Source organism: Camelus dromedarius, chromosome 29, assembly GCF_036321535.1.
Source record: "Camelus dromedarius isolate mCamDro1 chromosome 29, mCamDro1.pat, whole genome shotgun sequence".
Lineage (NCBI taxonomy): Eukaryota > Metazoa > Chordata > Mammalia > Artiodactyla > Camelidae > Camelus > Camelus dromedarius.
In genome coordinates this window covers 23,756,463-23,825,403 of record NC_087464.1, presented here as the reverse complement: position 1 = coordinate 23,825,403, position 68,941 = coordinate 23,756,463, and the positions used below count along the sequence as shown (strand labels likewise).

General features: G+C 52.8%; 3 protein-coding genes across 13 annotated transcripts in view; 2 read left to right on the top strand and 1 right to left on the bottom strand.

Annotated features, from left to right (window-relative positions):
• The window catches only part of ISLR2 (immunoglobulin superfamily containing leucine rich repeat 2), a 5,756-nt gene extending 1,518 nt beyond the window's left edge, over positions 1-4,238 (top strand). For both annotated transcript variants that reach the window (XM_031440850.2, XM_031440852.2), the window contains exon 3: positions 1,200-4,238. In XM_031440850.2, the coding sequence (XP_031296710.2) occupies positions 1,200-3,451 (2,252 nt within the window). In that variant the 3' untranslated portion in view covers positions 3,452-4,238. The remainder of the gene's footprint in view (positions 1-1,199) is intronic.
• Positions 4,239-34,856: 30,618 nt separating this feature from the next.
• Positions 34,857-37,803, top strand: ISLR (immunoglobulin superfamily containing leucine rich repeat). 3 transcript variants are annotated; one of them, XM_010977903.3, is made up of 2 exons: positions 34,857-34,942; positions 35,759-37,803. In XM_010977903.3, exon 2 carries the CDS (start codon positions 35,767-35,769, stop codon positions 37,051-37,053), a length of 1,287 nt encoding a protein of 428 aa, XP_010976205.3. In that variant the 5' UTR covers positions 34,857-34,942; positions 35,759-35,766; the 3' UTR covers positions 37,054-37,803. The 3 variants fall into 3 exon arrangements, with proteins under 3 accessions (XP_010976205.3, XP_010976206.3, XP_031296709.2); XM_010977904.3 differs by lacking the exon at positions 34,857-34,942 and adding an exon at positions 35,202-35,263; XM_031440849.2 differs by lacking the exon at positions 34,857-34,942 and adding an exon at positions 35,436-35,560.
• Positions 37,804-40,156: 2,353 nt separating this feature from the next.
• On the bottom strand, positions 40,157-67,301 carry STRA6 (signaling receptor and transporter of retinol STRA6). 8 transcript variants are annotated; one of them, XM_031440847.2, is made up of 19 exons: positions 67,058-67,301; positions 60,984-61,142; positions 55,879-55,945; positions 55,483-55,568; positions 54,175-54,314; positions 53,577-53,600; positions 53,227-53,393; positions 51,761-51,883; positions 49,465-49,532; positions 49,210-49,340; positions 48,877-48,938; positions 47,781-47,943; positions 45,524-45,599; positions 44,325-44,458; positions 43,162-43,279; positions 42,973-43,074; positions 42,130-42,293; positions 41,751-41,900; positions 40,157-41,066 (listed from the first exon to the last, which is right to left on the bottom strand). In XM_031440847.2, exons 2-19 carry the CDS (start codon positions 61,094-61,096, stop codon positions 40,897-40,899), a joined length of 2,058 nt encoding a protein of 685 aa, XP_031296707.1. In that variant the 5' UTR covers positions 61,097-61,142; positions 67,058-67,301; the 3' UTR covers positions 40,157-40,896. The 8 variants fall into 8 exon arrangements, with proteins under 8 accessions (XP_031296707.1, XP_010976199.1, XP_064336779.1 ...); XM_010977897.3 differs by having other exon boundaries at positions 60,984-61,111; XM_064480709.1 differs by lacking the exon at positions 67,058-67,301 and adding an exon at positions 64,312-64,352 and having other exon boundaries at positions 60,984-61,111.
• Between the last annotated feature and the right edge of the window lie 1,640 nt (positions 67,302-68,941).

Sequence of the window (68,941 nt, the reverse complement as noted above, 5' to 3'; positions counted from 1 at the left end):
ACCTGCCATAAGCCCTAGGTGGGAGCAGGGAATCTGTGTGTAAGTGCATTTGTGTGGCTTGGGATTTGGAGCTTTTGGGGGAGGGGTGGGGAGCTCAAGCATTGTGAGCTGCTGAAAAGGGGCAAGATCTTGAATCTTCTCCTGCTTGATTAGCTAGTGGCAGCCCCCTTGAACCACGGCTGGGGACTTCCCCTGCCCCCATGGGAGCCTGCAAAGGTAGGAAGGGGAGGGAGAATCTTGAGTGAGCTCCCTCCATTGCTCCTTGCCCCTGCTTGGAGGAGGACCTCCTTCCTCAGATGGAAGGTTAAGTGAGCAAGCCGTCAGTTTTCCCCTCCCAGGAGTTGAAGCCAGAGGGGGCCTGACAAGTTCGTTTCCCATCCCAAGCCTCTTAGCACCTGCCCCAAGTTCTCAGCATTTGCTGATCCTCTGAGATTTCAGTTTTGGAGGATACTCAAGTGTATACTCAAGTGTCCCTGTATGTGGGTTGGTCTGTGTGAGGACTTGTGTCCTGGTGTCTGTCAGTTCTCACAATGAACAGAAAAGCGCTTTGCCCCATGATGGAGATCGCTGTACAAATGCTGTGTTCAACTGAGAGAACAATGGTCTCCAGGATACATTGTGTCCTTGGGTCTGTCGCGGTGTCTTTGTGTTTGTATGTCTACGAAATGTGTTGTGAACCTCTAAACGCCTGCAGAAGTTGGCAGTTTGATGGCAGTGCCTGGGTGTGTGTTTGTATTGCGCGCCTATATGGGCGTGTGTGCAAGTGCTGTGTGTGGGACAAAGAGTTCAAAGGAGGACAGGTGGTCATGGACAAAAATGCCCTTTCTGTTTATCCCTTTCACTGAGTTAAACGAAAGCTTAGAAACATAGGCAGGGGTCAGTGCAAAGCCCAAGGCAGACCCGCGAGCAGCCCAGTCTGTGGAGGGGCCAGCCTCAGGGTGACCCGACAGGTAAAGAAAAAACGGGAGGTAGGAGGCAGCTGGAAAAAGAAGTCAGGGACGTAAGAGGGAGCACACATTGAATCCCGAGACTTTTACTGAGCTCCAACTCGTGCCTCAGAGACCTCCTGGGCACAAAGGAGAAAGCTGCCGGAGCCCTGGGACCTTCCCTAGACGGGTTTATGGAGGCAGAGCTTGATAGGGGAGGGATGGGGCGCGGTGAGTCACCTTCTTCTCTCTTCCCCTGGCTTCCACCTGCAGGATCCACGATGGTGCCCTTGCGAGCACTGTGGCTGGCCTGGGCGCTTCTAGGAGTGGCCGGAGCGTGCCCAGAGCCGTGCGCCTGCGTGGACAAATACGCGCATCAGTTCGCCGACTGCGCCTACAAGGAGCTGCGCGAGGTGCCCGAAGGACTGCCGGCCAACGTGACCACGCTTAGCCTGTCGGCGAACAAGATCACTGTGCTGCGGCGCGGGGCCTTCGCCGACGTCACGCAGGTCACGTCGCTGTGGCTGGCGCACAATGAAGTGCGCACTGTGGAGCCAGGCTCGCTGGCTGTGCTGAGCCAGCTCAAGAACCTCGACCTAAGCCACAACCTCATATCCAGCTTCCCATGGAGCGATCTGCGTAACCTGAGCGCACTACAGCTACTCAAGATGAACCACAACCGCTTGGGGTCGTTGCCCCGAGACGCACTCGGTGCGCTGCCCGACCTGCGCTCCCTGCGCATCAACAACAACCGGCTTCGTACATTGGCTCCCGGCACCTTCGACGCGCTGAGCGCGCTGTCACATCTTCAACTCTATCACAACCCCTTCCACTGCAGTTGCAGCCTTGTGTGGCTGCAGGCCTGGGCCGCGAGCACCCGGGTCTCGTTACCCGAGCCCGACTCCATCGCGTGCGCCTCGCCTCCCGCGCTGCAGGGGGTGCCGGTGCACCGCCTGCCCGCCCTATCCTGTGCACCGCCCAGTGTGCATCTGAGTGTCGAGCCGCCGCCTGAGGCGCCAGGCAGCCCCCTTCGCGCCGGCCTGGCGCTCATGCTACACTGCGTCGCCGAAGGACACCCCACACCCCGCCTACAGTGGCAACTTCAGATCCCGGGTGGCACCATAGTCTTAGTGCCGCCGGTCCTGAGCGGGGAGGATGACGGGGACGGGGCAGAAGACAGGGAGGAGGAAGGAGAAGGGGATGGGCCCACGCAGACAGAGGCCCCAACCCCGACTCCAGCACCGGCTTGGCCCGCGCCCCCAGCCACCCCGCGCTTCCTGGCCCTCACAAACGGCTCCTTGTTGGTGCCCCTCCTGAGCTCCAAGGAGGCAGGCGTCTACACATGCCGTGCCCACAACGAGCTGGGTGCCAACTCCACTTCACTACGTGTGGCAGTGGCAGCTGCCGGGCCCCCAAAACACGCTTCTGGCGCAGGGGGAGACCCTAACGGGCAGGCCCCAACTTCTGAACGTAAGTCCACAGCCAAAGGCCGGGGCAACAGTGTCCTACCTTCCAAGCCTGAGGGCAAAATCAAAGGCCAAGGCCTGGCCCGGGTTAGTGCCCTCGGAGAGGCTGAGGCGGGGCCGGAAGAGGAGGAGGAGGCAGGTGAGGGAGAGGAGGCGGAAGACCAGGTCTCTGCGGACGGGGTGGAGGAGCAACGCTGTGGCCACGGGGACCCCTCGCGGTACGTGTCCAATCACGCGTTCAACCAGAGCGCGGAGCTCAAGCCGCACGTCTTCGAGCTGGGCGTCATCGCGCTGGACGTGGCGGAGCGCGAGGCGCGGGTGCAGCTGACGCCGCTGGCGGCGCGCTGGGGCCCCGGGCCCGGCGGGGCTGCAGGAGCCGGGCGGCCAGGGAGGCGGCCAGTGCGCCTGCTTTATCTGTGCCCGGCCGGGGGCGGCGCAGCCGTGCAGTGGTCGCGTGTAGAGGAGGGCGTCAACGCCTACTGGTTCCGCGGCCTGCGGCCCGGCACTAACTATTCCGTGTGCCTGGCGCTGGCAGGCGAGGCTTGCCATGTGCAAGTGGTGTTCGCCACCAAGAAGGAGTTGCCCTCATTGCTAGTTATCGTGGCGGTGAGCGTGTTCCTCCTGGTGCTGGCCACCGTGCCCCTGCTGGGCGCCGCCTGCTGCCATCTGCTGGCCAAACACCCGGGCAAGCCCTACCGTCTTATCCTGAGGCCGCAGGCTCCGGATCCCATGGAGAAGCGCATCGCCGCCGACTTCGACCCGCGTGCCTCCTACCTCGAGTCCGACAAAAGCTACCAGGCAGGCGGCGAGGCGGGCGGCGAGGAGCCAGAGGAGGTCCCCGGGGAGGGCCTTGACGAAGACGTGGAGCAGGGGGACCCAGGTGGGGACCTGCAGAGAGAGGAGAGCCTGGCGGCCTGCTCGCTGGTGGAGTCCCAGTCTAAGGCCAACCAAGAGGAGTTCGAGGCGGGCTCCGAGTACAGTGATCGGCTGCCCCTGGGTGCCGAAGCTGTCGACATCGCCCAGGAGATTAACGGCAACTATAGGCAGACAGCGGGCTGAACTCCCAGTCTGCCCGGCCGCCCATTCCCATCCCCACCTCGGGCGCCTGGGAGCAGAAGCCTACGGCTGGCAGGATTTATGCACCCCTCTCTTCACTTACTCCGCCCTCTACCACCCTCTAATCTTGACTACTGGGGACTTCTAGTGGGGAGTGGGATGATTTCATCAGTCCCACCCACAATGGTCATTGACTTTGTGGGTTGAATTCGCCTCCACGGCAAGCACAGCTTCCCCGCTCCTCTCTCCCTATGTAAGACACCACCCGCTGACCGTGAGGCTAAACCCAAGCCTCTCCATTCCTACCGCAGTTAACTGCGCAATCGCCCCGCCGCCCGCCCCATCGTGGTCTCGAGAGCAGAGAAAATGAGAGAAGACGTTGGAAAGATCTGATGGTAACGTTGTGGCTCGAGGATCAGCCCGGGACCCCCAGCACATGTCTCTAGCGTGGAGCGCTGTGGGGTCCTGCCTCGACCCCTCATTCAGCCCTTTCCAGGGTGCACGTCCCAGAAGCCAGGATTCGGTGGCAACTCCCCAGTTTTTAGATTCAAAGCCCCCTTCTGATTGGGAACCAAACACTTCTGTCCCCCCATCCGCACTCTGCTTCTAAACAGCTGGAGCCGAGCCGGATGCTTGCAGCGCCTTTCAGCTCCGCGCTCTGATTTTCATATTTTCGTTGTTTTCAAAGACAGCACACTCCGGGTCTGGTGCTAACACTCCCTTCCTAGCCTCTGGGAAAACGCGCGCGCGCGCGCGCGCGTGTGTGTGTGTGGTGTGTGTGTGTGTGGTGTGTGTGCGCGCGCGCGCGCGCGCCTGGGAATGGGGGCGGGAATCCGTCTTCTCTCGCCCCCTCTCCTAACTTTAAGCGCTGCGGAACCGCGGGCCTCTCCCGCGGAGGGCGCAGCCTCAGTCCCAGGCCAGTTTCGTGGTGGGTGAGTCGGCGTTTCTGGAGATCGGTGCACTCGACAGCTCCGCTCCCGGGGGTGCACGGGGCCCAGACCTCAGCTCGAGAAGCGCCGGGGGCGCAGGAAGCCAACTGTGGCCTCCCGGACCTGGTATCTCGTGAGGGCTTGGGCCCTGGTTCGCGCAAAGCCTGCCCGTGACCCAGCGGCAGGATCCGTATGGAGAAAGGCCCTGGGTCCTCGCGCCTCCCCGCCCGGCCCCTCCTTCCGCGAGAGTAGTATTTGCCCAGCTGTAGTCCTAGACGAGCGTGCTCTGTAGGAGAAAACTCTGTGTTCCGTAAAAGTGTGTCAAGTGTAGTATGGGGAGGAGGGCGGGGAGGGCGGGGAAGGAGGGAGGGAGAGGGACGCGGCGCGGCCACTCGGGCGGGGGTCTTTTTTTGTTCTTGCAGAAAACCGTCGGGGTTGGGGTGGGGGTGGGGTGGGGGCGTTGGGACCAGCCCTGTCCGCGAAGCGCAGCACAAGTGCGGCCGGGGGCGGAATAGCCCCTGGAACCCGCGCCCTTTTCTAAAGGCGTCTGTATGTAAACAGTCAATAAAACAATCAATTTGAACTGGGCTTGGTGACTCTTTGTCAGGGGACAGAGGGAGGAAGCCTGGGGGATGCAGGAAGAAACTGCGGAAGGAAGGAGGCCCTCGGATCCCCCCATTGAGATCCTTTGCGTGATTTCGTGTTTGTCCTGTGATTTTGCCAGGTGTTGGTGCCTTTAACCCTGGATGGAGGAGGAAACCAAGTGGGATGGGGGAGGCTGGAAGTGAGTGAGGAGGGCTTGCAAGGGGGCAGACTGAACTGGGGGGAGCTCCTGAGTGCATGAGTGTGTTGTGTGTGTGTGTGTTGTGTGTGCCCAATCCTCTTTGGGTTGAGGCTATGATGGGGTGTGGCTCTGTGTGTGAGGACTGCCTAGTTTCTGAGTCGCAATACCAACCTTGGCCCTCTGAGAAGCCAGTGGGGGAATTCACAGGCGCAAGACTGCTGCGGCTTGCACAAGAGAAATCACAAGCAACAAACTACAGAGCAAGCAGAGCAAGCAAATGATGGAGGGCAGCAAAGGGGGAAACCTGGCAAGGTTGATTCTACAGAACAAGCTGGCATCTTAAGCCCAGGAGCCGTGTGTGTGTGTGTGTGTGTGTGTGTGTGTGTGTGTGTGTGTGCGCGCGCGCGCGCGCGCGCGCGCGCGCGCGCTGGGGGTGATGCTCAGTGAATGAGGCATGGACAACCGGCAAGGTATGTGAGACTTGGCGTGGGCTGAGGTGGGTACACATGTACAATCGGGGTTGGAAGCACACTCATCTAATAGTCCTAGAAATGAAGCTTCTTGAGTGGGGAACTGGAGAGACAGAGGGATGGGAGTGGATGCTCCTGTCCAGCCCAAAGTGCTCTGTCTGGGCTGGTTGTGTTTTAGCTGAGTCCCCCCATGGGATAGGGTGTGGCCAGGAAGGGAAGCAGAAGAGAAAAGGAATAGAAATGAGGGAGCAGGTGAAGATTCTATCCCTACTCTCCCTTCTTCCTGCTTCCAATCTCTTCTCATCCCTCACTTTCTCTGTGGATTTCAGGTCTTCCTAATTGAACCAGGCCAGCCTTTGGACCAGGCCAAGTCCAGACAGCCAGCATCCTACCCTAGTCTGTCTCCTGGCAGAGGTGCTGGCTGGGACACTTCCCAGGGCCGGAGCCCAGGTTCCCTTCCCAGACCAGCAAAACTGTCTCTGAGAAAAATTCCCACCTGAGGGCCACAGCCCAAATCCCGCCACTGCAGCCCACCCCACCATCATCAGGGCCATAGCTCAGAAATATACTCTCTGAGGAAGAAGACTGCATTATTCTACCCACAAATGCTGCCTTTGAGCAGGGGCTGGGGCTGGCCCAGTGTCTATGATTGGTTCAGGAATCCACCCACATGATTGCTTTGAGCACAGGTCTGGCTGGGCCTGTGAGTGCGTATCAGTGTTGGTCCCACCCAATACTCTCACCATGGGAGGGGCTGGGGAGAAGGGTTCCTTCTTGTCCCCCACCCCCATCCTTGCCAAGGATGGGGAACCCTCCTGGAGACCCCTAGGATCCTGACTGCCCCCAGGGGAATGTGCAGAGTTACTGAGAGCCTGGCCCCTTCTTTGTCCTGGGCCAAGCTTCCTAATGGATGAACACACACCGCTCAGCTAGGCCTCATGCTCCCTGGACAAGCCCAGGTCCAAAGGCTCAGCCCAAAGGGAGAGGAATGGGTGGTGCTGGAGGTGGAGGACCAGGATGCACTGACCCTCTGCAGACTGCCCACTGAGATAGCAGCCCCCTCAGGATCTCTCCAGTTTCTGTCTGAATGTCTGGGACATGGTCTGTCCTTCCTTCCTGTTTCTTTCATTCCCTCCTCCTCTCTCCTCTCTGTTCTCTTTTTCTTTCTGCCTCTTATTTCTTGCTCAAGAAATCTCATAAAATCCCAGTGTTGCAAGAGACCCTGAAGACTTGCTAATTCAACTCCATCAGTTTGAGGTTTAATTCTTTTCTAGACTGTCCCCATCAGATGGCTGTGTGAGATGGGGACCCACTATTCCCTCCCTCCCACCAAGGACCCAGCTGTGGAGCAGTTTCAAATGTGTCTCCCCCTCAGTCCACCCTCAGGCCTGACTGCCATTGACATGTGCTCTGTGAGACCCTGCGGAGGTGTGGAGGTTTGAGCCCCACCTCCGTTCCTCACTCCAGGATTCCAAAGCTTTTCATTCAATGCGCATTTTTTGAGGTTCTACTGTATGCTCCAGGTGCTGTGCTAGCTAGCTCTCTCCAGTGTATTTTATCATAAAACTTACTTGGATGAGAATGGAGTCTGATGGGTTGAGGAGTGTGTGTGTGTCTAAATGTGCACTGGGGGGACCTGGAAAATGGTCAGAGAATGCAATATGACAGCAACAGCCTTGGAACTCAGAGCAATTTATCAGGGGCAGTAATTCTTTGAGCTACAGAAACCAGATGCCCAGGATGTGGCCTTGAATCAGATCAGAAAACTGTCTGCAGAAAGGTGATTTGAAAGGAGAGCCTCCACCCGCTCCCTAGTATCTCCTAAAGATCCAGCTGGAATAAGAACCATCTTGAAGATCATTAGAGAAAGTCCATTAATATCAAGGACAAAGGAAAACAGGGCTTCTGTGAGGAAGAAGCAGCTGGTGTGGTGTCCGCTGCTCCCTGATCTTGTGTCTGGAATGCAGCCCTCCACCCATGACGTCTAAATTACAACCACAACTAAAGCTAACATCTCTGAAGATGACTTGAGTCAGTAAGTGCTTGGACTGCTGTTCCCTGGTGGCGATGCTAATCTTGGCTTTCCTTCCAGGTTCTCAGGGTGATGCATTTTGGTACCTAAAGGAAAGGGGGTGTATCTTGCTGTGACTGCCTTGCCCCAGATTTGTTAGTATCAGAGCCCCAGTTATGAGACACCCCAGGGAAAGAGGGACCTTCCGTCTGCACCAGGAGGCATCATCCGCAGAGAACGAACCTGCAAGAGCACTGAGCAAGAGAAACTGGGAGACCTTGTCTTTTCAGGGATTTGGTTCATTCTCTGCTGAAAAAGCCAAGCCTAGATACTAGGATATAAGAAAGGCCTTATGCAGAGGCCTTAAATGGTCAAGTCTGATCTAACAAATACCTTTATCTTGTAAAAACTCCAACATAAAGATATTGACAAGAGCAGTTCTGGAAAATTGGAGATTGGAGCAGGCAGGCAGAGCCATTTCAGTTGTAATAAGTCAATTAATTGATTGTATTTGCAACACACCCACCTGTGCATATGTGTTCAATGACAAGATTTTGCCTTAGGACTCAACGGAGAATAACATTATATTGAAAATGAAAGATCTGCTGTGACTGGCATATAAAAGAGATTGAATTATAAAACGTCTTACAATAGTAGCGTTTAGTTCAAAATATGACTAGTGTTCCTAATGAGACTTGATATGGATTAAAAAAAAAAAAAAAGCCACCCGAAGACCCCATGATGGGTAGACTTGTTGTGTTAAATTAGTTGGAAAGACTTTGTATCATCCCTTGGTTGAATAAGTAATTTAGGTAATTTGAAGATGGTATGATTTTTTTTTTAATTGTGCTAATTGCCTATCCTTTGTCTGGACATGTGAATGTAGGTTTAATAATTAAATTTAAGTCCACATGGAATGAGGAGAATAAAAGTGTTTATATTTTTATCAACTGTTTACTGCTTAAACATTTCCCCCTGTGGATTACGAGTTAATTTGGTTTTGGCAAATTAGATGCATTTTCTCTTAGCAACACTCTAGCAACTGGTCCTTAAATTGAGTCTAAAAGCCATTCAAGGCATCCAACCATTTGAGAGAAAAACTGCCACAATCATAGAGATCAGAGAGGAACTTCATAAGAATTGATCAGTGTTGAAATGGGGCAAGAATGGGAATGGAGAATTAATTACCAATGCTTTGTAATAAAAGTGGCTTATCATGTATTTAGACTGGCTAAAAATGCTACTGGTCACCTCAGGTTAACAAAAATATTAACAATACCTGTAGTAGCTAACATTTATTGAACTCTTACCATATTTGAAGCACATGCTATGGAATTTAAACACATTATTTTATTAACCCTTTTAATTATCCTGTGAGGTGATATTATTCCCATTTACAGGCAAAGAGACCACAGAACAGAAGGAGTTAGTCATTCGCTGAAGGTCACACCACTGTGATTTGCAGGGTTGAAGTCTGAACTTCAGTTATCTGATTCCTAGAGCTCTTAGCCGCCAAGCCAAACTTCCTCCCATGCCTCTATAAAAATCAGTTTAAATGAGGGATGATAAATTTTATATGGTATTGCTAAATTTGCTGCTAACTATGGAATTTATCTAGAAAAAGGATTTCACTTGCTGTCTCTCTTATTTCTCAAAATAACATCCCCCCATGATAAGAGTTATGCAGGATTAAATGTAAATAGTTATAGCCACTTTGGGAAAATCTTTGACAGTACACTAAAGAAGGTAAAGATACATGTAGCTTGTGATTCAGCAATTTCACTCTTGGGCATATACCCAGTATAAACGAACACTTACATCCATCAAAAGACAAACGAGTCTTATGGTGCACGCAAGTGCAAAAATGTTCATAGTGGCTTTATTTGTAATAGCCCCAAATTGGAAACAACTCAAAAATCAACCAAGAGCAGAATGAGGTAGGGGAGCAGAAACTGTGGCATAATTCACATAGTGGAATACCACACACCATGAAAAAGAACAAAGCTACAATGACATACAACAGCATGGATGTCATGACACTGAGTGAAAGAAGAATATATAATGCTTGATTTCATTTACATGAAGCTCAAATACAGGCCGAACTAATTCTTGGTGAAAGAAGACAGAACAGTGTTGGAAGGCACTGACTAGGAGTGGGAGTGATCAAACGAGTGTTCTGAGAAATGTTCCATATCTGGATGTGGGTGGTGGTTTCATGGGTGTGTGCATATGTTGAATTTCATCAAGCTATAAACTCAAGATGTGTACACTTTATTGTATTTGTTATACCTCGAGTTTTAAAAATGGGGGCATAACCCTTAGCAATAAAGCAACAAAGTAATATGTACTCATTATAGAACTGCACTGTCCAATACAGCAGCTGCTAGACACATGCGGTTATTTAGATTTAAATTTTAATGAATTAAGATTAAATTAAATGAAAAATTCAGTTCCTCAGCCACATTTCAAGTGCTCAATAGCCAAACATTGCTCGTGGCTACCGTGTTTTGGGCAGCAAAGACAGAACATTTCCATCAACACAGGATGTTCTATTGGTGGTTTCAATAGAAATTTGAAAAATACAAAAGTATATGGAAAAATAACTTATCACTTATAATACCCCCATCCAATGAAAACCATAATTAACATTTTATATTCCTTCCAGTCTCTTTCTAAAAGAATTTTTATGACATTACACGAGTGATCTATGAATGCATTCTTGTCCTAAAATAATTAAATACTGATTAACCAAAACTCCCCTTGACCACCCCCTGCAATCCCAGAGCTCTCCCTGGTGATAACCACTCTAGCTGGGGTAGCATGTATCCTTTCAGACCATTTTTGCATTCATTTGTAAACACGCACGTATCTGTATGGAAATACAAGCAGTGTCATTAACCCCACCCCAGCTCAGGGAGCTTCCATCTGGTTCAGTCCAGTCTTCCCCAGTGCATGTGAAGGGTGTTATCTTCACCATCCACACCCCACCAGGGGTCTAGAGCTCTACTCCCCCTCACCTTGAGCTACGCTGTCCCAGGATATTGTAAGAACAAATGTCACCGGGGGCAAGTCAGACAGGGGAGCACCCAGGTGCTACTCCAACTGGGTGCTCCCAGGGCAAGGAGCTGACTATAAATCAGGCAGTATTACTCCATAGTCACTGTATGGAGAGCTGGCCCGTGGTCCAGGGCCAGCCTGGCTGACGGTGGTGGTTGCTAGGGTGAAGTCTGGGACGTCTGCAGGCAGGGCTCAGCTCCCACTGGGGCCTCTCACAAAGGTCTTTTGCTGCTTTCTCACGACAGTGGAGTACCGAACTCTTTTGTGAAGCTGCCCAGGATCCTGTTGGTACTAACATCATAATCTTCTCTCTGAGCAGCGCTGCAGGGACTCATGGCACAGGTTCCCTCTGACTCAGACCAGTGCAACTCTTGGTGTTTACCTTTTGAGTTCCATTCTTAATTCATTAATTTTTAAACTTTCTCCATTTTAATATATGTGTTTATAGCTATTAAGGTCCCCCTAAGTGCCACTTTAACATCTTCCAAGTTTTGATAGTATTTGCATTGTCATTTAGTTTTGAATATTTTATTTCCATGAGATTTGTTCGACTCCTGAATTTTTTAGACATGTGCTTTTAAATTTCCAAATGTATGTATTTTTTCCTGCCACTTTTGCTTTGTTTTTGATACTTATTCAGTTGTATTATATTCAGAGAATATAGACTGTACGATGTTGGTTATTTGATTATTACAACTTGCTCTGAGGAATAGTATGTAGTTAATTTTTGTAAAAGAATGTTTATCATTGAATTTTTGGGTTCATGATTATACGTTCATTACATGACATTTGTTCATTTTACTGTTTACATCTTCTATTTCCTCGTCATTTTTTGATCAGCTTGCTCTATTAATTTCTGGAAAAGGTGTATTAAAATCTCCTTTTATGATTGTGGATTTATCCAATTTTCCTTGTATTTTGCTTATTTCACATTGTGTATATTTGAATCAATGTCGTTAAGTTGTACTCTTTTTCAGTTAGATTTTTACTGACGTATAGTATGCACAATTTATTTATTCATACTACTGTTGATGGATGCTGTGTCCAGCTTGGGGCTATTAGAAATAATGGTGTTGTAAGTATTCCTGTATTTTTTGGGGGGAATTAATACATTTTTGTAGGAGTGGCACTGTAAGGCAATAGAGTGTGCTTATGCTTAGCTTTGGTAAGATACTGCTAAACAGTTTCCAGTAGGTACCAACTGACCCTTGAACCAGCTGAACCCAGCAGTGAGTTATCAACACTCAGCACTGTCTGCTTTCGGTTTTAGACATTCTGTTGGGTGTGTAGCAACATTGCACTGTGGTGACAATTGGCATCTTGCTGATGATTAGTAAGTTGAACACTGCTGTTTATTGTCCATTTGGATATCCTCTTATGTAAAGTGTCTTTTACTCATTCTTCTGTTGGCTGGTTTATCCTTTTCTTATGGATTCATAGAGCTCTTTATATATTCTGGATAGAAATCCTTTGTACTTAAAATGTCTTCTTCTCTGGGGCTTCTCTTTTCACTCTTCACTTTTTTTTTTTTAAATGAAAAGCTGTTCTGACTTTTAATGTATTCCAGTTTATTGATTTTTTTTCTATGATTAGAACTTTTGGGGACCATATTTAAAAAATCTTTGCCTGTCCCAAGATCATGAAAATATTCTCCTGTGTTTTCTTCAAAAAGCATTATTTTTTGCCTTTTGCATTTAGATCTACAAGCCATCTGGAAATTCTTTTTGTGTATGGAGTAAGGTGGGTTCAAGATTCATACTTTTCTATGTGGATAGCCAGTTGGCCCTATATCTTGTATGGAAAAGATGATCTTTCCCCCAGTGTAGGGCCTTGGCACCTTTGTCCTTGTTTAGGTGACCATATATGTGGGTCATACATGGTTTTTCTGATTCTCTGCTCCTACCTCTGTCACCCATACCTCTTTCTGGGTCTTTTTTCTGTGTCCTTCTTCTACTTTTCAGGATCCTTGTGATCACATTGAGTCCACCCAGATAATCCAGGATAATCTCCCCATTTTAAAGTCAGCTGATTAGCTATTTTAATTCTATCTGCAGCCTTAATTCCCCTTTGCCATGTAACCTAACATATGCACAGGTTTGGGGGATTAGCGTGTATATGTCCTTGGAAGGCCGTTATTCTTCCTGCTGCAGCGAGCAGTCCAGTTTTCCTGCATCCTGACTGGCATTTGGTGTCGTCACTGTTTTCTGCTTCAGTCATTCTGGTGTGTGTGTGTGGTGATACCGCATTGTGTGGCTTTAGTTTGCGTTTCCCTAGTGGCTAATGATGTTGAACATTTTTTATGTGTTTACATGCCATGTGCATATCCTTTTCAGTGAAATGTCTGTTCATGCTTTTGCCCATCTTCTAACTGGATAGTTCGGGGGGGTTTACTGTTGAATTTTGAAAGTTCTTTATATAGTACAGATACTAGTCCTCTGTTGGATATGCGGTTTGCAAATATTTTCTCCCATACTGTAGCTTGTTTCTTTCATCCTCTTAACAGAGCTTTTCATACAGCAAACATTTTTAATTTTGATGAGTTCAAATTTAGCAATTTTTCCTTTTTATGAAACATGCTTTTGCTCTCAAGTTGAAGAACTCTGCCTAGCCCTAGATCCTGAAGATTTTAATTTTTTTCCAAAAGTTTTACAATGATAGGTTTTACATTTACATCTATGATCCTTTTTAAGTTAATTTTTGTATAAATTGTGAGGTTTAGGCAGAGAACCCATTGCCTGTGACTATCCAATTGCGCCAACACCCTTTGTTGAAAAGGCTACCCCTCCTCCAGTGAATTTCTTTTGCACCTTTGTTAAAAACCAGCTGGGCATGTTGGAAAGGGTCTATTTCGAGGTTCTCTGTTCTCATCCACTGATCTATGTGTCTATCCCTCCAGTGACTGATACCCTACTGATTAGTGTAGCTGTACAGTAGGACTTAATATCAAGTAGCATGATTTCTCCCATTCTACTTTCCCTTGTCAAGATTGTTTTAGCTATTCTAAGGGGCTGTTCCTTTCCATAAAATTTTTAGAATAAGCTTGTCTATGTTAAAAAATAAAAGCCTTGCTGGAATTTTTATAGGAATTGTATTAAACTTATAGACATCTTCACTATGTCAAGTCTTTTAATCCATGAACATAATATGTCTCTTCACTTATTTAGGTTGTCTTTTCTTATTCTTACATGAGCATTTTGAAATTGTCAGCATGCAGATTCTGTACATATTTTACTAAATGTATACATAGGTATTTCATTTTCTCTGGGGTAAAAGGTATTATGTTTTTAATTTTGTTTTGCACTTGTTCATTATTAGTATATAAAAATGTGATGATCTATGTGTCAGTCTTATATTCTGCAATTTGTTGAACTCATTTATTATTCTAAGAATTGTTTGTAGATTCCTTGGGATTTTCTAGGTAGGTATTTTTAATGTTATTTTTATAGCCACTTCTTATATTTATTTATTTATCCACATGATCATGTCTTCATTCTTGCTCCTAATGTTGTTCATTTATGTCTCCTTTTTACAAATTAGATTCCCAAGCTATAAACTTAAAAAAAAAACTTTTGTTTCTGTTAATCATCTCTGCTACTTTTTTTGTCTAGTTCACTAATTTCTGGTTTTTATTTTCACCAATTTTTTCTACGTTTATTGGTTTTTTTCTAGCTCCTTGAATTAAAGCTTAATTTTTAGAAACCTTTTTGCTTTTGAATAAATTCACTGAAGGTTATAGATCCTCTGCATATTGTTTTAGATAAATCCCATGAGTTTTCTATGTCATGTTTTTGTTCTTATAAAAAGTTTGTGTTTCAGTATGGGATTATGAAAAAAGCTTCTGGAGGTGGACAGTGGTGATGGTTGTACAACAGTGTGAATGAACTTAATGCCACTGAACTGTACACTTAAAATTGGTTGAAATTTTATGTTATGTATATTTGACCATGGTAAAAAATAAGTTTGTAATTCCGATTTGAATTTCCCCTTTACTACGAGAGCTCTCCTGTGTATTTTTAAAAATTTGTCAGGCAGATGGTTTTGTGGTGGTTGCTGCTGTTGTTTCATTTGATTATTTTATTTTAAATCCTAGTTTCATTTTTGTGGTTTGTGAAGGTATCATGTATGGTTTCTGGTTTTTTGAGGTTTATTGATTTCTTCTGTGGCATAAATATTTTTAATTTGGCAGAAAACTTAGTATGTTCTTGAAGAAAATATGTACTTTCCAATTATTGAGTAAAATATTTTAGGTAACTTTTCACATCAGCTACTTAATTATTATCAAACCATCCATATCCTTACTTCTGTCTATCTGATCTGCTTTCCTGAGAGATGTGTCAGAAATCTCCCACTTTGATTTAAGACTTGTGTGTTCCTTCTACTATGTCAAAGCTGTATTAGTAGATTCATGTTTATGCCTACTACATCTTCTTGATGGATTATACCATCTATTACTACGAAATGGTCTCCTTGGTTTTTGTTATGTGGATTGCTTTGAATTTATTTTTTGATGTTAATATTGCAACTCCTACTTTTTAAAAAGTATACAGCTAATGTATCTTTTTCTATGATTAAAAATTATTTATTATTTTAATAAAATAATTCTCTAAGGCTTATAATGAAAAAAAAGTCCTGTTTTTACTCCTGATTTCAGTTCCCTAAGGCAAAACCTTTCACCTTTTTCAGCTATTCCTTCCAATATTTCTCATTATATTAAAAAAAATGCTTTTCTGTTATTTTTTCAATTTTGTATATTACTTATTGACTTTCTATGGAAGTTGAAGAATTAGCTCTCACACTCTCTCTCTTACCCTCCTCCCTCTATCCTTCCAGTGTGATTAAATTATAATTTTTGCTTAAATCAACGTTCAGTGTTTACATCATGATAATTACCCAAACATTATTCACAGCTGGTTCTTGTAATTAATTATGCTTTTATTTCTTTTCTTGTAGAACCTTTTGTTCTCCCTGGAGATGATAATTACCTTAGTTTTTTATTTTTTCATTTGTTTATTTCCTTTGTTTCTATTACTGTATCGCAAACCTTACTGCAGAAATATGCATTTTGTCTCAGCATATTCTTAAAACTGGGATATTTGATCAGTTTTTTCTTTCTTTAGAGACACGCCTCTGATGCCGTCCTTCCTTCTGCTCCCATGCAGGCTGCCTGCTCGCTGGGCCTGCTGCTCGGTCCCACCCTGGGACTTCCCTGAACCATCATCCTCCAAATTACCTTTGCCCCGTCTGAGGTTGGACCTCCCGTTTCCTGGATCCTCTCTCTTCCTCTTCTTGGTTTACTGCCTCTTTTTGGTGGAGCACATTCTCTAGAGAAGCAGGAGAGGATTCTGGTTTTGTGGAGTTTAAAATATGTAATTTTACAGAATGACAATGACAGAAGATACCTACATGAAGTGAAAAAAGAAATCAAAACAAATTGCATTTTTGAAAATGGCAGCAAATGCCACAAACATCACAAAATCCAGGACGTTAGCCTAACATTTAAACCATATGACACACCTCTATAATAATTTTCCTCCTGTAATTTTAGTTATGTCTCTATGCCTTTTGTATGAGTTGAGGTTCAATTGGAAGCCTATGGCACTAGAAGGAAAGTTTTCTTTCTGTCTATCCACCTATTATCTATTTATCTATCCATCTACCTACCTACCTACCTACTTACGTACCCATCCATCCCTCCGTCAGCTACCTATCCATCTGTCTATTGTCTGTCTACCTCTCTCTCTAGGGATCTGTTACAGGGCTTTGACTTTACACACTGTGGGAGCTGGTTAAATGTGCTTTATAAGGCTGCTGCCTTTGCATCTGTAGCTGGAGCTTGAAGCCCACAGGGCAGGCAGGGTGGAAAGGAAGCTGGATGTAAAACTGGGAGAGAGCAAGGACAAGCTGGAATCTCAGAGCATAAACTGGGACCTACAAGGACAGACTGGAACTGTCTTCAACCTTGATGATGTGGGCGTCCTGCGGGAGAAGCTGGTGTCCTCGCAGAAGTAAAAGCACACCTGACTCAGGACTTGGAGAACTGAAGGGGCTCTAGGGGAGGGTGGAGCCCCGCAGCCAGGAGGTGAGCCAGCAGGAAGGCAGCGGCATGTGTGAGCTACAGAGTGGCTGCCACTCCCCCTGCTCTAAACCTCCCTCAGTGCTGCCTCCTGTGGCCACCAAAGGGAGACACATAAGAAAGGGAATTCTGGGAAACATGGTTCAGCCCCGCCAAGTGGACACATTCCAGAGCCGCCAGTGCTTCTCTCTAGTGGTAATGATTTTGCAATGTTTTATATTTTCTTTTTCTTTCTTTTTTTTTTTTTTAAGAAAGTAAAGTGAGGATTTATTAAGGGAGGGATAGTACACTCTCAAGGGGAGAGCAGCTGCCCCAAGTTTCTCATTTTATATTTTCCCCTGAGAGAATAAAACGGTGACTTAGTCTTTCTTTTAGCATGTTTGATCAAAATTTGTCTTCTGTTATTCCTAGTTGAGATTCATAAAACATGCGACTTCACACAATTGGACATGATGTTATAATGTGATTAGAGTTTTGTGTCCCACAGATATAAGAATTCTGATAAATTCCATTTCATGTGATTCCCACTCAGAAAGAAAAGAAAATGTGCCCTCACGTTTACTCAGTGATTTGGTTGGGTGCGGAATTCTAAGTCTGAGGCTCCTTTCCCTTAGCATTTGGAAGGTATTGCTCTGCTTTGCAATACTGAGTATGTTCCTGACGGAGAGGCCGCTGGCACTCGCCACGCTTCAGCGAGACCTGAACTCATTGCTTACAATTTTGCACACCTGATGATGGGAATAATTTTCCACAGACCAGCTTCTGATTCCATACATCTCAAACCTTGTTTTCCCTCTTCTGCCCACACACGTAACTGCCAGATGCCGCAGAACAGCTTCATATTATGATACAACATATGGCCTTGCCCCTTCCAGTCACGGTGCCGGGTACACTGGTCCAGTGGGTGACGGGAGTACTCCCAAGCATCATTTTTACAATCAGATATGACAATAACAACGATATAAGGAAGTGGTTGAAAACCAGATAAACATATATATGTCACTGAACCCAAACCACAAGTGTCCCTAGCTCAGTATGGTCTTAATCTGATCCCAGATATTCCTGCAGTCTCTCTATCAGCACCTGGCACAAACTAGACTTGTGACTGCTTTGACGACAGAACGTGGCAGAAGTGACATGTGACTCCTGAGACTGGCTTTTAGGAGCCTTGCAGCTCCCTCTTTCGCCCTCCTGATCACCAAGATGTGAAGGAGCCCCATCTACCCTCCTGTTGGATGAGAGGCCGCACAGGAGAGAGCTGAGGAGCCCCAGCCCACAGCCTTTACCAACGGCCACGCGTGGACGGAGGACATCCTGGACTCTCCAGCCCCAGTCAAGCTGTCAGCTGACAGCAGCCACAGGAAGGACCCCAGGCAAGACCAGCAGAACTGCCCAGATCGCCAACCCACAAGACTGTGAGAAACAATAACCATTTTTGTCTTTAACCACTAAGTTTTGGAGTGGTTTGTCATGGAGCAGCAGATAACCGGACACTTGTAAATCACATAACTGCATATAACTGGGTTTTCAAAAACCCAGTTTGAATGCCTTTCTTTTCATTGATAACAAATTATTCACAATTTATTGTACTTAATGGTCTGTTCGTATCTCTTTCTAACACCTTATTTTGAGTTTCCTGTCTAACATGCTTCCTCTCCCCCTTTCTTGCCTTTTGTTACATAGGTCAAATTCTATTTACTGTATTTTTCTTCTCATGATCTGACTATTACAGATTCTATTTCCATTCTTCTGGCTTTTCTATTCAGGAAACAGAGGACTGTATTGGAACCTGCTTTCCTCATTTTTCTTTGGCTACAGGGTGTGCTTTGGAGGTAATTAGGTTGAATTTTACCTATCAGAAGGGAAGCTACTGCTTGTGGCCTAGAAAAATATAAAATATAGAATAAAGCAATCAGAATCACCGCAGGAGCGGCGCCCTCAGGGTCTGTCCGTGTGCGGGTGCGCGAGTGCATGGTTACTGGAACACGGCAGGAGAGCAGCCCGTCTGCGGCGGCCCTGGGCTCGTCGGCCCCCGCCTGGCACCTGTCAAGAGCGTCCGCAGACGTACCCAGTGTCTCCAGTTGCCCTGGCTCAGCCTCTGCGTTGCCGGGACCACACTTTGGGCAGGCTTCCCTCTCCCCTCCAGGCCCCCTGAGCCCCGGCCTCAGCACGCGCAAGAGCAGCGGGATGAGCCCCTCCCTCGTCAGCCTCTCCGGGAACGGCCGGGCCACAGCGGGCGCTCTTCCTGCCAGGCCTCACTGGGGCTTCCCCTCGCAAGTCCCGCCTCCCCTCCGAAGGCTCTGCTTATCTCGGCCCGCCTCTCCTCTACCCTGTGAAAGAAAATCCTTTTTCATTTTGATTTTAAGGCGTTTGCAGATTTCTGAGATGGGAGTGTTCTCCCTGTTGCAATAGACTTTCTTTCTAGTTAAAAATCTCCACCTAAGGCTGGATTTGCGTTTATTTGACAAGGTAATAGTCGTCACTTGTTTAGCATAAAAGCCTGGATAACATCAGAAACCTGGAAGGTAAACTCCTAGGGGCAGAAGCAATGGCCCCTTACTTTTTTTCCCCAAGAACTTAGACTGTTTTTGAAACAATTGGTGCTACATATGTGTTTTATGAATGAATGAATGAGTGAACAAATGAACAGTTGCTCGACTCAGGAGACAGAGAGACAGCCTGGGAGACCTGGGGCCTGGTCCCTCTTTGCCCCAGAAGCTAGCTTCTCCCTGTTCACAGCTATAACTACCAGAGATTCCGGAAGCACACCCTCTGCCCTAGAAATGTGTGCAGTCATGGGGAGAACTGGAAGTTACTTTTCTGAAGGAGCTACATCGTTTAGAAGCAGATCTTAAAAGTCCTTGCTCCTGCAGGAGAGGATGACTGAGTGACAGCAATGGAGTCACACGGTTAACCATGTCAGTCTCACACGAAGTTAAAACAATGGATAGAGACGCACAAATCTGTGCCACTTACTTGAGCTCCCTGCCACCCTTTGCCTTGCTTTCTCCAAGGTCCCCTTCTCCAGCTTCTTGCGACTGGACGCACACATGTGTCTCAGCAGCCGCCAGGATGCCCTAGGGACTGAGGCAGGAAGTTGCTGTGTTAGGCTCAGCTGTTCTTGATAAAACCCAGTCGCTAAAATCTGACCACCCTTCCCCCACCCCCAAGCTGCTGCTAAGGCGACTCCCTTTGCCAGGCGTGTTTATCTTTTCATCACTCTTGACCAGCTCTGGACTATTTCTGGATCCCATATCTGTTCTCTGACAAATTCCACATCCCCGCCAGCTTCCTGGTGTCTATAACTCTGCAAGGCATGGGAAAACGACATTGTCTAACCGAACCAGCATCCCACTGTGGCAAAAAAATAGATTCGTCCAAAATGATTTGGCACCCATGAGTGTCCCCAAGTCACAGAACAGCCCCAAATCACTGGTTTTCCCCGTGGAGAGGTTTTGCAAACACTAACCCATCTTTGAGCATTTTTATGCTCTGATTTTAATTTGGATGGATTTTACTCTTCTCTTTACTTAAAAAAATCATTTAAATCCATTTTTTAGCTGATTATTCCTTCTCTGAACTTTTTCTAGGACAGCTAGAAACAATGTAATTATCTCACAGGGAGGCTATTTCCCCTTCACCTGGTGTGGGATCTCCCGTGCTCAGGCTGCAGGCTGGGTTACTTCTCCTCCCACTGGCCTTGCTTGTAGCCAACCTGTAGTCTGTGAGAGGGCGAGGGAGGAGTGGCTGCATGGAGCGGAAGCTGGCTCACCAGTACCTGATGACACAGGTGCATCTGATCTGTGACCCTAAGGTGCTCCCTCTTCCATGAATGCGGGCTGCAGCCCAGCAGCTGCATCTTATCTCTCCCTGCCCGCCTCCCCAACGCAGAAAATTGAGGATGTTATGTTAGTGAAACCCTCCCATCGCTCACATTGCAGAGTGCTCCCTGACTTCTCTCAGTCATGTGAAAGGCCTGGAAGCAGTTACTCTGATGACAGTACCACCTCGTACCTATCCAGCTACACAGTCGACCAGCTGTGCATCAGTCTAGAAAAGTCACCCTGAAATCCAGTTCGAGTTTGGGGAGGCGACACACTCTTGTTTTGTTCCAAGAGCTGTTCTTCTGTGGACCTTGCAATGGGTTGTGCAGGGGGAGGGGGGTGCAATGCCTTCCAGGCCGTGTGCAGCGGCCTGGCTGAGGAGGGAGGGGGTCTGTTCACAAGTCTGGGATGAGACAAGTACTTCTAAATCAATCAAGAGTTCTCATCTCCCCAAAGACACTAATGCTCAGGTGAACACAGCTACTGCGTTAGACTGGGCACGTCAAACTCTCACTATTGTGTTGTTTTCTTGATTGCCTTATGAAACTAAGTAAAGTTATGTTTCCTGATTCAGAAGTTGCAATGAAAATAACCCTTCGTGGAAACAAAAGGTGGAAATTTTGCTTAGCGGATATGTTGGCTCTTTGCAGGGCACAGCTGATCCTGGGAGCTGTTCCAATAAGGACACATTCTGTAGCATATCAAGCAGCGGGCTGAACCCGGCAACAAAAGTACATTCTCCCCAGCTCTGAGGGATCTGAGTTGAAAGATGGAGTTTTAAACTGTTTTCATGATTTCCCTGAAGGTCTTAGTGAAATCACAAACGATATGAAACAAGAGATTGTTGATATCTTGTCCAAATGCCAATTTGCTCATCTGTCTACCCAGGGGCAAATGATGCAAATGTAAGTCCTGGAAAATTCCATTCAGTCTATGAACTTCTTACCAAAGAAAAAATAACAAATCTTACCTGCTAAATGTACGTAACACTGCTAAAAAAAAGGGGGGGGGGGACTGATTTGCTTACCTATGGTATTGAGATTTTCATAATAAAAGTTTAGGTCATTTTTCCACTTCCTCAAAGCATGCAGAAGCACTTAATGAGATTTTTAATTTATAGAAGCAGAAGAAGGTAGCCTCCTTAGACACATGCTTACAAGATGTCTTATAGAATAGATGTTAAAGCACTGGCCCACTGTAAAATAATATTTTCCATGTGTGGGACCAGAGGATAGTTCTTCTCTAACTTGGAGATACATTGAGGATGAGAGAGGAGAAAGGGGTTACTGTGAAATGTCATTTCTCCAAAACTGCTTGAAGATCTCCGAAGAGGCCACAGAAGAAGATCAACTGAGTGCACCTGGCTCGTTCCATTTAGGCGTAGGTTGTGACAAAAACTTATCCACTGGGAAAAAAGCGATTCATTTCTTGGAAGTCAGGCTGCTTCAGAACTCAAAAAATTCTCATAGTAAGGGATGGCCAAGTTGGACAGGACCTTCTCAATTCCTTTGTTGTCAGTTATTTGAAATCCAAGTTCAATTTCATAAGTTCAGATTGCCTCTGTGCTTTAAAACCATTTTTCCTGAGAAAAGAGGCTTCCCTCGTGGTGACATTTGATGTGCTTCCAGATGTTTTAAAATGATGGACATTTTAGACTTGGAGAGCTTACAGGATGAATTTAGGGACACAAAAGACCTGAATAACAAACAACTGGTCTCCCAAAATGAGCCTGTAGGTACACAGAGGATGGGCATTTTTGGAAAGGTGGAAATTAATTCCTGCAAGTCCAAAAATCTGCTGACACTAGCAAGTAAAATCTTAAGTATTCCAGGCTCAAACACTTTTCTTAAGAGGACATTTAGCACAATGTCATCATGTGGAGGAACCAGTGAGGTTCGGCTTGAGGAGAGCAGAGCTGCAGTCAAAGTGACTTTTGCATTTGCCTCTATTTGGGGGGAGGTTATAGCTCAGCACTCAAGAAGTCATGGGTTCAATCCCCAGTTCCTCCTCCAAGTGGAAATCAATGAATAAACCTAATTACCTCCCCCTCATAAAAACAAACAATACAAGCAAATACAGTTGTCTGTATTCAGTTTTATCGCTCCATAAAAGAAAAGAAGGCTGTCATAAAGGCTGCAGGCAATTCAGAGAAGTGCGATTGGAAAAGGAAGCCGAAAGAGTAAACATATGCGGCAGTGGCATGGGTCCGAAGGCAACACGTCGTTGTTATTTTTTATTAAATATAGCTAATATCTGTTTAACTGATACTACTATATTAATATATTCCTTTCTAGAAGTCTTCCATGTATGTATCTTAAGAATATACAGTAATTGGTCTACACAGTTTAAATATCCAGTAGACTTTAAAAAGTTAAAATAAATTGCTGGATCAGAGGATAGAATATAAAAATATTGTTTTATATTTTATCTCACACATATTAATGTTAATTAGTCCTACTGTTATTCACCACTAATTGCTACTGTTAATTGTATTGTTTAAATAATAGCATTTACATAACAGAAAGTAAACAATACAGAATACATCATTTCAAATAAACACCTATTTTTACATTTGTATAGTAAAATTTAAAAAGTAAATTCACATATGTATATACTTATTTATCACATATTATATTATTATGATTTTTTTTTTTGGTCTGGCATGGCCCAGCTGTCTTGGAATGGCTTTCTAAAAAGTTGGTCATCCTATTTGCCACTCAACATAATGCTTCTGAGATTCTTCCATGCAGTGTGTATCAGCTGTTCAATCGTCTTTATTGCTTGGAAGCACTCCGTAGCATGGATAGACACCTGTCTCTTCTTTTCATTCATTCACTAGCTGCTGGACGTTCATGCTGTTGCAGTCTGGGGTGACCATGAATAGCGCGATTTTAAACATGTGCATGCAGGTGTTTGTAGGAACATACATGTTTATTTTTCTTGAGTAACTACCTGAGAGTAGAATTGATCGTTTGTACAGTAAATATAAATGCAAACTCTCATCTTGCTTTCCAAAGCGGCTGCACCATTTTGCGTTGCCCCAGCAATGTCTGAGTTGCTCTGAATCCCAGCTAGTACCTGATAATTTCAGAGTTTTTAGAAACTTTCCTTTTTCAGCCATTCTAATAGATGAAGAGTGGTATCTCATTATTTTAACCTCAGCCATTTTGATGGGCCATCACAACTGCCTGGAGTGGAGCTGAGACAGAAAGAAAACATAAAGAAAGCAAAGTTCCCCAGTGAAACTGGAGACTGGGACAGGTGTGGAGAGGGCCCTGGGGAACGTATGCGACTTGGAGCATATTTGGAGTAAAGAATCAGCTTGTGGCTGGGGAAGAGCAGGAAGAGGGATCAGCCAGACTCCCCCCTCCCCGATAAGCCCACACCTGCAGCCCTGAAAATTCTCAAGAGGAGAGAAGGAATGGGGGAGGGGAGGGGAGAACTCTTGCTCAGAAAGGTCAGTCTTACAGTGTGGCACCCATGCGTCTGCATGAAGGCAGCCTGCTGTCAGCCTCATCCCCTGCTGTGTCCCCAGAACCCGGCTCACTGCCTGCCTCATCACAGGAGCCCAAGAGATACTGTGGAATGAATGAACACATGTCTCGGGACTGCTGAAGTTGCTCCCTCCCACCATCCTTTCGTGAATCTGGCCCAGAAGCAGCACCGCCCTGCCTGCCAGCCCAGGGAAAGCCCCTTTGCTCACCAAGGCCCAATTCGTGGCCCATCTGGCCACTTCCTCACCCCTCTCACCCCGTCCACTCCAAGCACCTCCCTTTCTATTGCTTCCCCTCTGGGCAATTGACTCAGCCTCCTGACAACTCTCCCTGTGCCCCTAGCCCCCAACTCTCCCCACTTTCTGATCTACCTCATCTGCACCAGATGCCCAATCCTGTGCTCTCACAGCCAAGCATCTGCACTGGCCCTGCAGTGCCCACAAGAGAAAAGCCAACCGGCAGTCTGACCCTGGCTCCCTTCCTCCCACTGGTCTTTTGGCAGCTTGGGATTTTGATCAAATTCAGCTTCATGTCTTTTATCCTCCCCTTTCCTGCTACAGCCATGACCGATCCAGCCTTTCGGGCCCCTTAAGAACCAGGCAGAGGTGGATTTGAGCTCTGGTCTCCTTATTTCCTAACCTAGGGGACATTGACAAATTCCTTACCCTGAGCCTCAGTGTTCCCTTCTCTAGAATGGGCAATAAAAATACCTACTTTTGTGTGGTGGTAAGGAGATTGTGTGAACAAGGGGCCTAGCACATGGTAGGTATTTAAAGAATGGTAGATATGATTTTTGGTAATTCCTACCTCAAATAAAAAACAAAAAAAGGTTAAAAACAGTAGTATAATTAATTTTTTTCAAATCTACTTCCAGACAGAAACGGAAGGATTCTTCCCTAGGATCATCAGAGGAAATGCCTGGAAGAGATAGGGTTTCAAGTGTGGTGCTGCTGCGTCCGAGTACAGTGCCCCGACCCTGGCATTTGGGGTACCCCCCAACCTAAAGACTCACACACCCTAAAGAGGAGCTGGTTAATCTAGGTGCCCCCCCTAGCTTCCCTCTGCCCACAACTCCCTACCCCCCTGCTCCCTGGCCAGCCTCCCTGTTTGAGAGAGCGGCCTCACGGGTTAACAGACTAAGTGCCTGATAGGAAGCAGTAGGGAGGGGAACCAGCAAAGAACTCTCGCTCTCCAGTGTGGACGATGGGGATCATCTGTGTGAGCCTCGTGAAAGGGAACATAAAGATAAACCAATAGACCAGGAGCTCCCTGAGGGCAGTCACTGAGCTGAGACTGGGCACAGGGGTCCACAAAGAGACTAATGATGGTTGGAGATCTTCCAAGAAGGGGACCTTCAGAACTTCTCCAAAGCCATGGGCCTCCTTGGAATAGAAAGTTCTCCAGCATTGATGGTATTTTAGAAGGAGCATCGTGATGGAGTTCCGGGGAAGAGCGCGAAGCTCCCAGTGGGCTCTTTGATTAGGTGCCCTCTCAAGGCGGCCTCGTTCTGGGCTCTACAGCTGACAAGGCTTTGGGGATTCAAAGGGCTCCCAGCTGCTTGAAAAGCAAAAATAAAGAGAAGAAGCTCGTATGTCAATAAAGCAAGTCATTAGGGAAAGTCATTAGGCCAAGCAACGTCAGCACGAGGAGACGTGTACAAAGCTGGGTCATTTTTAGTATTTGGTGAAGGCACATTATTCTTTTGACAATAAGAATAAAGAAAGCAATTAGAAACTCCAGGAAAATCAAAAGCTGTACAAAAAAAAAGCCATCAACCAAATATAAAGCAAATGAAAATGTGGCAAGCTTTTGAGCAATTGATGGAGCCTAAGAAAATTGAATACATGTGACCTTGATGCATTCTTAACCATCCTTCAAGTGGCCTGGGCATCAAGACACTGGATCAGAAGGGAAGGAAATATAATCCTTGGGTACATATTCCCTGGCTCAGCAGTGAACCATCCTCATATAGGCAAGAGAGTGCAATATTGTTTTATCGATTTTTAAAAAAACTTTTAAAGCCAATCTAAGGACAAAATGCAACTGTCGTAATTATGACTTCAAAACAGCATTTAAATATTATCATCTTGTAAAGTGTAAGGCAATGACAGACAGGCTGAGAAGTAGATGAGTGGCGGGGAGGAGAGAGGAGAGATGTGAGTGGTAACTTTCTCAATTTAAACAGTAAGGAGGCATCAGATGTGTCTCCACTCTAGGGAGTAGGAAGGAAGGTGCACTGTTAGAGCTCAAATGTAACCAATAGAAGAACCAAGGCTATTTTAACTAGTGAAAACCAGGAGTAGGGGAGGGAAGAATGGAAGCATATAAGTGAGCTAAGCCCCGATTTTCTGTAGAAGAGTTAGGTTCCTAAGGCTGTCACAACAAAGTACCGGGTGGCTTGAACAACAGAAGTTTACGGTCTCACAGTGCTGGAGGCTGGAAGTGTGAGATCAAGACGTCGGCAGGGCTGGTTCCTCTGAGACTGTGAGGGAGGACCTGCTCTATGACTCCTAGCTTCTGGAACCTGCTGGCAATCTCTAGGCTTGTGGGTGCATCACCCGAATATCTTCCTTCACCTTCATGATGTGTTCTCCTCTGTGTCTTACATGGTGCTCCCTCTGTGTTCATCTTTTATAAGGACACCAACTTCATTGGATTAGGGCCCACCCTCATGACTTCATTTCAAATTGATTACCTATTTAAAGACCCTATTTCCAAATAACGTCACATTCTGAGGCACCGGGGACTTCGACATATTTTTGGAGGGACTACAATTCAGCCCATAACAGAGTCATTAGATATTGTCTAAAGTTTCCATGTCAAGACATGGTAGTCTATGCATATAATTTAGATTTATGCAGGTCATTATCACTTTAATCCAGGCAAGGGGGCCCCTGCCCTGAGCACAGTGCTTCAGAGGGCTCTGCCCTGACCCTCCTCTAGTCTAGAGTTGCCAGATTTAGTAGAATTTCAGATAACAGATAGAGGTTTTTTAAGCATAAGTATGTCCCATGTAATATTGGAGATATATTTATACTAAAAAATTATTGTTGTTTATCTGAAATTCAAATTTAACTGGGTGTCCTATATTTTATTTGGCAATCTTACCTTGGACTTGCCTTTCAAGGGGAATTTTCAACCTAGAGCCTGCACCCTCACTTTTGGACTAAGTTTTGAGGGCTTGGGACCCTGGAATTCTCTGCCCAAATGAAAGGACCTGATCCTGCTTCCAGGGCCTCTGTAAGTATTTTCACTGACCACCCCACCCCGGGCAGAACTACATCAGGAGGTGTGCACCACTCGGCCTGAGTCAGTTTGAGGGAAGTGGGGAGTGTGGATGGAGACTGAGTGTGAGGGCTGGGGTGTCCACTTCTGCACACACAGGACCCCTCGTGGTACAGGATGGAGCCTGGGGTGGGAAGAGAAATAGGAGCCTGTAGGCTGGGGACTGGGGGCGGGGGGGTGGCTCTGCCTGCCTATTTAGGTCTGGGTGGGACTCTAAGGGGTCCAAGACATCCACGTTTGAACTTGGCCTTCAAGTGGTTATGAAGGTACATTTGTCAAGGTGGGAGACTAGAACATATTATGTTGTTTGCAGGATTTATAACTTTTAAATATTTAGGCATATGGTATGCGCACCCGCAACGTACTCTTGTCCCACACCCTGCAAACGGTCTGGGCAGGCCTGCTGTGTGTAACCACAGTAGAACTAAAAACAGAAACCATCCCAAGTTGTCGCCTCTGGGGAACAGATCGGGGAAAGAAGCCTGGGAGGCAGGGAACTGCAGCATTTTGTATTGAGCCTCTCTGTCCATTTGATTTTCTCTTGTACCACTTGCACTCTTTCCTTTTTTATGAAAATTATTCAAGTTCCCAGATCCTCCCTCAAGCCTTCTTGACCCGCAGCTCCCTTCTCTCAGCTTTACACCCCGATGCTGCGCAGCATCCGACCCTGCCTGGTGCTCTCCCAGAGGTCTCTGCAGCCGCCTGCCCGCCGGTCTCCTCTTCTTGCCATCCCCCAGACGTGGCCTTGGGCTGCGGTCAGCATGGCCTTGTTGTCCTGCCTCCCCGTGGCCAGCAGCCTCGGCCGGAGCTCCTCTCCTCCCTCCATCTCCAGCTGGGGCTCCCACCTGCACCCCCTTGGAAGCCCCTCAGGGTTGACAGAAGCCTGCAGCCCCGCCTCCAACCTCTTCTGCAGGTCGGTGTGGAGCAGCATTGCCTGGAAACTGCTGCATCCTGACCTGCTGATAAGCAGGCGTTAGAAGGGCTCTCTCCTGTGGGCGAGAAGCTCTGCCTTCCTCCTGCTGCCCCGGCCTCTCCCAGCCCTGACCTCTCAGGTCTCCAGCTCTCCCCGCTCTCCTCTCTCACCTTTCTCTCTCTGCCCTTGTCTCCCTGCTTCTACTTTCGTCTCTCTCTTTTTTCATTACTCTCTAGTCCTCTGCCTGCTATCTCTATTCCACTTTCCAGGAAGACACCGGGACCACAGTGACTCTCCCATTCTGGACCCCAGGCCCTGCTTTGCACATGGCATTAAACTACCCCTGCCCCACCTTCTAAACCTGCACTCGCATCTAGTCCTGGCCTCTCAAGCTGATCCCTAACAAGTGGCCTTTGGCCTATTCCTGGTGCCCCATAGCTACATAAGGACTGGGATCCTGACCCTATAACTCTGGTTCCAGCCTAGAACCTTAATTCAAATACTCATTCTCATTTACAACACTTCCCAATCTCACCCCTAACCTATGGGAAGGGCTGGGGATGAACATTGGAGATTGGCTATGAGCCCTGAGTATGTGGCCAAGGACTGGGTTTCTGAAAATTGTGGGACTGGCCTGGGGAAAAACAAAAATAATTTCAAGGTCAGGGGGTATAGCTCAGGGGTAGCGCATTTGACTGCAAAAATAATTTCAGTGAAATATGCCCCAGTTAACACTGCTGCTGGAAATGGTGACTACAGACTAAGGGAAAGGTCAGGAGGGGGCAGTGAGGATGGTGCCAGGAGGGGGACCAGAAATGCCAGTGACAGAGAGGGCAGTGCCCCACAGAATAGAGGGGGCAGGTGAGTCCCTGGACAGATGGAGGAGGGCTGGGGGGCAGAGGCTTCCTACTGGCCATTCTTCATCCACTCATTCAACACTATTTACTGAGCACCTGCTCAGTGGCCGGCCCTTTGGCAGGTGCTAGGGGTATCGCAGTGAACAGAACCAAGGGCTTGCCCAGGCGGAGCTCACATTCAGACGGGAGATGGACAAGCATTACACTCACAGCTATGCCAGAGGGAAGTGTTAGGGAGAGGGACAAATAAAGCAGGATGAGGGGACAGAGTGACAAGGGCTGTTGATATAAGGTGGTTGGGAAGGCCTACCTGGGGAGCTGGCATTTGAAAGTCTCCAAGGACTAGAAGACGTGAGTCCTACAAATAAGGGGGGCAGAGTCCAGTCTGAGAAAAGAGCGAGCACAGTGGCCCCAAGGTGGGAGCAGGTGGGGTGTGAGGCTGGACCAGCGAGCAGGTGGAGATGGGCCCAGACCAGAAGCCAGAGGCAGAAATCCGGGGCACCTCCTGTTTTCCAAGGTCTGAGGAATTGAGACATAGTAGGGGAGAGGCCCTCACACCTGTGTTGGGGAGGGGTATGTGGAGAGGGAGAAAGGAATCGGGACTGAAGGCACCTGGTCAGCCTGCGGCCTGACCTGCCGCCCCCACCCACAGCCTCGGGTGCCCACACAGTGAGCCGATGCTCGCACCAACCGCGTGGCCGCAGTGCACACGCACCAGCGAGCATATGGCAAACCAGCACGGGCTCATGTGTGTGCAGACAGAAACCACTGTGTGCGAGCACACGCGTGCACACGGGGTCTTGATGTAAAGGTAGACGTGCACGAGAAATTCTAGAACGTCAGGGCTGAAGGACGTGAGACCTTCTTACCCAATTCCCCAGCTCCCACCTAGGACAGAAAAACTGAGGCCCAGGAGAGGCAAGGGTTTCTCAAGTCCCAGAACTTCGTGGTCCAGGCAGACTTCAGTATCCTCCCCGCCCCCACCCCCCTGCCAGGCACGTTGGCATTTGCCAAGCTCCTTCCCTAACCCTATATTCTCAACGACCCAGGCAAGACTCTCCCTCCCTGGAGACCCGCAGGCTTAACCACATCCCTCTAGGAGTCGCTGAGCTGCCTCCCATTTATTCCCAATTATTCCCACAAGCTGCGTGGAAGGAAAGTGGGGTTGAGACTGAGACAGGCCTGCCCTGCTCTGCCTGATGGCAACAGCCCCCCAACCACAGCGGGCCACACACCTGAGCCCCACTGTCTCCTCCCTCTCGGAGCCTCTTTCAGGGCCCACCAGAGCCTCTGTCTCCGTTTCCCTTTCTGCGTCTTGCGTTCTCTGCCTCAGGTCTATCGCTGGCTGTCCGTGATTCTCTGCTTGCTTTCTCTCTTTCTCCTCACCTCTCCCTTCTCTCCGTTTCTCAGTTTCTCGCCAGCTCCCTCTCTGCTGGGCCCAGTCCCTCTCACTCTATTTTCTCTCTCTCTCCAGGATCCTTTTTTGCCTTCCAGGAAAAGCTGACGTGGCCCCCTTCCTCCCCCTCTCCATCAGTCAGCAGGAGTGAGGCCTCTTTGGGGTGGGGGAGTCAGGCTGGCTGAGCAGCCACAGCTGGAGAGGGACTGGCCGGAGGGAGAGGCAGGCGGAATGGGAGGAGAAAGAGCTGGGCTTCTGCAGAGGGCTGGGGAAGGGGGAGCAGGAAGAAAAACTCTGCGGGAAGAAGTGAGCACCACCTCCCCGACTAGGGTGATCCACTGTCCTGGCTGGCCTGGGGTTGTCCAGATTTTAACACTGAGAGCCCCATGTCCTGGAAAACCCCTCAGTCCTAGGCAAACCGGACAGCTGGTCACTCTGTGCTGAGACCCACAGGAGCCAAGTGGGGCTGGCAGGAGGATGCTCCCAGATCTGGCCAATTCTCCCTCCCACTGTTGCAGGGTGGCTATGGATCCAGAGGTAGTGGAGGGGTTTTAGGGTCTGAGAGGAGCTCTCCAGTCCTGGGCCTTCGGGTCTCCATCTGTGATCTGGGGACAGTCAAGGAATCTACATACTCCCCAAAGACCCCCAGCTTCAGGCCTGAGCCCTGCTCTGGGGAGGCCAGGAGAGAAGACGGTGGCTCAGGCAGCCCACAGGGAGCTCCTGGCTAGGAGGAGGAAGGGGAGCTGATCTCTGGCTTGTCTCCTCGCCCGCCCACATTGTCTCCTGTGGGACAGGCTTTTCAGGAAGAACTTTCAGCAGCTGACAGTGCAGGGAGGGCAGAGGGGCTGCTCGGGGGTAAAAGCCCCATCCTTGGAGGTGCACCTCCACTTGTCAGGCTCAGCAGCGGGGGGCCCTGCGTAGCCCACTGTGAAGGGCCTTGGAGGACCCGATGCTTCTTACTTGAGGCCCACTGGGCCCTGGTGGCCCTTGTCCTATTGTCCTTCCCGGTGGAGGTGGGGCACGCTGCACCCTCAGGTGGTGGTGGATCTGGGCAGCTGGGGAGAGGCTGCCAATGACCTGTCCGGGAAGACTCAGGTCTGCCTGGGTGGGCAGGTCCTTCTTGCTTCTCCTGCCATAGTCCCCACCTGGCTGTCCTGCAGTGGGATTCCAACGGAGGCCTAGTGTTCAGCTGCCATCAAGGTCTTTGATGATGGAGAACTGAGGGACAAGGGCTCTTCTCCCCCAGGAAGGCTGGCAACACACTCACCTACCCAACAGAGTGTGGGTCTCCCATTCTTAAAATGTCCTGTCCTAAGGAACCCAGTCTGGGCCCAGAGTCCCTGCTTGTAAAACGAGGAGGTAGAGAAGGAGACCTCCAGCGTGCTCTCATTTTTGGCGTCTGATGTCCATCCCACCTGCCCATTCGTTGAGTCAGGTATTTACTGAGCATCTTCTCTGAGCCAGGGATGAACAGCAACTGGCGGGACAAGATGCCTGCCGTCAGCAGGCTTCCTCTCTAGTAGACGGGCCTCCCATTAAACACACGGGAGGACGCTTCTGCCAAGTGCACTAACTGAGGAAGCCTCTAAGAGGAAAGACAGAATCCCAAACTAGTAAGCAAACAGGAAAAAAAAGGCAACTTGAAGGAAACTAACAATGCAGATAGAAGGAAACTTAAAAAAAGATAAAAGAGGCTATTATTATCCTCAGAGAGATAAAATATATATACACGAAACAAGAACTGGGTGCAATATATTTTATGTTATTTTTTATGAACTATAGTGACAATGCAATATAAGGAGAACGTTCTGTAAATAATAAGGGATCTTTGAACATTAAAACTTACAAAGCAGAAACCTGTTAGAGGTGTAGAACGGTAACACTGAAAATCTCCTAGAAACAGGGACAGAAAGATGAAGAGATGTGACAAAGGAGGGAGAAGATAAGGAAGTTAGGGTCCCTCCGAGAAACACGTGTGGTTAGTTGGGGTTCCAGAAAGAGAGAACAGAGAACAAAGGTCAGGAAATCATAAAGGAGAAAATCAAAAACTTTTCTGGAGCCAAAGAGCATGAACTTCCAGCTTGAAAGGGCAGCCCCTCACCAGGGCCCAGCAGGGCGAGTTCTCAGAACCCCAAGGGGAAGAGAAGGTCCGACCGGCCTCCAGAAAGAAAACTCGGGGAGCACGCCCGGAACCATGTCAGAGCAGCCCTGGGCGCTCCACACCAGCCCTGCAAGCAACGCTGCAGGACGGCTTTAAGGCAGGGCCCACTTTTAAAGTCTGCGAAGAAAGATCTCCACCTGGAATTCTACGCCCAGTCAGACTGTCATTCAAGATTGGGGCAGAAGGAAGGGTTTTCAGACATGCAAGGTCCCAACGCATGTACTTCCCACGCACCTTTTCTGGGAGCCATTGGAGGACATGTTCCACCGAAATGAGAGCGTCAACCGAGAAGGGAAGCAAGAGATCCAACCCGAGGGAGGTGAAGGGAACCCCAAGCAATGGAGGGGGGCCATCCCAGCATGCCTGCCCCACAGTAGGCGTCTAAACAAATCAAATTGGAGCAGGTCAGAGGCTTGGGGAGAGACTTCCTCAAGAAGATGAACTTGATAGGGTACTTTACAGGTTTACTTATGTTGAGAGGAGATTCACCCAACTGGGAGAGAGCTGGGACTGAGGAAGTGAGCTGGGGTGGGGCTCCCCAGGGAGGCTTTCAGACATCGGGTATCTGTTGTCCTCAGCCCTGCCAGGAGGGTGAGATGAGTCATGAGCAGGCATCAGCCAGGTATACAGATGAAGGAAAAGAAAGCTTGGGCGAGGGAGACTGAGGGGATATGAGTTGGCTTATGCTGAGGAGGGCAAAGCTATCCAGTCTACAAGTTCCTTCCAGGGGCTTCCTCATCTTTTGGCTTCACTTCCAGCTCTCTTGTTTTGGGCCTCTTTCTCCTCCTCATTCCCACTCCCCTGAACCCTCCTGCTTGGGGCAAAAAGGGTCAAGGATCCTTCCCCGGGAGGCACTTAGCTTTGGGACAGTGGAGCCCAGAGAGCAATGCTGCTGCCGTATTTGCAGCAGTGGGGGGGGGGGGGAGGGTTTCAGGCACAGTGGGAGGCCACAGAGAGCATATTCCAGAAGGAGTGAGGCCCCTCAGCTTCACCTCTGGCTGCCACATGGACAGTTCTGGGTGATGGAGCCATCTCTGGGGGCCTGGGTGTCTCAGAATCCCAGCCAGGAAACTGAAGCCCTGCTGGTTCCTGTCCAGAGCTTTCTTTCACCCAGTTGGAGCCCAGTCACAGTCCACCCGCCCTCCCCGCCCTCCCCTCCCCTCCCCTCCCCTCTCAGCACAGCGGGGAGCCAGGGCTGGAGCCTCGGGGCGCCTGGGGACCTCCCTGGACAACACGTGTTTAGGGCAGACCAGCCTCAGAGCCAGCAGTCAGGCCTGACACGGGCGAGGAGGATGCATTTTCTTACAAAAACAGGCCTAACATTTTGGCTTCTCACTGAGGCTTCAGAGCCTGGGGGGTGTTTTATACACTTTGGCCTCAGCTTTTCATTGGAACACACCCATCACCCACACAGACACATGGTCACAGAGACGCACACTCACTTCTACATAGAAACAAACACACACGCCCAAATACACATAGAGGCTCACACATACCCACGCAAACACACACACAAAGACTCAGTCTCACACCTATACAAATACACACACATTCTCAAACACATAAATTCACACATACATGGTCTCACACCCACATCCACACAAACACAGATACAAACTCATCTGCACATAGAGATGCCACACCCACACTTTTTCATGCACACACAAGTGTACACATAATCCCTCACAAGGTCCTATCTTAGAGAATGCCCTCCCCCTGCTTTTTTTCTTGTTCCAAGCGAGGTTATGTCCCCCACCTTCCATGGGATTCAATTTCTCACCCTTCCCCCCATAAAAATCCTCTGGCCGCATCTTTTCTTGGGTCCTGTCCAGCTAGTGCTGTGTCTTTAAGGAAGTTGAAGCTGCTAAAAGTGAGTGAGAGAGAGGAAAAAAACCAAAAAATTTGGCACCTTTTCCTCCTCAAGTTTCTGGTGTCACTTATGAAACACGGGTCCTTGTTGCTGCAGAGAAGCAGTTGTTTTGCTGATAGGCGGGAGTGTGCGGGCTGCCTGGGCTCCCTTCCTGCAGCCTCCTCTCAGCAGACTCTCAGGAACCCTGTCCAGGGCAGGCCAGGCGTGCAGACTGAAGGTGGGGCAGGGGCCAGGCTGCCCCTGCCTCCAGCGCCCTCATCTTCTTGGGTGCCCTTTGTCCTGCAGACAGTCCCAGGCTAACTCCTTCCTTTGTTGCTTTTTGGTTCCATCTTAGAAGAGGCTCTGCTTGACTAAAAAGAGTAGTTTGAAGGTAAGCCAGCGAGAAGAGGGCTCTAAGGGCCAGTGGGAGAGGGGGGCAGCCTGTTAGGCACCGGGGCTGGGCTCCCCTGGGCACTTTCCTGTTGGTTTGGGGTGCTTGGGACAATCCCTTGCTTGGATCTGTCCAGGGGGCATCTGTCCCTCTAACAACCACAGCCCCAGAACTACTTGGGTTGAACCGCTGGCCTCTCCCAAGCCAGCTGAAAGGTCCCAGCAGGGGTTTATTTAGGCAGCTGCCTGGCGTAGTTTGAACCGAACAGGCCAAGGGTGTGATTCTGTAGAAAGGGTCTGGTGTCTGCTGTGGTCACGGCCGGTAGGAGCGGGAGAGGGGTGGGTGGGGTGGATGGGGGTGGTGTGCACTGCACAAGGGGCCTTCTCTAAGCTGGGGCAAAGTATACCTATGGGGGGCTCTGGTGGGAGGGACTGTGGCCAGGATGTGGGAGGGCAGGAGGGAGGTTCTGCTGAGTGCTGGGGGAGGGGGCGGCTGGAAAACAGATTTCAAGTCATAAAATCAGCTAGGAGCTGGCCGAGGCAGGGAGAGCTCTCTGCTCAGAGAAGGAGCTGGGGTCTTCTTCCACCCTGTCTTCTCCTCCTGACTGCATGGCCTCGGGCAAGTCCTGGCCCTTCTTTGGGCCTCAGTTTCTCATTCTGTAGAATAGGGGTAGTGGGCTAGGTGGTATTGGGGCTCAGCTGGATTGTGAGGGGTAGGGCCTTTGGATGGGGAAGAGCTCTGGGCCAGGGTGCTGAGAGGGAAGAGTGCCTTCTGCGGGTCCTTGGGGTCACCTCAGTGGCATGTCCTTCTCTGCAGGAGGTAGGATGCAGGAGTTGCGTCTGCTGTGCTGGGTGGTCCTCGTGGGCCTGGTGCAAGCCTGTCCCGAGCCCTGCGACTGTGGGGAGAAGTATGGCTTCCAGATCGCTGACTGTGCCTACCGTGACCTGGAGGCCGTGCCACCCGGCTTCCCCGCCAACGTGACCACGTTGAGCCTATCGGCCAACCGGCTGCCGAGCTTACCAGAGGGCGCCTTCAGGGAGGTGCTCCTGCTGCAGTCGCTGTGGCTGGCACACAACGAGATCCGCACGGTGGCCGCCGGCGCCCTGGCCCCACTGGGCCAACTCAAGAGCCTGGACCTCAGCCACAACCTCATCTCTGACTTTGCCTGGAGCGACCTGCACAACCTCAGCGCCCTCCAGTTGCTCAAGATGGACAGCAACGAGCTGACCTTCATCCCCCGCGACGCCTTCCGCAGCCTTCGTGCCCTGCGCTCCCTGCAGCTCAATCACAACCGCCTGCACACGCTGGTGGAGGGCACCTTCGCACCGCTCACCGCACTGTCCCACCTGCAGATCAACGATAACCCCTTTGACTGTACCTGCGGCATCGTGTGGTTCAAGACGTGGGCCCTGACCACTGCTGTGTCCATCCCGGAGCAGGATAACATCACCTGCACTTCGCCCCACGTGCTCAAGGGCACACGGCTGAACCGCCTGCTGCCGCTGCCTTGCTCCGCACCCTCGGTTCAGCTCACCTACCAGCCCAGCCAGGATGGTGCCGAGCTGCGGCCTGGCTTCGTGCTGGCGCTCCACTGCGATGTGGACGGGCAGCCGGCCCCCCAGCTTCACTGGCACATCCAGACGCCTGGTGGCACCGTGGAGATCGCCAGCCCCAACGTGGGTGCCGATGGGCGTGCGCTGCCTGGTGCCCTGACAGCCGGCAACCGGCTGCGCTTCCAGGCCTTTGCCAATGGCAGCCTGCTCATCCCTGACTTTGGCAAGCTGGAGGAGGGCACCTACAGCTGCCTGGCCACCAACGAGCTGGGCAGTGCAGAGAGCTCGGTGAATGTGGCACTGGCTACACCAGGCGAGGGTGGTGAGGATGCACTGGGGCGCAGGTTCCATGGCAAAGCGGCTGAGGGTAAGGGCTGCTACACGGTTGACAACGAGGTGCAGCCATCGGGTCCTGAGGACAACGTTGTCATCATCTACCTCAGCCGCACTGGGGGCCCCGAGGCTGCAGCCGCAGGAGAAGGCATCTCTGGGCGGCAGCCCCTAGGCCCGCTCCTGCTGGGCCAGAGCCTCCTCCTCCTCTTCCTCACTTCCTTCTAGCCCCACCCCACCAGGGCGGGGCTGGGGCGGCACAAATCCTCCTCACTCCTCCCCCTAACTCTGAGGCCGTCCCTTATAAGGGATGTAGGGGCCTGGGGTTGGCAACTGCTGAGGCCTGCATGGAGGACTTCCCATCCGCCTACCTCCCCCTCTCATCCCTTCTGGAACACTCACCACCCCGACTTCTAGACTTGCTCAAAGCTAGTGACTAGGACAGAATTTGATCCCATAACTCACCGTCTACGGTGCTAATTGCTGCTAACCACGTGGCCCGTGCTCCCCTCTCAGGGCGGCATGCTGACTGGGCGTTGCCCTGAACACCTGGGGGAATCCTCACTGGTGGAATTCCAGGCACTGGAACTGACAAGCTGGCGAAGGCTTGGGGTCGGGAGTCGGGGCTTGGGGCTCGGTAGGGAGGTACCCTGAAGCAGGCAGGGCACGGGAGAAACAATAGGATGCAGAGGAAGTGGCTGGTGTGGCTCTGAGGCTCTAGGTGACCTGGTTGAGCTCCTGCTGACCGTAGGTGTTTTCTGACTTGGGGGCTTGAGAGTCTCCGCCCTCATCTCAAATAGGACTGGAGGGAGGATCCAGGATGGCCTTCATCTCCTCTCACCCTTCCTCCCTCAGCCTGTGCTCCTCCATCCTGGACACCTGCCCTGCCTTTCTCTCCAGGTCTGCAGCCACAGCCTGCCCCTCCGGAGAGGCCAGCCAGCCTGGGGGCGGCAGAGAAATAAACAGCATTTCTGATGCTCCCCTGTGTCTGCCTGGAGTTTGTCTGGATCTAGGTGTGCCCCCACCCCCTGCCCCGCCCCGTGGAGGATAGGACCGGAAACCGGAGTCAGGACAGCCAGCCTGCCTGTCCACGTGTGACGAGGCCTGGGAGGCAGGGAGGGGCGTCCCAGTGGTGGGCTAGGGGCTGGGTTGAGCTTCCAGTGTGCTCCTTGCCCTGCCCCCAACCAGCCCACGGCACAGATGGGAGCAGGAACCTGACAGGCTTGCAGAGGCTTCCCTGGGGTCCCTGAGCAGCGCTTTAAGACAGCGCTTTAAGGCCTAAGGAGGCCTTCTGGAGCGGGGCGGGGGAAATCAGGTGCCTGGGTTACGGCCCCCCTTCCCAGTCCTGCTCCTGGAAGAGATATTAGGGAACGGAGAGGAGGGGGGACAGGCAAGGCAAGAGGGGAGGAGAGAAGGGAACAGAGAGGGGACCTAGGACAAGGGAGAGAGGGCAAGAGAAAGACCCAGGGAAAGGGAGAACAAGAGAACACATGTGGGGGAGAAGCCAGAGGAAGTGACTGGCACTCCCCGGCCCTTCCAGGGGGAGGAAACGGTGTTCCGAGGAGCCTTTCCTCACAGGGCAGGGCATCAGGAACTGACTGGGGGGCTGAGGGCCTGCAGCACCCTGTGTGTTTCTTAGAATGAAGAGCATGTAGACAGGGTCAGAACCTGGAGACAGTAGAACCCCATATCTGTGTCAAGTCAGAGAGGTATCTCCCTTCTGCCTCCATCCCCACCCCTTTCCAGACCAAAGAGTGCTACACATAAGAACAGGACCCTGTGGAAAAGGCTCGGAAGCCGCTGCCCAGATACCCCAGAACTGCTGAGCCCAGCAAAGTGGAGGCAGGGAGGCCAAGGAACGTGGGGCAGCAGCTGTGAGTGTTGGAGGTTGGCCAGCCCCCTTCCGCCTCCTTTCGGGTCCACATACAGCGCCTTCCTACCAGCCTCATCAGCTTGCAAGTCTCGCTGAGCTGATGTCACCAGAGCACATGTCAAGGATGACTGTACCTCTGATGGAAAGCAGCAGGATGGAGTCGAGTCCCCTGTGCTGTGCCACCTTGGGTAAGTCACTGCCCATTTCTGGACTTCAGTTTTTTTAGAAAACAAAGGACAGGGTGAGACATGGTAATGCTTAAGGGTCCCATTGACTCTGATTATCTATGGCTTGATAATCCTAACCCTACTTGAACCCCTGATGTCTCTGGCTCCATTCACAGCTGAGCAAGCTTAGCTTCTTGGAGTAGGACGTGGGCCTAAAACCTGAGTCTGGGGTGGCTGGGGAACTAGCTACTCGCCTACTTTAAAGTCATCCGTGGTCCCCCTGCCCTCAGGGTAAAGCCCCAGTTCCCCAGCCAGCCATTCATAGCCCCTCTGACTGGCTCCCCTCTGACAGGCTTTCCCCTCCACCTCTCTTGGAACAGCGAATTAATTGTTCCCCTAACACTCTGCGATGTGTCATCCTCTGTTCCATCATTCTGGACACCCTTTTCCTGTGCTCACTTGGCTAAGTCAGCTTTCAAGACTCAGCTCAGGTACCACCTCCTCCAGAAAGCCTTCCTGGATGCTCTTCTCCTACCCCCCAAATTGGACTAAACCCCTCCTCTGGCTCACACTGCCCTGGGTGTCCAGTGTCTCAGCCTGATCACACTCTATTATGACTCTGTTTCCTTATTAAAGGCAGAGACCCAGTCTGCCCTTTCATCCTTGTGACCCGTCAATCACTGACACAGGGTTAGGAAAACGTTTTTCAATGGGCCGTAGTGGGATCAGCCCCTGCCCTCGTTGCCCTCCTCTCGGGCAGCCCCAAAGGTGGGTCTGAGCTCCCTGGCCCTACCTGGCCTCCTGTCAGTCTGAGGCTGCAGTGGGCATGTGGGACTATTGGGGGTAGGCATTGGTCTCCATTAACTGTGCAGACATTTCTGGAGGCCCCCCTGATCCAGATCTATGGGGTGGCCACAGTTGCCCCACCACATAGCCCCAGCCCCACAGCGGCCCCCACCTCCACCAGTCCCCAGCAGGGGGAGGGACCCCCGCGGCGGCCCTTCCCTCTGCATACTAATCTGTTCCCACCTCCACATCTTTATTCACACGGCTTCCCCATCTCCTGAAATCTCTCTTCTTCCCCAAATCCAGCCCATTCTCGAGGATCCAGGATAAGTTCAACTTCCAAAGCCAATGCTCACACAGCTCAGGGTTGGCACATAGGTCCCCAGTCTCTCCACCATCCAAAGGCATGCGGCCATGGGTTCCCCTCTGCCCCCCACCCAATGTCCAGCCCAGCACGTGACCAAAATGCCCCAACCCCATCCCAGCCCCATAAACAAAGTGTTGATTTACTGAGAGTCCAGGCAGTCTTCCCCATGTACCCCTCCCCCACAGGAGGACTGCTTCTTAGGAACAAGTTTATTACGGGGAACACATTAACCTCTTTCATAACATCTAAAGGCATCCCAACTACAAAAATATCAGGCCCTCAAGTGTGGGCAGCTCAGTGTGGGGCCTGGTTTGAGCTGTGCCTTTGCGGCTGGGTAGAAGCCCGTGGCTTCCCCCTGCAGGCCACGAGGCCCCCCGGAGGAGGCGGAAAGCCGCAGGAGGGAGGAAGCGCTGTGTCTGGTCATGGCGGTGAGGTCCAAGGCTGATGGGCAGAGCTGGAATGCTAGGCTGTCCCGGCCTGCATCACCAACCCCGGTCAGGAGAAGGCCTCCGTGAAGCCTGGAGGTTGGCGGCAGAGCCAGCGTGAGGAGGGCCCTGGATGTGGTTGCCCCACTTCCACTGACTCCTGGACCAAGGGCCTAAACCACTCGTTGCTTTCTCCAGAGCCCTCACTGGCTTCCCGAGGTCAGGGCAGCAGACCAGGGCCTCCCAAGGCTCGTAGTGCCAACAGACCTCTACTCAATCACAGCGACCCTGGGCCGGCCCTAAACTCCCAGGACCTGCTGGCGGAACTGGTGCCAAGCAGAGAGGCTGCCATGGCTGGGGTGATGATGTTGGCACAGCTGGGAGGGAGTGGGCTGGGAGGAGGGGAAGCACCCCAGCACAAGCAGTGACACGGTGGGGTGGGCTTCCCCACCCTCAGGGCTGGGCCCCGTTGGCCCGGGCACCTGATAGGGCTGTCTTCCGGAAGGCCTGAAGGGCTGGGTTGTGCAGCAGCGTGTATGCCAGACCCCAGCGGGCCCTGCCTCTGCGGGCCCTGGGCCCTGCTCCCTTGGCCACTGGGTCCTTGGTCTGCAGCAACTGCATCCCTGAGAAGAGACCCTCTGTAAGTCACTCAACAAACACCCAGGCAAGCCCTACCCACTTGCACCAAGACAGTCTGAAAATCCTGTGCATAGGGTGAGGGAGGCTCATGAGACTGGGGCTCCAGGCACCATCTCACAGAGGGGGAAGCCGGGAGAAGTGTGAGGCTGAAGAGAGGTATTGTAAAGGTTCAGGATGCCATCCTCTGGGTGGCTGACAGAAGAGGGAGAGGATGACCTCTGTGGAGGAGACTGGAGGCAGGGCTGGGATAAGGGTCTGGAGCCAGCTTAGTGTCCCCTTCCCTACTACACACTTCCCGGGCAGGAGAGCAGGGGGAGGACATACTGCCTTAGGAGAGGTAGTGGGTAGCGGGGGGCGGTAGAGGTGACAAAGCCCCCTGGCAAGACAGCTGTCTCATTCTCCACGTGAGACGTGTATGGGTGTGTGTATGCACACACACATGGAATGACAGAGAGTGTGTGTGTGTTAGTATCATGGAAAAAATCACCCTGAGATGGACTAGGAAAGTGCTCGCTTCCCCTCCCCAGCGGCAGCAGCAGGAGAGGGGAAGCGAGTGCAGTCCTGGCCTTCTCTCCCAGTGTGTGTTGCAGATGAGGCTGCGCCTCCTTCCTGGGAGAAGCCCGGGGGGGGGGGGGCTCAGTCCCCCCACCCCTAGTGGGAAGGCACACCTTCCTCTTCCTCCCCCAGCCTGAGGCCATCCTGGGGGGTCGTGCGGGGCCGGGACCTCCGGGCTTGCAGGAGCAGGGCACAGAAGGCTGTCAAGGCTGGGTGTGACTGGCTGACCTCCATCTTCAAGAAGTTGCAGTACGTGTGGTAGCCTGGGTGGGTGGGGACGGCAGCACTATTTGCGGTGGGGGGCCCAGATGGCCCCTAACACAGACACCAGGGGTGCCCTGCATGCCCTGCGTGCAAGCACACGGCCCCCCGCACACACCCACGGCTCAGGGTTACAGGCGTCCTCCAGGGAGACGAGGCCTGGGCAGACCCTCCCGGACTGTCTGGGAAGCGTAAGCACCGCCACCCCCAGCCCCTGCCCTGTGACCTTACCAGGGTCGAGAGAGGCAGCTCTAGGTGGCAGCAGGCTGAGGTCCATCTGGCCAAGGTGGACGGCGTTGTAGAGGGCGGAGAGGAGCACTCGCCAGCCAGCCACCATGGCGCCCACCAGCACGTTGATGGGGAAGAGAAGGAAGGTGGCTGCACAGAGAGCTCGCCTGGCGTGGGGGAGAGGAGAGGCTGAGGCACCCCCCACAGAGCCCCTTCCTCGGGCGCAGGGTCAGATCCAGATGACCACAGCTGCTGTGCACTGCTGTGTACTGTGTACTGCACCTCTGTGCACCCACCTTCTTAGCTGGCTCCGCTCTCTCACCCAGCTTGCCTAGCCCAGCCATTTGGGAGGCAGAGGCGCATAGAGGTTGAGTGACTTAGCTAAGGCTGTCTAGCTAGTCAGTGGCAGAGCTGGGGTTTAAGTCCAGGTCCACCTGGATCTTCTATGACCCTCATGTCTCCCACCTCCCTCCTCTCAGTCCCTTGTTCACTGACTCTGAGTCTCTCCTGGAGCCGAGATCCTCCCACAGCCTTGCCACCCAGCACAGAAATAATATTGCGGTTAGCCTCCTTCCTGCAAAGGGGAGAGCAGTGTTGATCCCTAAGTCAGGAAAGGCTCATGGGGGTATTTCTGGCCCTGTGACAGGTAAACAAAGAGGCATTTTTGACTAAAGCTGGGCCACTGTCCCCTTTCTCTGTAGACAAGGCAAACCCTTTTTATTATCCACTGGGCTCCCTGTTAGAGAAAGGGGAAAGATGACAATGGAGGGAGAAGGGCACAAAAAGAAGGACACTGAAGAAGAGGCTGAGGGCCTGAGCGAGCCACAAGCCCAAGAGCTGCCTCACCGGTTGCTCAGCTCTGGGCGTCCATGGTGAGTCTCCAAGAAGACCCAGTGGGCTGCCATGTTCTGCAGGGTCACAGCCAGGGCCAAGGTCAGCCAGAAGGGCCTGTGGGATGAGGGGATAGGAAGGTTGTCACTATTAGTGGCCCTCTGGGAAAGGATCCCAGAGCCCTCTGCCCCTTGCCTCACTCACCACGAGGTCTTCAGGGATCGAAGGAGCAGAAGGTTCCTGCCGTGGAGCACAGGCATGAACACCAGGAAGGCGAGGGCCAAGGTCCCCAGGAAGAAGAGGACCTGCTGCACCAGGAGCCCTGGCAGCATGGGGAGGAGTGACGGGCAGGCATCAGCCCACCTCTGCCACTCCCAGAACCCAAGGCTTTGGAATTGGGCAGAGCTGGTTTCAGATCCCTGCTCTGCTGCTGGTCCACCTTGAGCAAGTTACTTTACCTCTCTGAGCCTTGGCTTCTTCCTCTGTAAAATGGGGATAGCAGCCCCCACCCAGGAGGGCCGTTGTGAGTCTCCAATGAGACATTACTTGTGGCAGATCTTTGAAAATCACAGAGTGCTTTGCAAATGTTATTTTCTCCCAATTGTTCCTGAGTCTTTGAGGACAAGACTGTATTTTAAAGTAATGTTTGCATTCCTATTGGACAGAGCTTGGCACATGGTAGGTACCTGAAAGTTGTCTATTAAAATAATTAGCTAATTGTTTACATGAGATATGTACAAAAGGGCTTTGGGGGTATAAAGCTCACCGACGTGAAGAATTACGACGTTTAGTGCTAGTGATTCCTCTACCGCTTCATCATCTTTCTCCACCTCCCCAGGGAGATGAGAACTGAAGGAACCAGCAGGGACAGAAAGCAGGCCCTTGCTTTTGTAACATTGGCCCCAGCCCCTCACATTTGGGAGGAGTTTATTCACTGCAGCGCCAAAGGGGAGTATCAGAAACTTAGAGCTTGGAGGGGCCCTTGAAGTTAATCTAGTCCCATTCCCTCAGGGCAGGACCCCCTTTGCAGCCCCCTAAATGGCTGTGTAACACTGCTTAAATAACTCCCAGTGACAGGGGTCTCATTACCTCCTAAGACAGCCTATCGTGGCATAGCCCTCCCTTACATAAGCAGGAATGTGCCTCCTTGAACATCCCACCTTCCAGCCCTGGGTCACCCTGTGTGAAAACTCCTGGTGGCACCCAGGTGCCATCCTCATGTGATGGGTATCCCTTCCCCAAGGGCTCTTGCACCTGCCCACCCCCTCCACCCTGCACCTGTGTGGACTTCTGAGGGCAGGGAAGCCCTGCTGAGCACTCTCCCCTCCCCCACTGGGGCCTGCCACGGCCAGGACAAGTGGGCTCACCGAGGCAGGTAAATGCAGTCTGGTAGGCTGTGAAGCTCATCCAACAGAACACAGCCTGGCGGGAGGGGCGGGGGCTCTGGGGCAGGGAGCCCAGGTCCAGGGCGCCCCCTCGGTGCAGAGCTTGCAGGTTGGCCCTGGGGTGGGAGTGAGGAAGACAGGGATCTCAGGGACACACACGCTCTCTGATTTCCTCTTCTGGGCCAGCCTCTGGCTGAACTCCCAGTCTAAGTACAACCCACAGCCCTGGGCAGGGAAGCCCAGGGCTGTGGGAGCCTTGTGGAGGCTCCTAACCCAGCCTAGGAGGTCAGGGAGGGCTTCTCAGAGGAGGTGATATCTGAGTCGAGTCTTAAAGGAGGAATAAGAGTAAGCTGGTGGTGGGGGGCGGGGCAGGGATCAAGGGAGACCAATTAAGGCAGGAGGCTCAACCTGAGCCAAGTCAGGAAAGGGAGACACCACAGGAGAGATCAAAAGTGACTTGCAGCTCGGCCACCAGGGCAGAAGGTAAGTTTCCAGGCAAGGAAGAGGGCCGTGAATGCCAGCCTAAGTAGAGCCAGCCCTGTGAGAAAAGACCCCGGGCAGGAGCCCTGAGTCCTGATGAGTGTACAGGGCATCTGGACCAACTCCCTGCTAAGTTCCAGCCTCCCCTTCCCATCCACCCTACCCCCAACCAGAATCTTATCTCCCCCCTGCTCACATTTTCTCAGTGCTCCCTCCTTACCATTCACCACGAAAGGACAGGGTAGGTGGCTTGGCACTCAATGCCCCATAACTATCTCTTCAGCGCCCCAGCGCCAGCTGGGCCACCTCCCCACCCACGCTCACACGCTCCTGCTCACACAGCACCTCCTGCCCACGGCACCCTCCCGCACCCTCCATCTCTTCTTCCGTTCCCAGGGAGGATGCCAGCTCTCCCAGGTGGCCCTCCTCAGAGGGCAGCTCCACATGCCAGCCCCGCGTCAGCCGCGCCCCACGGCACTCACAGACGTTTCTCCAACTGGAGGGGGATGCTCCACCTTCCCCACCCACCACAGGGCAGCTGGGCAGCGGGGCTCAGTGACAAACTGGTCCTGTGGAGACCCTCCCTCCCTCCAGCCCCCAGGCTTTCCCCACAGGCCTCCTGGGTCAGGGGTCCTGCAGGCCCATAGGATTCCGACCTCCTCCCCACGTCTGCACTGGGGGAGTCAGAGTCTGCCACTAACCTGTGTGTCACCAGCGAGCGGATCAGCATGAGGAAGGTGAGTAAGCAAGACAGGACCAAGGCCGAGATGTAGCAAACTGGAGGGTGGAGAAGGAGCAAAGTGGGAGGTCAGGGCCGGGGCTCTCCCGGGAGCCTCCGAACTGCTGCCGGGATGCCTGGGTGGGAGCTGTCCCTGCCCCACTCCTCTCTGAGTGGAGGCTTCTTGCCACATCCCCTGTTCTCAGATCCAGTGTTTAAGTCAGCGACCTCAGTTGACCCACACTGCCAGGTGACATCTGGTGGCCAAGACAGAGAGAGGCCAGCTCTGAGGCTGCAGCCCTGGCCCTCACCCTGGTCTGCTGCTTCCATTGCTGTGTGACCCCCAGTGAGAGACTCCATCCAACCGGGCATCTGCCTTTGGCTCCACGGCCTCCGGGCTGCATAGCCTTCAGGGGGTCATTTCCCCTCCCAGCCTCAGCTTCCCCGCGCCGGGCGCACTGCTGGGCGGCCCATCTCCTAGCACGCTGTGAGCCATACAGCTCCATCTGCGCCTGCGTTTGCGGCCTTTGTTTGTGGCACAGAGGATGCAAGTGCCCGTCACTGTGGCCTGAGTCCGTCAGCATGAGGGAGGTGACCACTGCTACCCACCTCCGCAGTGTGGCCCCTCCTCTCCAGCTCCCCACCCACACGGGCCACGTGCACAGATCATGAGTTCCCTGTATTATCAGCAGCTGGAGGGGAACGCGTGGTATGTGGTGAACAAGCCTGTTATTTAAGCAGAGCAGGAAGGCAGGGCTGCAACTCTTCCACCCTAATCCACACCCAGTCTTACTCAGTACCCTCACAGCAACCCCACAGGAGAGGCACAGGGACACATGGGACCAACAAAGAAGCTGAGACGCAGAGAGAGGGCCTGACCCTCCAGCCACGCTGCTAGGAAGTGATGGAGCGACTTGTGCAATCATTTCCGAGCAGACCTAGAATGAGCCCAGGGTGTCTACATCGTGATCTCGTCAGTCAGCCCAGGGGGTTCCTGGTTCCCACCAGACTCAGGAGGGGGGGCAAGTACACAAGGCAAAGCTGAGCGCTAGGTCCACTAGGTCAAGGGTGCTGACCTAACAGGGCTGCTGTGAGCAAGATCTGAGCTTGGATGTGGGCTGATGTGGGCTGATATGGGCTGATGTGCACCATGTCTCCTCCTGCCTGTGGTCCAGATTGCAGCCAACTTGGAAAATCTCTCTGAGATATCATTTTCAGCCCATCCAGAACTTGTCACCTGTCCTGCTGTGGCCTTTGGCCACAGTTCCTGGGCAGCGTCTGGAGCAGATGTACTCAGGAAGGTGGTGGGAGTGGTGGTCAGGGAAGGAAGCAGTCACTGCACACACTTCTGCCCACCCCTACTCTCTGCCCTTCTCCACCTGTGTGATGGGGATGATGTTAATGGTAAGGAAGAGCTGCAGAGCAGTTCTGCACCTCCACCTGCAATACTGGCAGCCTAAGCTCCGACCATCACATGTTAATCCTAAAGAGCCAGAGTGCCCATGCCAGCCAGGGACTCCCAATCCATCAGAGGGTGCCCCTTGACACCTGACCACCAGGCTTTGTCTCAAGGTGGAGTGACCCAGTCTGGGCATCAGGACATTGTGTTCTCTTGGCTCCACTTCTGCCTGGCTGTACCACCTCAGGTGAGTCCTTCCCCATGTGTCAAGTGGGGACACTTCCCAGTGTCCTCTACAGGGCTGTGGAGGTAAGGTAGGGGGTAATGGGGCTAAGGGCTGAAGGAGGCATCAGACCACAGAAAGGAAGCTAGTATGGTTCCCGAGCCCAGGAGCTCATTGTCAGGGGAAAGGAGGAGAGAGGAGGTGGCCTGGAGGACAGAGACTGGGCACGAGAAGGCATCTGCCCTGCCTGACCCCACCCACCTGCCATGAGGTTTAGCTCAGAATCCTGGCCCACAGCCCCACTTCCCTGTCTCCTTTCCCCCTTCCCCACCTGGAGCAAAGGCCCCAGGGCTGTCCCTTCGGTTCACACAGACCGCACCCTTCCCCATCTCCACACCTGCAGAGCTGGGCAAAGACACTGGGGATGGGGGTGGGAGACACCACACAAGCTGACAGGGGGCGGCTAAGATGACCACCCCAATTTGGAGATGAGGCAGCCAAGACCCAGAGAGGGAAGGGACATGCCTGAGGGCACCCCGCATGTCCATGGCACCTTGGGACAGAGCTCCGGTATCGGGTCCCCGCTGTGAGCCCTCAGGGACTCCCAGGAGGCCTCACCTTCTAGAGCCCACAGGTGGTGCTTCACCAGCTCCACCACCTCCTGCCTGTCCTCTGAGAGCACGATCCCAAAGCCGGCCAGCAGGTAGGAGACGTCCGTGGTGATCCCCGCCCTCACCTTCTGGATGGTGGGTATCACGCCCACCAGCAGCAGCAGGGCCACCTGGAAGAGCCCCAGAATGAGGGCAGCAGGGCCCGGAAGTGCTCATGCCAGGCACCCCCATCCCAGGAAAAGTGTTTTCTGAGCTGGGGGGAGACTTCAGGGGAGGAACTCTGCAGCACATCACCATCGCGGTGGATGGATATGAACCAATCCCTTTGCACAGCATCCTCATGCCTCTAATCAGCACATAACAAACAGATATGACTTTAGCCTCATAGACCCCAGATATGATTTTAAGGAGCACAACTGTATATGTACCCCTCTGACCATCTATCAGTCATCTATCTAAACTGCAGAATATAAAATTTCCAGTTTTTCCATGTGGGAGAAAGCAAAATGTCCTATAGATGAGCATAGGCATTGAAGCTAGACAGATCTGGATTCAAATTTTGGCTACCCTGATATTAGCTACAGGAACTTAGCCAAGCCAAATTTACCTCTCAGCCTCAGTTTCTCCCATCAGTAAAATGGAAAAAAAATCATATCTACCTCCCAGGATTTTGTTTTTTTCCGCTTGTCTCTTTTTTTAGGGGGATAGTGGTGATGGGGATTTATCAAACACATATTATCTCACTAAATCTTCCCAGCTACCTCGAAAGGAAGTAATTCTATTTCCTCCATTTTACAGCTGAGCTAATGCGTCCAGGGATGTTGCGTATCTTGCCCAAGGTCACTCAGAAGGTAAATAAAGGAGCTAGGATTTAAATCCATGTTTATGTGGCTCCGAAACTCATGTTCTGACCCCATATGAGCCCAACAAGAATTAACTTCCCCTCCCTTCTGGGTAGGCCAGCTTTCCCAAGATGGCCAGAAGCAGCTGGACAAGATTGTGGGCAAGGCTTCTGGGGAGCTGAGCTGGGCCTGAGCTGTCTCAAGCTTGGAGGCTGGGGGCAGGGGTCTGAAAGTAAATGGCACTACAGAGGCAGGACATACCTGGTAGATGGCTGACACTGTCAGGGTGACTGAAATCACCAGCTTCAGGGGGAGTCGGAATCCTGTAGTCCCCAAAAGGAGGGGGATGGTAAACCCCAGCACCACCCAGGCCTGGGAGCCCCATCCCTCCCAAGGAGCCCAGGAAAAGGGCCAGGGCTCCCAGGACCCTGGACCACCAAGACCAGGCCAGGGGCTGCCCCTCGTCCCAAGCTGAGGTGGTTCCTCCTGATAACAAGGGTTTTGGGGGCAAGAGCTGGGCTTCTATTGCAGCTGTTCTGTGCAAAAGCAGGGTGAGGTCACCTGTCACTCTTACCTTAGCTCCCCATCCCATACCTCGCTGTGGTGTGTAGATGTAGCATCTGAAGTGGATCCAGGTCCTGGACAGGAAGCCGTGCTTGGAGATGTGGGAGCTGCAGAAAGACCCAGGCAGGCGGGAGCCCTCAGGAGAAGCCCCTGCCCTGAGCCTGGGACCCAGAGTTTGGTTCATTTCTCCTCTCTGCCCCACCGTGCTGCCCAGTGCCAGCCTCCCAAACAAGCCTGCCTGCCCAGGCCTGTCCCCTGGCCCAAAGGGTATGCCTAGGAGCTCACCTGCTTTTCAGCTTCTTCTGGCAAAGGAGCATCCTCAAATATTCCTCAGAGTAGCTGCTCTGAAGCCCCTGTGGACAAGCAGATGAGATCTGTTTCGAGCCATCCCTGGGGCCATAGAGCTCGGAGTAACACAGGCACCCAGTACATACAAACCTCTTGGCTGTGGTGGAGTACACAGAAGGGCTCCCCTGTGAGGGACAAGGTGCCCTGTCCTCCTCTATGAATATAGGACTAATCAGTCTCCTATCTAAGAACACTCAATGCTGGGAAGTTCTTCCTAAGGTCTATCTCCAACCCTTTCCTGCTTTACTCAGTCACATTACAGCATTGCTTTCCTCCTGCCCTCTGGCCTCTGCTTGCTGAGACTGGGGCAAAGGGAGCCTATGTCCCATGAGCACAGCCTAGACCAGGACACAGGATAGAGCCGTTTCGGGTCAGATGCCCCAGGCCTCTCCTCCTACTTCAGGGAGATCACAAGGGTGACCGGATTTGTCTAAGCCACATTCCAGGCCTTAAGCTGCCTGCCAAGTGGCAGAGGCCCATGGTAAGATATGGTGAGCCCCTGGCCCCCGATCATTAGGAAAATATAGGCCATTGTCACCTGTTGCCATGGCAACCCTGGGATCCAGGGCAGGTGTGGGTCAGCTCAAAGCTTGACTATGTCTTTTGAGGCTTAAACCTCTTTGACCAAGGGCCAAAGAGGATTTTATTTCTCCCAAGACTTCCCAAGAGCAAAGGCATGCAACAGAGGGAGAAGAGCCCTGGAGGAGGAGAGGGAAGGGCCTGGACAAGGCAGAGACGTGCCTGGTGCACCGTGAATCCCGGGGAGCAGCTCCCCTCTTCCGAGCCAGCTGTAAAAATGAGGGGACAACAGGCTTCTTGAGCCTCTGGGGGATAGTAGTGATAAGTACTGAGGACCCTACTGCTACCATGTGGGAGCCAAACCTGGAGTCAGGTGGGCCTGTGGGGGACCCAAGGGGACCCCTGGAGACACGGAGCACCCCATCTCTTCTCCCCTCACTCTTCATCCCTCCAAGGGAACCTCACTCCTCTGGCTTCAGTTCCAGCCCCTCTCCTGAGCTCCAGGGCCATGGCCCAGCTGCCTGCAGACCCCTCAGCGCCGCACAGCCGCGGCTGAACATCACCCTACCCCCACACTGGCTCTCATCTGGCGTCCTGTGCGTCGGCGACTGGCGCCATCACCCAGCTGCTGTCTGTCCTAGGTGCCAGCCTTCAAGCCTTTCCTTCACCCTCCCCATCTGCACAGTAACTAGCCTTTTGCATCTGTGTCTTCAGCCTTTCTTGAGGGCCACTGTGGAGCAGTTTCCCTCTTCCTCCTCTCTCACCAGGAAGAATACTTGACCCCACTTCCACCTCTGCTCCCAGGGCAGCTGGATGAGCCCCGGCTGCACCTCTCATACTGCATATGAATGTGTCGCTGCACCCATCTCCCCCAGGTACTGGGGGGTCCTGGAGGACCGGCACAGGTCATTCGGCTGAGTGCACAGTCCCAAGCCCAGGGCCTGGCACAGGGCATGCTTAGAAGGTCTACCTAATCTAAAATAAGATTGCCGTATCTTGTAAGAGTTCTCTTGCCATGATGTACTCATCCACCCACCTACCCACAACTTCAAAAATATTTGCTGAGTGTCTACTATGTGCTTAGACCTGCCTGGTGCCGCAAATCATTTACGAACGAAGCCTGCAGCCCATCTCTGCCCCTTTACTCTTGCTCTTCCCTTTGCCCGCAATGCTTTCTCCTTATTCTCTCCCCACTCTAGAGCTTTCCTGTCCTCGGTCCCTGCTATGTCAACCTCCTCCAGGAAGTCTTCCCAGCCTTCCTTAGTTCTCCCAGCCCTCCCCCTTATCTCATGTTATCCAGCCTATAAGTGATTCATAGTGTAATTCTGTCCTGGGTTCTTCTTGAATTGTGTCAGCATCTTCAGAGCTCCCATTAGGCACAAGGCTCCTTGCCTGTCTCATTTCTCCAACTGGAGCCTCAGTATTTCAGAAACAGAGCTATGACTTCCCTGCCTTCTGGCCCACTTCTCCTTTGTTCAGTGCCCACTGTTCAAACAGCTTGGTGCCTTGGGTATCCTGGGTGCTAGCCGAGGGCCTGGCCTAGCCTTTGCCTGGGGAGAGAAGACAAATCAGCCCCTCAGCGACTCAGCAAATATTTCCTGAGCACCTGCTATGTCCTAGGCCCAAGTGTGACTACATGGAGACCAGTAGACAGGGGCAAGGCCAAGGTGTCTTGGGTGCTGCGTATGAGCCCACCCCAGCCCTGCCCCTTTACCTCGGAGTCTGCTGCCGCCCCAGGACTGAAGCTTCTCACCAGCTGCACAGGGTACCAAAGACTCAGGAATCCGAGGCCCAGCAGGAGAGGCAGAGAGGCCAGCAGGGAGTAGTACTTGTAGATCTGGGCAGACAGACAAACGCTCAGACACATCTACATTCTGCCTTCTTCCCCCAAGCGAAGACCGGGATTCTTGTCCCTTCCCAGTTCACGTGGGGCCCTGAGGGTGGTCTAGGGTACATGGGAAGGCTTCTGGTTCTATCACCATCCCCACCCTGGGCCACTCGGCACCAGCTCCTACTTCCCTCTCTCAGGCCCTGCGGAGGTGCTTGCCCCTCCCCCAGTTCCCTTAGAGGAATCCAAGGGAGGGTGTTGTATAAGCCCCTCCTATCCACCCCAGGGGGCTGGGAAGCGGCTGGAGTGGTGGACATCCCCCTTCCATGTTCCTGTGTTCCTGGCACTCTGGACACAGGCCTGATCCTTTTCTATGTACGGTTTGCGACCTGGGCATCAGAGAAGTACGTGCCCTGCCTCCGAGGGCTAAGGCCCTTCCAGGGTTGGGCCCATTATATATTTATTCATTTATTTGTTAATTCAATATGTTTTTATTGGGAGCTTAGTATGTGCCAGGTCCTGGATCATGAAAAAGACCAACCAAGTCCCTGCTCTCAAGGAAACTACCTAATCTTCAACTTTACCCCAAGAGATCAGTGTTACCAACTTCATTGACGGGACTGGGATGGGGAGATGGGGGTGGATCTGAGTCTCAGAAAGGGGACATGCTTTCCTCAAAGCACTTGGCAGCACCCGGCATCATTTTGTATGTTTGATTGTGTGTCTCCTCCTGGAACGGCAGCTCCTGGGATGCCAGGGACTTCATCCATCTTGTTCACTATTCCAGTGCCTCAAAATGCCCCTGGTACAGAGTATGTGCTCAAATGTGTTCAGTGAACAAAGGAAGGAAGGGATGAGGCCGGATTCAAACTCCTGTTGTCTGGCTCTGTAGCCTACATGCCCACCCTTTGGGCTCTGGGTTGGGCAGCTTCATACCCCCAGCCAGCTCCAGTGAACCAGGTTCTGAGGTTCTGAAATTCTCTTTTTAGCCCTCTGAGACCACCCTCCAATTCTGTGCTTGGGTCCTCCAGCTCTCTTCACTCCCACACCAGCCCGGCCAAGGGAAGTCTGGGGAATCAATAATGGGAGATTTCAGACTTCCTCTACCTCCTCCTCTGTCCCTTTCCCTCCCTTCCCCTTCCCAGAACGGAAGCTCCTGAGGTCAAGCCCAGCTGCCCGGTCCACAGCCTCTCCCACAGAGCGGCCGAGCTAGGAACGAGCATGCGTTTAAAGGCATGAAATCCTGCACACAGAGCAGCAGGGAAGCATGGAGGCGAGATGAAAGGAGCTACGCTGGTTTAAGCAGCTCCTCCACGCCCCTCTGCCCCAGGCTGTCATGAGTCACTGGTTACCTTGGCCGACTCGGGGCACTCTGCCCTCTGCCAGACCTGGACCCCCAAGTGAGCCCAGGACAGCATGCTGCCGAGCAGGTGTGCAGCTCCATGCCTGACTGTGGCACAGGCAGCCAGGGGATAGTAGAGGGCAGGGTAATAGAGCAGGGCCAGCATCTTCCACGGCCCTGGAAGGCAAGACAGGCGGAGAGACACATGATGGAGAGGCAGACGTGGGACCTGGGTCCAGCCCACCCAGGCTTCTCTCCTGTCTCCATCTTCCAAGCCCCTAGGCTGCTTCAGTGGGCAAGAGCCCTGCATTCAAACCCAGGCTCTGACTAGCATCAGCTCTGTGATCTTGGGCAAGGTACCTCTTGGAGTCTCAGTTTCCCCATCTGTAAAATGGAAGTAATAGTAGTAAATTAGCAAAGACAAACTGAGCAGGTAATATGTACAGTGCTTAGCACAGTGGCCAAGTTAGTACTCAATCAGTTAAGCTCCTATTTCATTATTGTTCCCTTCTCGGACCCTCAGGATCTTCCGCTGTAAAATGGAGCTAATACCCGCACTTTGTGGAGTCACTGTGAGGAGCGGAAGATCTAAGGAGGTCATGTTGTGGGGCAGTGGCTCCTGTGGGGGGAGCATCACCTCCCTGAGCCCAGCTCAATTCTCCAGGACCCCACCCTGCCCCCATCCCCATCCTTCTTCATGCTCACACAGGTCTGGGCTATCTGCGGGACTCAGCCTGTGCCTAGGAACCAGAGTTCCCTCCCTCCTGGGGGTGGGGTTTGCACAAGGACAGAGGAAGCAGAGCAACAAAGGTATCAGGCACTGCGGTGGGACAGTTGGGGAGGGTAATGGGACAGAATCTCCTGGGTGGTGGCTCATGATGGGACGGGGAGCCCCAGCGCTCACTTCCCACCTGCCCCTTCCATCAGTCCAGCCCAGGGCCTCAGCTGTGCTGGGTACCTTGCCCGGGTGGTGAGGCGAGGGTCAGGAAGGGCAGTGGGTCCTCGGCCGGGAGCAGCAAACACAGGGAAGTGAAGAGGACCACGAAGACAGCAGCAGGCACGCTCCGGGGCCTGTCCCCAGCCAGGAAATCCACGGGGCTGGTGCAGAGGCAGGGCAGGACAGGAGGGAGTCCCTCAGGCCCTGCCTGCCCATTACCTCCTGCCATGCTCCATAAATCAGGGAGGTGGAGACCGTCCCACTTTCCACAATGGGAAATGGACACCCCTCTGTGTATTCATTCCACAAATACTGCATTTCTTGCACAGATCTTTGTGGAGTGCCTCCTATGTATCAAGGTCTGGACTCTGGCAAAGTGACTCAGGCACATCCCCCCAACACACACACACACACACACACACACACACACAAGGAACAAGCCTGATCACTGCTCCCTCCACCCACTCTGGAAGCTCCGGAAACAGCCGCCTCCTCTCTAATCGGTCTGTCTGGGCTGGCAGACCTTCAGAGAACTGGAGAGTCACAACATCCTTATGCAACGCCGCCACCCTGGCCTGGGAGTAGCCCCGGGGCAGAGGGCAGACAGCGGGCACAGCTGTCCCAGGCATCGCCCCTCTGAGCTCGGGCCAGGCCATTCCGACCCTCTGCTTCTGTGCTCCAGCCCGGAGGGCTCCATCCTGCTTCATTCTACCCCCAGTCCCTCCCCTAAGCAGGGTAAGCTCTTTCCTGGGCCAGCCAGGCTAGTCTGCCACGAAACCAGCATGGCAGGCCCCACCTCGGTGTGCATCCCAGGCCTGGGGGCTCTACCTACCACCTCCTCCTACCCTTTGGTCTCTCCCACACAAGCCTGCCCAGTCTCGTCTCCTCGGGGTCACTCCCCTCCCAGGCTCTGGGGCTGCAGGGCTGAAGGAGGCAGGGGGAGAAAGTTCTAGTCATAGACTGGAGGTCAGTCCCTCACAAATCTGCCTGTAAGCATCAGGGTCCAGATAACACCCTCAGGGAAAAGAGGGTCAAGAAGGCAGGGGGTGACCATGGCCTGTCCAGGCCATGGGCTGCTGGAGCAGGTGTGTCTGGAGCTGGGCTTGGTCTCCCTGGAGTCTGGAACAGGAGCGGGTGCACCTGAGTGGGTCCCTCCCTTCCCCTCTGGGGGTTCCAACTAAACCTGGAGATCCAGAGCCTGCAGACTGAGAGAGTTTGGGGTGTCACTGAAGGCAGCACTGGCTTCTAGGTACCTAACTGCTCACCGCCCTCCCAGGGCGGTGCTGTCAGCCGGGCCCCGAGTGGGGGCGCCCACGCCCAGGTACCAACCTGGGCAGTCCGGGCCGGCCGTGCACACACTGGGGCCAGAGCTGGCGGCGCCGCACCAGCGTGGCCAGCAGCAGCAGCACAAGGATCTGAAAGGAGAGCAGAGAGGAGGGCTCGGGGCGCCCAGGCCTTCCCTGAGGGGCTGAGTCAGAGCACTCGGCCCCAGGAGCCCCCTCCGCCACCCCATGCACACTCATGCAGCACCCGGGGGACTGGCTAGGAGGTGACAGAAGTCTGAGAGGGCTCAGTCTGCATCCTGGTTTCGGTCCCCGCCCTGGGAGAACTCCCAGGACCCCTCCCCATATTTGGGCTCCCAGTGTCCCTCTTCACCAGCCCCAGCAGGGAACACACATCCCCCTGAACAGGCTGGCAGTAGGTTGCAAGCCAGTCTGGACTCACCGACAGCACAGCCAGGCAGGCGTGGTAGAGGCCCGGAGGCACACTTGGGTGGCAGGTAGGCACCACCCTGCAAAGTGATTGAAAGCTGGGTCAGGCCTTATAGGGAAACCCCAGGTGTGCAGCCAGGTCTGGGGTTCCAGGCTGTCCACACTGGGGCTCCACCTACCACCTCCCTCGACCCTCTGATCTCTCCTACATAAACCTGCCCAGTTCCACCTTCTCAGGGCTGCTCTCGGTCTTTTATGACCTTGTGGTGTGCTGGTCCCATGCCAAGCTCTGACTTTACAGGGCTGAAAGAGACGGGGGGCTCCCCAGGGAAGACATGGGAGAAACAGAATGGGCCAACTCAGTCTTCCTATTCATCAAGGCCCACTTCATTCCTCCCTCCTCCAGGAAGCTTCCTTGACTGCTTCAGGTCTCAGATCTCTCCTCGGAACTGTGGCTAAGCATACTACCTAGGTCAAACCATCAAGAAATTAGTCTTACGATATGCCCTTCACTCACTGGTATCTGAGTTTGGTCTATATCTGTGGCTGGAATGGTCTACCTTGGTTTTCCAGGATTTATGTCTCTTCTTTATCTGTTTTCTTCTTATTGAGGTCTTCCATGCACAGTTGGGCAGGTTGTGTACTGTACAAGCATGCCCAGCAAAGGGAATGTGTGTAGTGTGAAATCCAAGCCACACTGCTCATCAAGCCCTGTACATACTGAGTTGCATCCATCTAAGTAGGGACCCCTTTTTCTAATTAACACAAAGGCACCATATGGCCCGACAGGTCCTGCGTTCACCACAGCTGAGCACAGAGGTAGACCCAAGGAGGAGATGAAGAAATCAGCGAGGACAATGAATGCCTCTATTTCCCCAGCTGGGTCTTGTGGCAGAGAAAGGTGTCAGGTAGCAGTACTGAGCTCAGGGCTGGACCTGGACCTGGGAGAGCAGATAGGAATATGTTCCTGGGGAGGGGCAGACCTCTGAGTTTATCTAGCCAGAGCCTTGGAGTGCCAGAGGGAGGACACAAGTGTGGGCAAGGTTGGCAAATTCTGGTGGGCAAGGCATCAGAGGAAGCCCTGTGCTGCAGCTGGGCCCTCCCTGCCCGGGAGGCTAGCCCACCCACCTGGGCCCCCTCCTGCTGTGTGGAAAAGAGTGATCCTGAGGGTCAGCTCAGAGCCCTAGGACTCTGTGCTGCGACAGCCCAGCCTCCCTGAGCCTGGAAATCCCAGACAGTGAGGAGCAGGACAGAACCCAGTCATGTGGGCTTGTCCTTGGGTTGGATGGACAGAATAAGTCTGTTTTGTGCAACTTCTTGGCCAGGGCAGAGCCAGCCTCCTCCCAAAGCGGAACTGTGCCCATGTTGGAGTAGGTGCCACATAGGAGATCAGACTCCCGCTGTCTGAGCTCAGGCCTCACACTCTCCACTTTCAACTCTAAGGCATTTTACTCAAGTATGTAGGGAGGAGTTGGGGTGAGGCAGGGTCCCTGATCAGCCCCAAAAGTTCAGAGCCACCACCCTTAGCCCTCTCAGCCTGCATCTCGTCATCTGATGAAGTCCTGCTCAATCCTGTCCCCCAGGCCCAGCCAGGTCAGGGGATCAGCAAACTGTCCCTGGAGCAGCCTAACCAGGAGCCAACCTCACCCCCGCGGACCTTCTGCAGGGCTCTGTCTCAGGGAATCTCTGGTCCTTTCTGTATCACCTGGAGCCTCCCAGCTCCAGATACCCTGTACTTGGTTTGGCTGAGGCTCATGGACCCTCAAATGTTTGAGGTCTGAGCTAGACATTTGACTGAGCAAATGTTTGGCTGATGCCTCGAGGACACACGTTTTGTGCTGTGGGACAGGTGGGATGGTACAGACACAAAGAGCTCCATGTCACGGAGGGCGGGAGCTTGATCCTTGAAGGGCCACAAGCAGATGCTAAAGGACTCAGAAAAGGGAGAGAAATTTGGGGCAAGGCCTCAGAGCAGGTGGTATTGAGTTTGTCTCTTTAGGCAAATAAGGGGCAAGGGAGCTCATGGAGAGGGAAGAGCATGAGGAAGTGGAGTGACAGGCAGGAGACAGTGTGACTGGGGCCAGGCAAGTTTCGCAGCTCGATTGCAGCCCAGGGGGCAGGCTGAGAGCCAGTTATAGCAGGCATGGGAGGCACTAGGGAGTCACTGAGGGTGTTTGAGCAGGGCAGTGTTCTGGATTTTAGGAGATTTCTGTGCCTGGTTTGAATAACAATAACAACAACAGTAACAACACTAAGCACTGACTAAATGCCAGGCACTGCTTGGGCCACGTATTAATTCAGCTGTTACCTAAGAGGTGGGTGCTATTCGTATCCTCTTATGCAGACAAGGAGAACAAGGCTCAGAGAGGCCAGGTATCTTGTCCAAATCACACAACTGGCGAAGTGGCAGAACCAGGATTTGAACTGAGGCAGTCAGGCTCCAGCGGCCGCGTCTGACCAGGATGTGAGTGGTAAGAAGTGTGTGGAGGAAGGTATTAGGTGGAACCATGTGAAATTGTCATTTTTGCACATCAAAACCAGTTGAATATCAGCATTTTCAAATGGTTCAGGATAAGTAGTCTCCAGGCAGTGGAAATCCAGGCAGTATCTCAGACGCATTTACAAGGAAAAATTTATACACCTTGATGTGGAGGAGCAGGGGAAGGGGGAATTTCTGGGGTGACTGTAGGGTTCTGGGCCTTATTCCAATACAAAGGGTAAGGACTAGAGGCAAACAGAGCCCAGGGAAGCTGGGCTTGGTCTTGGGCAATTTGGAGGTGGTGACGGGCTCTCAGGGACAGAGGCCGGGCTGCAGTGGAGTGAGGACACTGAGACAGAGAAGAAGCAAGACAACTGTTTCTAGAAGTTTGGCTCTGAGTGGGAGGCTGCAAAGGGCCCCATCTGGAGGGGAGGACGGAGCACATCGGTGTGGGGTGGGGGGGAGACTGACTGGAGTCGGGGGTCTGCGGGCCTGTGGTCCTCGGCAGGCCTGGAGCCCTACTGTCTGACGCTGTCCCAGGCCCACAGCGGAAGGACCTGCGGGTCACCCTGGCGTTGCCCTCACTTGGTGGGAGGGCAGGCCATGAAGGAAGCCTCCCAATTCTGCCTTCCAGGCAGCCCTTTGAAGTGGTGGGGAGGTGACTGACATCCTGGACAGCTGCCGCAGATGTATTTATATCCCCAGGCTCTGTCTGGGCAGCTCGGCATTGATGATGGGTGGATGACACACGAGCACATGGCAAGTTGGGCCCATAACCTGGCAGAGGGGCCTCTTGGGTAGGAGAAAGCCCGCTTGCCCACACATCAATCCTGTGCCCACCGAAGACCCCAGATTCACCCCCTCCCCACCAGGCTCACCCTCACAACCAGGTCCTGGCACCACAAGGGGACCTGAGTAAGTATGATCATTGAGTCCATCCCAGCCACTGTCACCAGTGCCCACCAGCCCTGACTGTAGCCGGCTGGGGCACACTGAGGCCGGGGGCTGGGGGTGCTATGTCCAGAGCTCCTCAGAGCTTTGGTGCACCATCTCCTGAGGGTGTCTGACTCACACAGGGAGAGATGAGCACAAGTCCGCCCCTTGGGATTCCCCTGGGCTCCCGGCTCCCCACTCCCACCTCTGCCAGGAAGCACAGCTTGGTTTGGCCAAGTAAGTAGATTCAAACAAAGCTCTTCATTCTTCCCAGTAGTAGGAGAAGAGAGCTACAGATCCCAGATGCCACCCCCATGAGAGGTGGTACTCCTCATCGCCTGGTCCCTGCCATGCGCCAGCTTCATTCCGAGGCCCTGTCTAGATACCCCGGCCGCACAGCCAGCTGCAGGCGCCCGGCCCCAGCCAATGGCTGACACTGAGGTGGCCAAGGACACAGTTTCATATAAGGGCCTTAACCCAGATCAGGGTCTGTGTTCTCCTGGGGCCCCTGGTCCCCTTTCCATTTTGCTGCTTCTCCCACCCACACACACAGCAGGGACCTGGAGAGCCCCAGGCTCTCTAGGCCAGCCAGGGAAGGGAGGGGGCACACTTTTGCTGACAGCAGGGCTGCCTTCCAGGTAGTCAAAATCCCTTGTCCTCCGAACAACAGCTCCTACCCCCAGGCCTGGGTGGGGCCTCCATCCCTGCTGGGTGACCGAAGCCTGGCCAGGCCGCAGCCTTGGCCCCTGGGGAGGCACGCGAGCATTTTCCCTTCTCCAGTTTCAGTTGTTGATGGAGAACAGATGTGCACACACATCTGGTTCGACAACCCCCCCAGCCTCACCTTTGCAGTTCCCCAAAGCCTCAGACAGAGCAGGGAGGTGGGGGATGGGGTCAGGGCCAGGAATAACAAAGCGAGAACTCAGCTCTGGGGCCCACACAGGCGAGGCGTCCTTGGCAGAATGGGGGCACAGGGAGGCCCAGCTCCACTGCCAGGGTGCCCAGACTAAACAAAGATAGAAGGGATCTGGGCAGAGACGGCCGTGGGCTGAGTCCTCAGGCCACACTGGGCTGGGCTGAAGCCGCCTCCTTCCCCTGGCCTGGCCTGAGCACTCCTGCTGAAGAGAACAGGACCTCCTCATCTTCATGGAGCCTCAGACCAGCCAAAGCCAACAGGAGTGGTATGTTTCCTCAGTGACTCTCCAACCCGGGGCTTTCTTCCTCAGGCCTCCCGCTGCTCGGGTCCTGCCCCCGGAGAACCTGATACTTGCTAACCCCCTTCTCCAGATGTTCACCACGGGGACCATTAACCCCTTGAAAGCAGGCCCGACGTCCCCAGCCACTTGCCCAGCTCTCTTTCCCAGCTACAGGCCAGAGTTACCCAGGGAGCCGGCTGGATCTGAGTTTGGAAAGATGGGGCTCAGGAATCTGCATTTTAAACACACTACACAGGTGCTTTTTAGGTGACTAGCCTGGCCCAGATCTCCCACTTCAAGCATCTGAACACCAGGGCAAGGGCTGTGTTCTCATGTAACAGGCGGGGAGACTGAAGCCCAGAGAGGCTATGACTTGCCAAGGGTCCACACAGCAAATGAGCGGCAGAGCCCATCAGAGCAGCCCTTGCTCAGGGTCTCCCCTGTTACCCTCATCGGTAACCTCCGCCACACCCCATCTGCTGGCCGACAGAGCCAGGGGTTCCAACTCACCCCTCCGGCGGGAGCTCCTGCCCGTCCTGGGGCTCATCGATGTACCAGCTGCCATAGGCGTCCTCGTCTGTGGCCCCAGAGGAGGTCTGGTTCCCTGTTGCCTGGGTCGACATTCTCCAGCCCTTCTCCTTTGACCCCCAAACAAGAGGAAAAAAGCCACTACAGATGTGAAAAGAGGCTTAGGAGGGAAGAAAAGAAAGAAAACCCAAACAAAGAAACGTTTCTCTTTAATCCTAAAGGTTACTTTCTTTCTTTTGGCTCTCTGGGAAAAGCCCGTCTGGGAGTGAGGGCCTGGGCCGGCTGGCACGGGAGGAGGGGAAGGACTTCTCCTGTCCCCTCCTGTCCCTTCCCGCCCAGTCTCACACGGTCCTGCAAGAAGTAGTTATCCCTTGGGGACAGTCCCCCCACAGGGTCCGTGGGCTCCTGCTAGAGCACCTGTTGGTCTCTCTGACTGTCCACCAGCAAATTTTGACTCAAAGCACCATTTTCAAAGTTTTGTCCAATCCAAGCTGCCCACAGGGAACCCCCCACTTCCTTCCCCCTCCCCAAACCCATCCAGACGGACCCACAGACACACACTCAAGGAAGGACCAGGGAGGAAGGAGCTGCAGAGATGAAAGGGTGGGCGGGCAGCGGGCGGGCTCAGCACAGTCTGTGGGACCCTCCCAGATGGGCTCCCGGCCCCTCCTGCTCCCAGGGGTCCAGCCCAATCCCCCCCTCTTTGTTCAGGCTCCCTTGAGACCATCCCCCAGCTTCAGCCTGCCCCTTGCTGGTCCCTTTGGACCTCAGTGATGGAATCACATCATGGCCCTCACAAGCCCCCATTCCAGAGGCGAAGGCCCTAGCTCCATGCAGTGGCCTGAGCTGGGGAGGAGTGTGGCCAGGAGGGCCGGCATCCGGCTGCAACACATACCTGCCTTCAGCGCCTGCCCCAGATCCCCCACATCCTTGCCCGGCACATCCGCACACATCCGGCACAAGTCAGGCATTCCAGCAACCCAGGGAGACTGCCGGGGCTGGGCCGGGCGGGAGGCAGGGCAAGGAGCCTGTCCATTCTTTCTCCTGGAAGAGCATGTGTCTCACTAGTCAAATCTTTTTGTTTCTCCAACTTGATTTCACAAGGAGATAACTCACCCCCACAAGGCGGAAATTAGTCCTTTAAACACGAACCAGACCCAAGGGTAGGCAAGAACCCCGCCTACCTCCCATTCCTCCAGGATTGTGGGGTGGGGGTGGGGGTGAAGGTAAGAAGGCAGGGTCTGGGCAGGAGCTGGGGGTTCCTCTCCATCACCTTTGGCTGGCTCCGCCCCCTTCCTCACCCCCAGTGGAGGTGGGGGGTCGGGGGTGGCAAGATGCAGACAAGGCAGAGAACAGTTCTCAGGCCCCTATCCCTGAATATCCCTGAATTTTTGAGGGTCCCTGTCCTTCTAATCCCACAGGAGGCCTGGGTCATTGCCCTATCCAGCTGAGGCATTTATTTGACAAGCTTTTCAAAAAGATATTCATCCATTTACTCTTAACAAATTCACTGAGCACCTACTAAGTGGCAGCACTGTTTGGAGCCCTGGGATGTGAGAGTCTACAGTTGGCAGGGAGGTGAGTGGACACAGACCAGTCAGTGAATCACCCCGAGTCTGAGGGTTCAAAGGGAAGGCACAGAGTGCCCTGGTTTGTACCATAGGAAACTGAATTTGGTCCAAAAAGTGGGGGGCTTCCTGAAGAAAGAAAACTTTTCAGTGGAGATCTGAGGGCAGGGAAAAGTCAGTTGTGCAGAGGGCAGGGGGTTGAGGCCGGAGGTGTGTGGGGTGGTGAGGTGGAGGGAAGTGTGTTTCTGACAGAGGGAACAGTGTGGGTGAGGCTCAGAGGGGACAGTGCTTGAAAGCCTAAAAGCTCCCCATCCAAATTCGGAACCCCGGGCCCACAAGGCCTCCCAGCATTAGGGCCTGAGGGCTCTGTTGGCCTTGGTTCCTCCCCCCCACCTTCCCGAAAGGCTCCTCTTCCAGGAAGAGGGCTCCGGCCACCCCTCCCCCACCCGGAGATGTCAGCATCTGCTGACTCAGAGTTGAACCTGAACTTTGATGCAGTGCAGGAGCTCACACTGCCTGTCTGATCCCGGGGATTGGGGATGAATCCTGCCTCCCAGGCCTGGCTGTGTGCTCCCAGGGCAGAGCTCAGCCTCTCCTCCTCCTGCCGCCTTCCCCGGACACACAGCATGCTGCTCTGGGGCTGCAGGGACTTTGTAAACTAGGTTTGACAAAGCTGTTGCTCGTTCTGGTGACCAGCACTCCTCCATGGGCCTGTCCCAGGCAGGCTGCTGTTTTTTCCAGCCAGGTTTCCAGAGCTCTCTGCTCCAGCACCAGAGCCCCACAGCCCCCTCATTGCTCAGGAGTCTTAGACCCACGCATAGCTTAGGGAGCAACTATCTGATTTTAATGATTCCTCCAACAATTGGAGTCCAGTCTGTGATGGGGAGCTCACTCCCTCTACAAGGTAGAGATGTTCATAGCTGGATAACTCCGCCTGTCGGAAACTGCTTCCTTCCCTGGAGGGAGCCTGAATCTGCCCCCCAAGTCTGGTTTGTTCATTCACTCATTCATTCAACAGGTGTTGACTGCATGCCAATTATGTACCGGACAGTTCCACATGCTGAGAATACAGCAGTGAGCAAGGTAGATAAAGTCCAGTACTTCAGGGACCCTCACGTGTAGTGGGAAGCAGAGGGGAGACAAAGCATGTGTCATGTGTGCTGAGAGGGAAAATAAAGTTGGGCTAAGACAGGAGAGACAGATGGACAGGAGCTGGCTCTTTTAGGCAGGATGGCCGGGAAAGGCCTGGCTGAGGAAGTGATATTCCAGCAGACACCTGAAGGAAGGACAGGGTACCCAACTGGGCACTGAGGAAAGACATTCTGGCTACCCGGAGGAGACTCCATCAGCCTCAGGGGCTGTAGCCAGGCCGGCAGGGGGCCCCAGGCAAGTCCAGGCACAGCCCCTTCCCCACAGCACCCTGCCCTGACCCATACCCTGCTCTGCTCCCAGGGACTTCCGGTGGAGTCTGCCCCTTCCCCCCGGGATAGCCCAGTGCCCGTGGTATCACCTCCCTCCTCACTGGGGAAATGCAGAGGCCACCTTCAGGGAGGCCCTAAGTAGAGATGAGGAAATGGCGAGTCTCGTCCCTCTCCCCAGGTGTGGGCATAGCGGACAGAGGGCAGCCTTGTGCCCAGTTCCTTAGTCAAGGCCAGGCTGGACACGAGAAGGGGCAAGCCCAGAAGGAAAGAGCAGGGTTTCCATATGGCAGGGGAAATGCCCTGGTTGGGGAGGCAGCCTACCTGGGTTTGATCTTTGGAACTGGCTGTGTGACCTTGAATGAGTCCCTTGGCCTCTCTGGGTCTCAGCCCTGCCTCTCTCCCAGCAGGGGTGGCTTATCCATCCAGGAAATTCTTTGATTCTTGTGGGCTCTGCTCTCCCCAAGGCCCCCACTCCCTGCCCTCAATGACTTCACAGCTTAGGAATGTGGAGCCAGTACACCAGGCACTGGTTGTAGCAAGAAGGTCAAAGCCACAGAGAATGGCTGTGACTGCCCAGACGTCCCCCATTGTCTTCCACCCACCCTCCTGGCCCCGCATCCCACACCCCCATCCACTCTGCTGGGGGCAGGGAGGCAGACTGGGTCAAAGATCCATGGACACTGGGTGGTCACATGGCTCAGGCTGGGAAGAGGACCCCAAAGTACCATTCTTGAGCCCAAAGTACCTAGAATAGCTTGAAGCTCACATCTGTGAAATGGGAGATTACCTCTGAGGTATTAGTAAGGATGCCACCTGGCCAGATGGCAAGCTGGCAAGGAAAAGTATTGAGAAGAGAAAGATTGTAATGATGTGGCCCTGAAGAATTTCTTTAAAGGCCTGGCAGCAAAGCCCAGGGCCTGCCCTCTAGAGTTGGCTTTATAGGAGGACTCAAACCCCAAAGAGTCAGAGACCAGCACTTGCCAACAGGAAAGGAGGGGCTGGCAAGTGGAGGTACTTGGGAGACAGATTGTAAAAGTTCACAGAAGAGAGAAGAGGGCAGGAGGAATAAGGAGATGTTTGAGCAGTCTTGAAGGCTTCCTGGAGGAGGGGACCAGGATCAAGGTCCTGAGATCACACAGGGTCAGTAAAGGTAACAAGAATGATGTGTTTAAGTGTCTCAGGACAGCTGAGAGGGGGCCTCTGAGAGGCAAGGAGAGGGCAGGGCAGAGGTCAGGACGGCCCACATGGGCACATTCAGATGAAGCTGATCCCAATACCCAAGGAGCACTCCGGGCCAGCAGGGCTCCCAGCTGAGTGCAGAGCGGGGCTGGCTGAGCCCTGCTACTGTGACAGGGAGTCACAAGAAGCTCCTGGGCTCTGAGTAGACAAAGGCCATCTGCCACCTGGGTCTGGCACAGAGCTGCCCTGCCCTGCCCCTCGGGCTAGAGCTGGCCCATGGAGGCCTTGGGACATGGCTTCCTTCCTCCCCATGTTTTTGTTCAAGTTGATTAAATCTGAGGAATTTTTGAGTCCAGGAACAGAGGCCCACGTGTGTGCCTTCAGTGGCCTGTGGTTCTCAAAATCCTCAAAGGACAAAGTGCTAAACTTAAAAGGAGCTGACAGCAGGCCGGAAGGAGTAGGGAAGAACCTCACAAACACCCCCCAAGGACTCCCAGCCTCCCCAGAGCACCCCCAAATCTCAGCAATATCCCTGGAATTTCAGTAGCACAACAAGATCAAATCAAATCAAGCACAGGTTGGGGCAAGATGGTCAAAACCATGGTGAGCATTTGCAAAAGGCTCAGAGACCGCCTCCTCACCATTTCTCACCACACTCGCATCCCAGCTTTTGGCTCTCAGGTCCAACTGCACCCCCCAAAAGCTCTACAGCACCCAAACCTCATAAAACGTCAGAGCCTTAGCAACTCCCCCGATCCCCAGCAGCACACAAAGGATGCCAACGGGTGCTTCAGTCCAGGAGTGGGGGGATGGCCGATGTGCCTGCCTGTGCAGCCCAGCCCCCCATAAGCCTGAGGATAAGCAACCAACATGGGTTCAACCCCATGGGCACCAGCGAGCTCTGGCTCCACCCCTGTCTTCACAGTGCACTCACACAAACATGTATTGAACTCCCCCCACCCCCCACACACACACACAGGTGCCTAACCTTGGCTCCAGACCCTTCAGTCGCAGGAAGGCAGTGTTGTTGGCTGCTAAGCTCATGAGAGGAAAGTGTGTATGGCTCTCTACCTTCTTCTTCCCTTGCCATGTGGGAACATCAGAAGCATCACCTGATATCCCCTTCTCAGAATTCTCCTGCCCTCTCACCAACAGTATTGTCATAGCATGATGTATTTAAGCCAGATTGCTCTGGTAGGAGGGTGGATGCTGGTGAGGAGAAGGAGGGTAGCCAGCTGGTCCAGGGGAGCAGTGTTTTCTTCCTGTCCCAGAGTGTTAGCCCAGAACTGACTTAGAGGAGAGAAGGCAGGGAGGCAGATTTCAGCTCAGGACAAAGGTAGCTTTCTTAGTCTTGCAGAGTGGTGAGCCCCCCATCAAAAGAGGCAATCAAGAAGAGGCTGGTAGTATCAAGATGCTACAGAGGGTTTCCTGCCCTCAGAGGAGGACTGGCCAAAAGGCCATGAACGTTTCTGCAGCTTTAAGGGCCCTGGATTTTCCCATTCTAGAATGTCCTCCCTGGAATGGTGTCACCATGGTCTTGCCTTGAGATGTAGGTTTTGTGCTGCCCTCCTTCCTCACTGAGGACACCAACTGCTGGGCAGACCCCCTGAGTTCTCTTTCCTTGTTCCCTGCTGACCACAGGGCAGGGCTCTCCATCAATCTCTTGCCCACCAGCAAAACCTACTCAGACATGACTCTTTGGATGTCTCCCTACTTTGGGAGCTCACACCAGGTTCCCCCAAGTACAGCCATCACCAGGTCTCCAACCTCATCCCTTAGAATTGCTCAGCCCTCCCATTCCTGTCCCCCTCCTGCCCCACGCTTTTGTTCGTGCTCTGTCCCCGCTCGCTGCACCTTTCCCCTGCACCCCGACCTGCTCCAGTCCTACCTGGCCCGCAGGGCTTGGCTCCAGCCCCACCTCCACCAGGCGTTCTCTTGACCTGTCTCTTCTGTACCTCTTCCTTCTCCTTATTGATCAGCCTGGGGAGTCCTGCCCCTCCAGGCAGACAGGGTGCTCCCCAACAGCTGGGGCTTCCTCCTCTAAGCGCCAGCCCCAGCTCTGGCTGGGGTCCCGGAGAGATGGCTGGCTGCTTGTGCAGTCTCAGCAGTTGGCCCTGAGCAGAGTCCCCAGCACCTGCTTTAAAAGGTGTTTGATCTCCTCCTCCCAGAAAGGCAGCTCCCTCCTTCCCACTAGCCCCTCCTCCCGCTCCCCAGGCCTCTGCCTGTGATTCCAGGATCAGAGCCCACCCCACCCCCATCTCTCCAGCTCAGGCCCACAGCCCGGTTGGGGCCCCACATAACACACAGGGTGGCTTGTCTTTGGCCGAGCCTCTCCAACCCCCAAACCATTTGCCCGAAACTTGATCTCCCTGGCCCTCGGAGTCACCTCAGTGGAGAAGCCTGCACAGGGCTTTGATGGCTGAGTTTCCCCAGCTGTGGCCCAGGATGGGCTCAGGAACCCCCTACCTACCTTCATTTGTCACCATCCATCACTCCCAGGGGGCCACTGCCTGATGAATTGCACCAGGCCGGAGGGGAACCACCAGCTAAGCTTTTAATAACCCGATCAGCGTCCTGCTGCCGCCCAGCTGCGCTGAGGGCCCGGACCGTGGGAAGGGGGGAATTTGTCACACTTTAGTGGGGCTTCGGGGCTCAAACTTCAGGTACGAGCCATTCCAAGGGGAAGCCAAAGGCCCTCTTGGAGAGCTTTCTCTTCAACTCCTCACAGCCCAGCCTGTCTCCAGAAGAAGGCTGGGGTTCTGGGGACTGCTGCTTGCCCCATGCACACTCCTACAACCCCCACAGCTGCAGGGACAGTTGCTCATCTCTGCCTCTGAGCTGGGAAGTGGGGTTGACTGGCTCAGGCTCTCCATGCTCTCCCCACCTGCTCCTAGACAGGGTGCCCTGGAGTGGTGTAAACAGGACTACGGAAGGAAAAAAGGGCTCAGAAGGTGCTAAAACCTCGTGCTGTGGTAGTAAGGGAGGGGAGTGAAGGGATAAAGGTGGGGACCAGAAGCGGGCAGTACATTCCTAGGAGAAGGATAGCAGGGGAGATGTCTTCTTCCTCCTCAAAGGAGAAAAGGGGCACAGTCAGCCAGGCAGCATTAGGATGTGAGATTGGTTTCCAGGGACGGTAAAGAGAGAGGTGTTTTCTTTAGCCCCTCCTCCTTCCAATTGGTTGAAATACAATTGTGATGGCTGGATCTCAGGCAGCCATCTGGGACTATGAGGTGGAGGTTATGGGTTAAGTAGGATGGAGCAGTAAGTTAGCTGCAAAGACAGAGTCTGAGCTAAGACCAGATCTTAGGGCTGGAGGAGACCTCAGAGACCCCTGCTCTACCCACACTCACTATCACATCCAGAAGAAACTGAGGACCAGAGAGGCCACATGACATGTCAGGGGCAGTGACTGAGCTAGGAGATGTTTTGCCAGAGGCCCCTCACCCCCACCCTACCCACATGCACACACAGAGTTCATGGTACTTTCCCTAAAAACCCCCTTTCCCAGATCTTTAATGCTGCTCCATTCTGTGGCTGGGAGACACCCTCTGGGGCCCAGTCCTGGGGTTGGGTGAAGCCCCCAGAGCTGGTTAAGTGGCCAGCCTGGGACATACCTCTCAGCACTGATGAGAACACCACAGAACCTCTGCCTGCTGGTGCCCACTCGCAGGTCCGTCTGTCAGAATCTCCTATTTGGCTTCTTTTCCTTCTTTCCTCTCTTCCTCTCTTTCTCTTTTTCTCTTTCTTTCTCTCTGTCCTTCTGTCTGCCTGT

Coding starts and splice junctions, on each gene's coding strand:
- STRA6 (XM_031440847.2), bottom strand. CDS start 61,096: ATGTCGACCCAGGCAACAGGGAACCAGACCTCCTCTGGGGCCACAGAC. Junction 53,601..54,174: donor CGCCTCACCACCCGGGCAAG/GTACCCAGCACA, acceptor TCCATTTTACAG/ATGGGGAAACTGAGACTCCA. Junction 43,280..44,324: donor GACTGCATTTACCTGCCTCG/GTGAGCCCACTT, acceptor CCATGCTGCCAG/GGCTCCTGGTGCAGCAGGTC.